Below are 72,089 nucleotides of genomic sequence, written 5' to 3'. Positions count from 1 at the left end.
GGATGGCGTTGCTGCAGAGAAAATACAAGGTATTGATTGCACTTCAACACCAGCTGCTGTGAGTCACAAACAGGTGTCAGATAAAAAGAAGGGTTCTTTTTTCTGATGTTTTTTGGGTCTTCTTTCTCTTCAGTGCAGGGGGTGATGTGTAGAACAGCACGTCTCTGCAGCACCACAGTATTTCATTTCAAAAGGCATCTGGACAAATATTGCTCCTCCTGCGATTTGAAAATTGCGCTACAATAATTTGATTTCGATAAAATTCTGATAATCATGCAGCTCTAGTAATGATGATTAGTGAGACAACAGACTCACTATATCTGTGAGAAAGTGTCCAGACACTATAAAAGCAGAATTTACAAGGAGATTCGTATTCTTGTGTTTTCCACCATATGTGATAAATAAGATTTATTTGCCAAATGCAGCAACTAAAATGCTAATAAAAATGAGAAACTTTAACACACTGGGTCCAAACAGCATCGATCATGTTTGACACAGAGCCTGTGCTGTAGGTGAAATGAGCAAATTAAAAACGGCATTTTGAGGAGCAGTCAAAGCGCCAATAATATCTACTGAGATGTATCAATCCCGTTTTAGTGGCAAAGTGCTAAAAAGAATGTTAAAGAATATTAAAGGGATACAAACATTCGCTCCCTGTAGATTAGAAAAGAAACAATTTAAAACTTAGCTGCAGTTTAAATGTGTAAAGAAACCTCGGCACTTCTCTCCTGCCCATCAGTGGGTTCAGTATTTTTATATTAGTATAATATTAGTATAATATTTCAGCTTATTTTTGGCAAAATAAGACGAAATACACTGCTTCCATTTCAATCTTCATGCAAAAATTGCCTGGAAGGAGCGTTCGCTTCAACCTAACTCGGGCTACGTCCACACCAGACACCAGGGGTGGGAGGAAAAGCATTGACACAGCATAGTATCGCAACATTTTTTTGTGGCGTATCAATACAAGAACGCCAAGTATCAATCTTTTATTATATCAGCAATACATCACAATTAGGGATGTCAGTAGTAACGACTTATTATTAACATAAGTCCCGGTTTCTTACCCATAAGAACTGAAGAAGCTACGATACCCACGGCGTCCTGATTCCTGCATCGAGAAATGTTCGTGTGCCGTGAGATCTCCGGTTTGTTTTTGAGAGTCTTGTCACTCACCTAAAGCGTTGCTGTAAACATTTCAGAGGGAACCAACACTCCAGCCTAACATCCGCCAAAGAAGAGTCTAAAGTCAGCAGATCTGGAGATCGGCATTGATGCTTTCTAGTCGCTGGTCTGATGATGAAACGCGTGAAATCAGCAGGTGGAGAACTAGTAATGAGAGTAACCCTGACATCAAGAAGTAGGGTCATTTTCTCTTACACTTCTATACAATCTGGCTTATTTTTTTCAACCAGAGGACTGAAAATGCAAGTTTTAAGACACTTCTGCATCGGAATCAACGTAACCAAGAACAGGGAAAGCCGTGTGCAGCGCATGCAAAGAAGGTGTCTGCATGAGAAGAGCAATGACGAGAAACGATGCGCTGTGGAAAAAGGGCAATTAAAAGAATAACATGTTATTTTAGGACAATTAAATGTACCGTGCATTTGATGCTAAAATGTGTCACTGATTTTTATAAAGTGATCTTTAATTAGATTATTTCCTTGGTACAGAACATTCAGCTCTTTGATTTTTTTTTGTTTTGTTTGTGAATCAACTTGGAGGACAATTTCGTGCCTCAGCCCACAGACCACGATGAACAAAAGCAACATGAGTAATGAATGTGATCAGATTTCATTATCGTGTAACGATTTATTGTCAGCCTTGGCACTGACGTGGGAGTAACAGCAAAACATATTTGTCTTGTATTGACAGCGTGCGCGCTCAGACGACGAAAAAAGAAAAGAAAAAAAAAGACAGCGGGAGAGATGAAGATGAAGGGAAAGTGAGCTGATCGTCAGCACACTTTCATGTATACTTGGGAACACAACCACACTCTCACCCACAGAGTCCCATACAGAACCACTAAGAGAGGTAAAAATAGCCTTCGCAAACAGCATAAGAGCACAAAGCCAATTAACTGGTATTGTGTTTAGAGGCTTCCAGCACTCCAGAGGCTTCACATTCCACCAGCGAGAACGCTGGAGCCGTTAGCTAAAACAGACATCAGCTTTTGTTTTAGATGCAGGAAAGAGATAAAAAGGAGAAAATCCCCCCTCGGATACTCTCAACTGTTATGTGGAGCATAATCAATCTGGAACACTCAGTGCAATCCAGGAGAATTTGAGTGCTTGTTGTCTCCGCCTTGGCATCAACCTCCCTTATCTACTGCTGCTTGTACCTACATTTGCCCACAATGCCACTGGACAACCCTCCCTGAGGACGGACATGATCCTTTCGATCAGCTTTGGGGTTTTGTTGTTTGCGAAAAGAGAGCAATAAAAAAGAACTTTTCCCAGAAAAGCGAGGCCCTTTCTCGACACACTTTTTGTCTATTAACGTGCACCACAGAGTACTTATGTTTCTCATGTCTGAAAAATGTACATAGGCAACATTTTATCTGGCATCAGTCTACTGCTTTGGCGCAGTATTCAGAATTACCAGACCAATAAACAGCACTATGTTAGAAGCACAAGGGACTGCGTTATTGTGTGCATGTTGCTTCAGCTTCCCATAAGAAAGGAAACTGCACACCGGCTTGGACTGGTATGAAGAAGGATTTTACAAATCTAGAAAGTTATTGTGGCGACAATCTTTCTGTCCTTTTGGCTACGATCCCAACGCAAACAGTTTTATGTCCCAATGTGATCTAGGAATTCACGCTTGCACGTAGATGATTGGCCGGTGCATCGCACTGCCCTGCAGCAAAAGGTGCAATGTTAAATACCTGGTCACATGCAATCCACCTTTACTGCTGGGTCCAATCAGGTAAACAAAAAGTAGAAATACCAGTCAAGTTGTTACAATCCATGTTGGTCCAATAGTCATCACTTCAGCATTTTAGCCTTTGAGACATTTGTTTGAAATTGTCATAATTAGCATATGAACTATGGCCAAACCAAGATCAGTGACCTTCGACCACCAAATTACAATCAGTTCATCCTGGAGTCCAAGAGGCCGTTTGCGTCAGATTTGAAGAAATTCACTGAAGGTGTTCCTGAAATATCGAATTCACGGACACACAGACCAACGGACAACCTGATAACAAGTTGTCTGTGTTTTCATCCAACAACTTGAACCCTTTCAAAGTGTGTTTTTCGTTCATCAAAGTTAGTTAGCATTTTGGTTCATAAAAATGTCTTGTTCAGCATTAGGTTGTACTGGAATTCACCGTCTCGTTTCACTTCTGGTAGCAAAAATGAAGATGGCAACTGTGAAAACTATGTGGAACTGTGGCGACGGACAAAAACAAGATGGCGATGGCCAAAATGCTGAACGGTTCTTATTTACAGTATATGTATCTTACACAGTGTATCTCATAATACATCCCATTCAAAGTGAAGAAAGGAAGCCTTCAGTCAAACATACCAATGGGAAGAGGCCATCATGCTCTGTACACGTCCTCCTCCTCCTCCTCAGGTACTGAATCTGGTCCCTCTGTAGCAAATACCTCCATAAACACACAGAGAGGTATTATTACTAATGGCAAGTGAAGCTGTGCGCTACAGCAGAGCTGTTCCCGCTGTTAAATGGAGATGACACAAAGCTCCATCCAAGTCATTAGCGGTGGGAATCTTTCAGTATCTCACAATTGAATTTGATTTGGATTGTTGGGTTCACGATTCAATTAAAAATCGATTCTCAATTCGAAACGATTCCTGATTCAGCACATAGTGTAGCGGACCCCAGCCGGACGATGGTGAAGTCTACTGATGTTTCCAGAGGCCTTTATTTATGCTCAACCGTCATCCTTAATTTGATGAACACAAAATGACTTTTTTCTCCTTATGACCAATCTCCAGAAAACACCTAAGAGCTACGGAACAGATAAAACATAAATGAGCTTGTATATTGAAATTACATTTCAATATACATGGGAGCATTAATTAAACATTTTCTCTCATATATACTTTTCAAAAGCAAGCAAAATGTAAAAAGCGAAATCTGGCAGTATCTTAAAATTACTGCTTAGTCATTTAGCTATCCCTGTTAAGCTAACATTAGCATCTAGTTGAAACAGTAATACATCAAACACACAATAAACACAATAAACACACAATACCTTGTTCCCGTTCCAGCTAACGTTAGGTGCTTAACCGTTAATTAATGAACTCTTATTGCAGAGGAATATATTTTATAACACTTTTCTTTTAGTCTGCACAGTCAATTATCTTACTTTTCTAAATCCGAAATAAAGTTACTATACTCTCTGACGCGATTTGTATCTGCCAGAAGGACTTCAAAATAAAGGACCCAAAACGTAAAAAGACACTTACAAAATAAAAGCTAGCAGGAAGTGATTAACTTAGGTAACAAAGAAAAAGGTTTGTAGGAAATAATCACCTTACACGAACAGAACCTCTTAAGAATCATTTACACATAGGAGTGCTCATCTCAGAATCTACTGCAGTCTGTGTGGCAAATTATGGCAAGAAAGCAGAGTAAAGTGTGTATAAGATTATGGACTGTTTATATTTGAATCAACTGATTGCAACAATGTAGACACAAAGGCAAAAGAAACATTTATTCATGCTAAACTTGCACAAATAAACACTTTTTACTAACAACTTTTTGTTATTTCTCTATGACTCAATGACTTCAAGAATAACAAGTTTAAGTTAAAAAGACAAATACAAATTCTAGTGGTGAGGCTGCAGATTGCAACCAACTAAATGTTTTTATTGTCAATTTACATTGTATTTTGTTAAACTTAAACTTTTTAATTTAAAAATATTCTTGTTTTTATTTTGATTGACTTCTAATGTTGGTTGACATTACATTTTGACATTATTCTCCTTGTTTTTCAGTCTATGGGATAAGTTGGCACAAACACACGACAACCAAAGAATGTGAAAGATTAACAATTTAACAGGATTTATTTTAAACTCAGGTATACTTCAAACAAAGGTTCTCAAACAATGTGGGAGAAGATGGGACAAATCTGGTCATGCCAAACAAATAGAAATCAATATAACAAAACTAGTATTGGCTAACACCTTCCTCTGAAAACAAAATGGCTTTACACGCTTCTCTTAACATGTCTTCACCAAAACAAACACAGGGGTGGCACCTGTCAAAAATCGTAATGTATCTAGACAAAGTTAATCCACGTGTGTTTACAAATGTAAAGGGTGCAAGTTACCTCCCACCACAAACCTCAACAATTTAACAACAACCATGTCAGCTTAAACAGGCAGAGAACAAAAACGAGGCGAGTGAACTCCTCAGGCTTCCTCCTTCCATGCTGGGCCACACTCTGCTGATTGGCCAGCTTGAAAGGTGTGGGAACCATGGAGCAGCATGACTGGTCTGCACAGGTGGAAACCAATCACCTCGTTGGCACCTGAAGAGAAAACAAGGGAGGCAGAGAGAGAAAGGCAGGAGGGGAGAAAGCACTTACACACGTACCACTCCTAACATTACTAAATAATAAAGTCCAGGGGTTTATAAATTAATAAAAAATGAATTATTCATTGAGCTGAATAGGTGCCACATGAACATTTAGAGAAGTTAAAGACACAGAGGAGGGAAGAGTAAATCATGACTTTATTATGTTAACTCAGCAGAGATAAAATTAAAAGTTAAAAGTTTATTTACAGGAGAATAAATATCAGAAAGCAATACAGAATGCCTAAAAACCTCACTGCATTATATTCCATTATATTTTTATTTTCTGAATTCTCACCTGCCGCCTGAATTTTGTGTTTTACTTCACAAAAATAAAGACATTTCCACCTACAGGAATAGTTAACAAGCTAAGGGACTCACACAAACCAAAGATTCAAGCAAAGCAAAGTACTGTGACCTCTGTTGCTACATAACGTAGCACATACACCCTGTTTCCTCATCAAAGTGTAGCTAACGTTTCTAGAAACAGTTCTATTAGTTTCTCACCTCGAACTGTCCCACAACATGCAGTTCAACAGAACCGTCAATAAGTACGCCACAAAATATCCACCCATGCCCCAGCTTCAGCCGCAGCGGGGTCAGAAGTTATAGCTTCGGCTGTAGACGACGTGAAGTTTGGCTAGCTAGCAGACTTTTCGGCATGTTTCCGTTGCCGCTAACAGGACGGACCGGACTGTTTCCTACAGCTGCGCCGGAGAAAGGGTTAGAACGCGGCTCATGTTTTTAAGGAAGAAGTACAGTTAACTTTATTAACGTCTTATATGGACAGACAGACAGATAGACAGATAGATAGATAAACAGACAAATTGACAGACATTATTCTTAATTAAGTAATTAATGTCCTGCATTGTCTAACCAACAATTGAGAACACAAAAGTATAACATTCACAATGATATAAAACAAGCTGCAAACCATCACATTTAAGAAGCATTCGCTCTATCTTTTTTTGTGTGTGTGTCCTAATTTTCTGAACCATTGGTCAATCGTTTCAGCGCTTCATAGAAGACAGGCCCTGTTTGACCTCATTCACTGCCGCTGTACTTTGTCATTTTTATTGAGTTTTCCCCCCCAAAAGGAGAGCGAGCACACTGTTTCCCCGAGCTCCAGATGGAACTGACCACTGGTGTTGTCGTCGTTATTATTGAGTTTTCAAGTAGTCACTAAAGCAAAAAAAAAAAACCACCAAAAAAACTCTACAGTGTCGCAGGAAAGTCAATTGAGCTGCGTGAGGACAGTTTGCTCTGATATCACGGTGGGAACCGCTGATTGTTTGGTTTACCACCTGTGGTCTGAAGCCTGGAGAAGATTGCCAGCCACCCGCTGTGGGCACTGCTGAGTGAGTGATGGCTGTGTGTGTGTGTGTGTGTGTGTGTGTGTGTGTGTGTGTGTGTGTGTGTGTGTGTCAGAAAATGTCTATGTGAGGAAGAGATATGCGTCAGGAAAGAGGGTTTCTGTATGTATGAAAAGGGTGTATGTGCGTGGGAGTTTAACTCTTAAAGTTTTGTGTGGGTGTGTGAATGCTGTGGCGCATGCATTACAGAGAAAGTTTTTAGGCATCTCATCTGTGCAGGTGTCTGTGTGTGTGTGTGCATGCTTTTGTTGTGATGTGATTGTCAGTGATGTGTGTGTGAGTGCCAGGAATCTTTCATCACAGCGAGGAATAGACGGAGAGCGACTTCGAATAGGCAACAGAAACAATAACAGCACAATCTCTGTAGTTTATGGTTCTGGGAATTGAATTTGCTCTTCAGACCTCTTTCACCTGCCGTGTCACGGCGGGTCACGGCGTTTCAGCGCCGCCGGCGTTTTTAATCTCCGAACCTGCCGTGAAAAGTGGAGCGCATGCGACCCCTCAAAGTAGCTCCAATGTAAGCCATTAAACTGTCTCGTCCAATGACGGAGCCACTTTATCTGACACACGCGGCCTCATTCCGCAGCAACAGGTCACTAATACACTGTGATTCTCCCTTATTCACAGCTATTATAATGGTTAGAAGAGATACACACAGGCAGAGGACCAACTAACATTACAATGATGATTACAAAGGAGTAATGAAGTTTGCCTTCTTGGTTCAAACTCAGCCTCCGGTTCTGAAAAGTGAAGCCAATGCTGAAGTGCCTTATACTTGCATTCTTTCTAATTTCCATCAGAGGGCGACTCCTCTGGTTGCAAAAAGAAGTCTGATTGTAAGTCTGACGTCGGGCCGTCACCCATTGGTTTGTGGACTGCCATTTTGAAGCCTCGAGTTTGGCGTTTTGGGCGTCGCCATCTTGATTTACGGCCATTACATCTTGTGTCTTTGCAACCAGCGAACGTAAGTGAACATATTTGGACTGCGGGGGAGTGACGTAGAGACGCCGTGTATGACAGGCGACCTGTCAATCACAAGGTAGCCCCGCCCTAAAGCAATAAAGTACGGTCATTTTCTTCTATACAATCAAACTTATTTTTGCAATCAGAGGAGTCGCCCCCTGCTGGTCAGTGGAGAGAATGCAAGTTTAAGACACTCTTCAGAACCATAGGTTGCCATCTGGTCTATCAGAAAATGACTCTACTTCTCTCTTGATTTATTCCCTCAGTAAACATTGTAAACATGAGTTTATGGTCTCAGTCTCTAGTTTCAAGTCTTCTTCAATACAGCATGATGTTCATTTAGTAAGTTATGATCCATTTACAGTCAAATACACCATAAAGCAGAGTATGCTTTAGGGCGGGTCTACACGGTGATTGACAGGTCGCTACAAAATCTGTACACGTCATCTCTACGTCACTCCTGTGCCGTCCAAATATGGTCACTTCTGTTCACTGGTAGCAAAATATTCTAAAATGATCCACTTATTGTAGTCATAATCTTTACTGCCAGCACATTTACAGAGTGAAGTGTGGTGTGTCTAAAAGGGGCTTTCATGCGTCTCACTCTTACAGTCTTTATAGCTACACTATTTCTGCGTCTCTGTCTTTCTCACTTCCTTTGTCTCACTTCCTCTCCAGTGGCGAGCTGTGCCCTCCAACCTCCTCTGAGGAAAAGGAAAATTCGAATTGCCATTCAAATGAACCATCATCTCGCTCTCCCGCTGTGCTTCTCACTTTCTCTCTGCTTGACTTCGTCCACCAGAATACCCTTTCCCCTATCACCACCATCAAAAGGTGGTGCAGCGGTAAAAATATGATCTTAATAGTAGTATCAATCAGGCGCTGCCACTCACCTTGAAATGGTTTTGACGGTAATTGAGGCCTTGCCCAACTGCAGCCGCACAAAGGCACTCGTGGAACAGCACTGCCCTTGTTTGCCAGATGCAATTGAACCATTAGGGAGACTCTCCTCCTTACTGCAACTTCCCTCGTGATTTGTTGAAAACAGACTAAATTTGAGGAAAAACAATCGAAGTGCTGTTGAAAGGTCTCTACTTTCCTGATGCTCGTGTGGCATCCAAGTGCCAGCTCACTTGTTTGTTTGTTGGCGTCACGCTGCGCCGCCGGTGCCTCTCTCTTCCACATTTCTTCCCTGACTTAATGGGACGCTGGAGGATAAGGGACAGCAGGCTGAGCGTCCACAGACCGGAAAAGGACCCGATCACGCTCCTGTCTGCTTTTGTTTGTTCTCAAATAGCTTCACCTGCCTTTTTCTCCCTGCCTCCTGCTCTGTTTACCTCCATCTGTCATACATGGATCCCCAGGGAGGCTTCAGGTATGCTGTTCCATAACGCAATAAATAGATTCGAGTGACGTTTATCGTTACATGTCTCTAGAACGGATTTTTATTTTCTACCAATACATCAGCCAGAAGAAAGACAGTCCTCATCAAAGATACCATCACCTGGCTTTTATCTTTGAGAGACTGTATGTCTTTGGGAAATGGTGTCACTGTGAATGACTCACACAGTCTGTATTGTTGGTAGCTCAGCTGCTGCATTCTGCACGGTTCTCTCCGGTGTCACAAGTGTCAGCAAAATCTTTAAAATATAAGGATACTCTGCTTCTATTCACCAGACACAGACTGCTTATCTAAAGTGATAATCTTTATCAAGCAACAAAACTTCCAGTTCTAGCTTTTGATGTTTTTGTTATTGTTGTAAAAGACAGCTGACACTATCTGTCACCTGAAGGAAATATTAGGACCATACAGCCCGGCTCAGGCAGTCAAAATAGATGGTTGTTGAAGGTGGAGAATAGATTTTAGAAAATATGGCACTTAAAGTTATTCCGAGCAATTTTCATTATATGTTGATTTTGGCAGCTCCTGTACACAAAAGTGGTAGTGTCCTCAAAGAGCACCACCACTTGTCGTAAAGATCTGCACCTGCCTTTAGAAAACCTCTCATTCTGCTGCAGCATGGGGTCTGACAGTATTGCTGTCCTCGCTCAGTCTTGGTTCTGGTTCACCACTGCCTCCCTTCCCTTCCAGCAGGCCCAGCTCTCCACCAGAGCTCTCATTTTGTCTGATGACGCAGGGAACCGTACCTGATAAGGAGCTCTAACAATAAGTTATAGAGAAGGCAGATTTGTCTCTCTGATGGTCTTGTTTACTTTTGTAGGTCATATAGAGCCATCAGTACTTAATTGAGTCTGTTTCATAACTACTTAAAAGTTCCTCTAGTAATTTAAAGTTATCTCTAATGTTCAGGCGGTCGAGGCAACAAGGAATGAACCCAAATACGCACAATCCAGGCGGACAGGAACCGTTCAGTGATGTACTGAGGAAGATAACATGCAGGTACAGAGAAGGGTACAGATCCAGGTTCAGATAGGCACGAAGCAACATTGACAATCTGGTGGGTAATGAGCGTAAATGGGAAAGTAAATATACTGCAGGGCTGATGAGGGAAACCGGTGAGCAGGTGGAAGTGAGAGTCAGGTGACGGGGACAGGTGGGAGAGTCTGAGGGCATCTGGTGGATGGATGAGAATGTAGATGCAGGGGCCTGGGGCAGGCGAGAACTGGCTACAGAACTGGCACCAAGGGACAGACCGAGTCAAACAAAAACAACTGAGAAAGACCTAACATTATGCAGATGTAGAGCACGCACATCCAATTCCAGAACAACATTTATTCCAAAGATTCAGCCAGGCCATTTCTGTACAGCGCCGAGGATATGTGCTGTGTATTAAAAGGAATAGTTCCACGTTTTGGGAAATACGCCGATTTGCTTTTGTGTAAAGAGTTGGATGAGAATATAAGTACCCCTCTCATGTCTGTACGGTAAACATGGAGCCGGAGCCAGCAGCCGGATAGCTTAGCCTAGCATAAAGACTGGAAACAGAGGGAGACAGCTAGCCTAGCTCCGTCCAGAGGTCACAAAATACTAAGACCAGCACCTCTAATGCTATATAAGTGTTCCATCTCATTTCTTTAATCTGTACAAAGTGTAAAATGGACAGTTTACCGTTTTATGGATGGTTATGTGCAGGACTATTTTTGGGGCAAGAAATAATCATTACAACATACATGTTTTTGAACATAAATACCACAGATCATTATGTCAGTATGTCAGTAGAGGATAGATGAAAAGCAACAGGCATACAAAAAAAAAGTACAGCACAATGAATGGCAGCAATGTGTGTGCATCACACATATATACACATATATTTGACAAAATATTTATTTTATGGCAAAAAGAGGCAAAACTAGCAAAACCCAACCGGTTTATTTCGGTTCCTGTCAAAGCTGTCTTTTTGAGATGCATACTTCCTGTTCCATCATTATGATCTGTATGCTAATCACTGTTTAAAAATAATGATCTGATGCTGTTGTCCTCCCCCATAGCAGACATTTAATGTGCCGAGCTGCAGGCTGGGTCTGTCAGACGTACATGACCCTCAGCAACCAAACTAGTTCATCTCAATCCTTCTAGAGGAGACATTTCAGTGATGAATTGTTGCCGGCGCTCTGCATACTAAATGCATCTCTCCCCTCCGAGCAGACCGAGCTGAGTAGTTTGCAGCTCCGAGCCGCTTCGCTGTGAATGTCCCACAGTAGAGTCCGAGCGGCTCATCCTGCAGCTGACTGATGGATAATTGCCACAGAGACTGGCGTGTCCCCGCAGCTATCAGGCTGAACCTCAACAGGCCAGAAACAGACACCGCTAACCAACCGGAGCAGGACACACTGGACACAGACCGGGATTGTTCCATTATGTTCGCTCACTGCTTTCCACTCTCTCATTGTAGCTCATCTCTCCGTCTGCTCGTCTATCGCCAACTCTGTCAAAATCATCCTTCTATCTGTCTATCTATCTGTCTATCTATCTGTCTATCTGTCTATCTATCTATCTATCTATCTATCTATCTATCTATCTATCTATCTGTCTGTCTGTCTGTCTGTCTGTCTGTCTGTCTGTCTGTCTGTCTGTCTGTCTGTCTGCCTGTCTGTCTGTCTATCTGTCTATCTATCTATCTATCTATCTGTCTATCTATCTGTCTGTCTATCTATCTATCTATCTATCTGTCTGTCTGTCTGTCTGTCTGTCTGTCTGTCTGTCTGTCTGTCGATCTATCTATCTGTCTGTCTGTCTGTCTGTCTATCTATCTAGTACGTGAAAAGTGTAAAGTCATGGTTTTTGTATAACTTAAAATAAACATACCTATCTTACAACAACGGTGATGAGGGCCAAAAAAAAAAAAAGAAGCCAGTGGCAGGGGGTATTTGAAAAAAACTGCTGCGACATTCTCTGAGATTTAAGTGGTACATTTGTGAGAGATAAAAAAGGGAGAAGTCCACAAACCAATGTGTGATGTCACGGTGACTGTGTATTCTTCTTATACAGTGTATGCTTTAATCTCAGAATATCCACATTTTTTCTTTGAATATTACCCCCCACCTCACACTATGTCATTTTTTAAAATAAATGTCCCTAATACACGTCATACAATCTAGAATCAAGTTGGTTCAACAATAATGAAAACATTTAACTTGTTAAATGACTTAAAAGATGAACTAAACATCACAGATTGATGATAATAGAGCGTTTTTGCCAAGGGAGGCTTTGCCCTTTACATTATTAATTCTTTTTACTGTAATATGTTTAGCCTTGGGTTTCTTTGCCTTGCTAATTTCCTGTTGCCACACACACACACACACACACACACACACACACACACACACACACACACACATACACAGGAAAGCCATGTTTCTGCCTCACAGGGAAGTGGTTTTCTAAATCAGAGCCTGTAGTGAGAGACTCTCGGGATGTGCTGAACAGAGATGCAAACTCTCCTGAGGATCTGCTTTCTGCTGGGCCTTCCTGTTGGATCGACAAACTGCTGCCAATTAAAGTGACTATAAATCTGTCTCATTCATATAGATGCACTGTAGTGTGCCAGATATGCTCCTAATGTTTAAGTTTTAAGGGGCCTTTTTGCATTTATTCAATAGTGACAGTATTAAAATGACAGGAAACAAACCGGAGAGAGAGGTACCGAAGGACACAAGCTGGACTCAAACCAAAGATTCTTCGCTTACCTGTCCAGAATCTTTAACCTCGAGGCCACCTGGATGCTCTGATATTCTTTAAAAAAAATAAGAACAATAACAGAAGAGTTTTTTTTACATCATTACTTGTGATGTCAAGTTCTTCATCTTAGCCACACCCTAGTTAAATCAGTGCTCGTTCTATGTTTTTTTTTAAATGATCCAACTGAAAACTGAACAGCCCAGTGTTGGCCCCTCTTTTCCAATGATAGTAACTAGCAGCACTAGCTCCAAAAGTTGCTCACTCTTGAGAGAAAGTCGCCATGTCAGCAATTGTGTGTGTGTGTGTGTGTGTGTGTGTGTGTATATATATATATATATATATATATATATATATATATATATATATGGCTACAAACGCTGGATTTAGTCACAAGCTGATTTAATACTTTTATTGGTTAAATTTACAAAACCCACAGTCAGATGTAAAGAATGACCATTGATTTACGAAAAAACAAAAAAAAGACCAAATATGGAGATGTATAAGGTTGTGCTCATGGTCATATGATTTTCTTTTCCAATTTTACAAGTTGATGAGGACTGCAGAAGACACACAAGTTGTGTGTGCATTGTGACAGTCCTTATTCATTCACGATGCATCAAGTTCATCATGCTAACAACCAGCCCTGCTGTGCTGACTGGAAACCAACTGTGGTTAGTAGTCAGTAATGTAAGTTTAATTACTTCATGTGTAATGCCGAGTTTTCCCCAGCGTCGTCTCCACCATATGTATCTCCAACAGATTGTGATGTCTCCCACAGGTCTCTGAAGGCACGTTTTGGCAGCTTGGTTTGAGCTTTACCGCTCACTGTCAGTTGTTTATAGAGTCTGAACGTTGTGATTTGGGGAAGAGGACGGCGTGTGGTTAAAGCTGAAGTAAGATGAAATTGACGACCACCACCGCTCCGGGTTCAAACCTCCCAAACATTTTAGATTCAATTTTAATATCTTCTAAATGGAACTATCATTTTCAGAATCACCGCAAGACACACATTAGAGGAAGCTAAATTATAGCTATTAAAACCATAAACTCTTAAAGTCAAAAGTAACTTTGTCTTTCAAGACAGCTTGGAACTTCTCTCCTTTTCCTCTGAGTTACAGCAACTAGAGTCTGTTGCTTCTGGTTTTTAACTTGAGTGACTTTGTCAACTAGAAATTACATTTATGTACGATTAAATGTTTGCATCCTGAGTCCCACATGTAGTTAGGTTTAGACAACAAAAGCACTTAACGTTGAGGTTAGTGAACGATTGTGGTGTTGGTTAAATGTTAACAGAGTAAACTTGTCATGTCTCATTCTTTGAAGACGGGTAACTTTTTCAAATTTCACCCAAGACTATATTCTTTTTACATTGAACGAGTGCTACGATCGTTTATATTTTTATGTTTAAGCAATTATACAGAGCATTACGTTTCTCTTCAAATGTAAATGTAATTTTTAAGTGACAGACTTTACCTTGAGATTTAAAGTTCAGTCTTGTCAGCAGTTGACAAGCCATATGAGGTCCATTTAGAAGCTGTTCTGGAGCTTTCGACCATATCCCATGATCATCAACAGCAGGACCGGAGCACTTCTACTCACTTCTTGTTCATGTTGGCTCTTTAGTTAAGATTCAAAGTTGAATCAAAGTTGTAAGCCAACACGAACAGCTAAAGAAACCTTGAAGGGAGGTTATTTTTGTGTGCTTGTCTTAACAAACTGTACAAAGTGTTTTTGGGTGTCTTGGGGAACTTTGCAAGGAGCATACTGGAAGGTGTCGGTATCGCTCCCAGAAGTGATGAAAGTAAAAGGGTTCGACTCCAAAACTGTCTTAAAAGCAACACTCCACCCACAAACTGATAAGTTGTCTGTAAGTGACTCATTGCTTGTTACCTTGAAATCTTGAAGAGGTTTTTCTCCCATGCGAACAAAGAATAAAAAAACCTCTTGATGATTTGAAGTAGATGTGGGTCACGTTTAAGAACAGCAAAAGTGCAGCAAAATCTCACAACTCTTGCAGTGTAAGTCTCATTTATCCAGTCGTATGCTGCCCTCCAAACACATCCATCTTTACTAAAAATCCTTACTATTTAAAACCCTTCCTCACAAACGCTCTCACGCTCACGAAGGCGCCCTACTTGTCCATGCGAGTCCAAAGTGTTTGAAATTGTTTTACGCTGCAGGGAATTCTCAAACAGGGATTTGAGGCACATGCAGAGAGCTGAGGAGGCAGCAGGATTACTTAAGTAAGGGGTCGGCAACTACTTGGATATGAGGTGCCATTGTAAAAATGTTCTTGTTAATCGCACCGGAAATATCAGGCCACGCAACTGCCAATGGTTGTAAAAGAGATATTTTTGGCATGCGGTTACCATGACAACGTAGGAAAATGTGTACAATTGTAGGTATTTTTTAAAATATTTTTACACTCTTGAACATCTTCCAGGCTTTTGCCTCACAAGAGTGTAGGGAATTGTCAAATAATCTATTTACTTGTTCTTGTCGAAACAGCTTCAGTAACAAAATGAACTGTTTGATGAATAAATCTGTGTAATATAATCTCTGCTTCCATTCCTCTTTCATGTGTTTTTATGTTCCATCTTTCATCCTTAATGTTTCTCTGAAAATTCCGCGCTTCCACTGGTAGCCCCCATGTTTAACTTCATATTGCTATGAATTGTGGGTAATTCACTTGGGCAACGTCTGCAGCAATGCAGACTTATGGAAAGGGTGGATAAAGGGCTCAAAATGTCTGCGAGAGAGCCCTCAAACATTCGACGGTTTGACAGACGGGTCAGCCCTGCACCATCGAGTGAAGATGCATGTTTGTGAAGTAGTGAGCGTCTGGATCAGTGACACTTGGATTTGGAGTTTGTAAATGGATGTTTTGATAGTTTTGCTGTGGTTAAACTCTGCCTCCATTTACATCAATTCATCAAATACGAGAAAAAAATGTTCTTTGAGTCATTGATATACAAATGATCTTTTCTTTTCCTTTAAAATTGCCCAAATCTTGTTTTTTTTGTACTACTAACTTATTAATAGCAACTTGGCAGGACAACAGTGTATATGTTTGAGAAAACTTTCCCTAGGAAAGAAATACACACACACACACACACACACACACACACACACACACACACACACACACACACACACACACACACTACTGCCAAAAAATAACAGCAGATGCAAAATCTTTTATGAACTTACTGTGGATTAAACTGCTGGATTGTATTCATATAGTTGGTAGTATCAAATGTGATAAGTGACCCACTTTAACTTCAAAAGAAACATCATTTGTTTAGTCATTGTCTAGCGTATTAATCATTTTTTGTGAGGCTGCGTGTCAAATGGTGGACATCTTTATTTAATGCCCTCTGTTGTCTTTTTTTCCCTCTCCACACAGGACTGAACTGTACTTTTCATGGCTGTGAAACTCATTTATAACCTCTGGAATAAGTGGAATGAGGTACTCGCTCCTCTCAGAGTCTGTTATAAGACCGTGTAGCACGAGATGAAAGACCGATTAATCCAGAGCTTTTTGGGGGGGCCCCTGTCATAGCTTGGGGTCCCCTTAAAAATCGTAACCCACTTCCAGGCCACTTATAGAGCCGGCGGTGCCGGCGCCAAGTCAGAGCCGAATGATTAATGGCGTTATTAAACAGTTTAGAGAGGTTGTGTGTTCTTCTGGCTGCGGCCAATTTAGAGTGATTTGTGAGGTGAAACAATGTAGGAATGAAGTGGAGCGTGTTCAACTGTGTGTGTGTGTGTGTGTGTGTGTGTGTGTGTGTGTGTGTGTGTGTGTGGGGGGGGGGGGGGGGGGGTTACCTTTTGTATATAATGTGTCTTGTGTGTGTGAGCTTACGTGGAGGCTAGGTGTGTGCGTGTGCGTGTGCGTGTGCGTGTGTGTGTGTGTGTGTGAGAGAGACATGCAAAGGTCAAACTGGGGACAGGTGAAAATAAGCCAATAAGCCAGAATCTCATTTCCTGTGAACTGGAGGGGGAAAAGAGTGAGAGATGGAGGGAAAAGAGGAGGGGGGGAGTAAGAGAGAAAGAAGAATGTCATTGATCGAATTTTGGAGCAAGGAAGGTAAAGGAGAATAGAAAAGGTGAACAAAAAAGGCACAGTGTAGAGAAAGTGTATAAATTGAGTAAAAGGGAGGAGGAGAGGAAGAGGGAAGGTGAAAGGAGAGGAGAGGTAGGGGAGAAGAGGTGAGGAGAAACAAGGAGAGGAAAGAGAGGAAACAAAAGAAGAGGAAACATGAGGAGAAAAGGGGACAAGGAGGTGAGAAGAAGAGAGGAGACAAGGAGATAAGAAAAGGCAAAAGGAGAGGAGGAGAGAGATGAAGAGGAGATGAAAAGAGAAGATGGGGAAACAAGAGAAGGGAAGAAGGAGAGGAGAGGAGAGAAGAAGAGAGGAGAAAATGAGATGAGAAGAGACGAGGCAAAAGGAGAGGAGAGGTGAGGAGGAGAGAGGAAACGGAGAGGAGATGACAAGAACAGAGAAAAAATAATGAGATGAAAAGGGAGGAGGGGGAAAACAAGGAGATTTATTATTGTTATTGTTTTGTTGATTTGATTATTTGTATGTTGAATTGAACTGAACTGATGAGTGTAGACTGAATGAGACAAAGGAGGAAGAGAGGAGAGGGTACACAAACAAGGAAAGGAGAGGAAAGATTAAGACAAAGAGATTCTTTTCACTCCCGCTATTGTCATCTTTTCTCAAAGGTGATGTTTGCGGCAAAGGAAAACGAGGAGCTAGGAGGAGAGGCGACGAAGAGAGGGGCTAGGAGGAGAGGAAAGTGAAAGAGAGAAGAGGAGAGGCAAAGAGAGGGTAGAGGAGGCAATGCAAGGAGAGACGATGAAAGGAGACGGGAAGGGAGCAGAGGAGAGCAAAATGTGAGAGGCTATTGGGGACGGATCGGCAGCTGCTCCTCTGCTAGGGCTCAGCCAGCGGAGAGATAACACACACACACACACACACACACACACACACACACACACACACACACACACACATCTCCCACAGTCGTGTGTGCACGGTCCAGAAATTCACCCACACAAACATGCCTCATTGCTCTTGAGTGGTGTGCACACAAACACACACTCACACACTCATTCAGATGAAGTCGATGCAGATATATGCATACACACACACACACACACACACACACACACACACACACACACACACACACGTACAAAGATTCAACTTTGCATGGTCAAAAGGAGACAGCCTCTTTGTCAAACACAGGAGAGGACGGAGGCGAACAGGGACACACACACACACACACACACACACACACACAACTAGATGAAAGCATACAGGTGACAAAGAGAACCTGTCAGTAAGTTGAGCTCTGTGCTCCATTAAAACCCACTCAGATACATCCACCCTGCTCACAATTCAAAACCCTGCATTAATTGAGGGATAATAATGGGAGCGCATGATCTCCGTTGTGGGTGTGACGTGCAGGGAGTGGCTCCCCGTGTTCGTCCTCCGTGCGTCAGGCCGACACTGCCCCCCGCTGGGCCACGAGGAAACAACAACTACAGGCCCACTGGGAAAAGAGGATGATTCTTATCAACACTCACGAGCCGAGAGGATTGTACCCTCTCTGTGGCTCTGCTTGGTGCGAACATCTCCTGATTAACACATGCAAACGGGTTTTGATGAAAGATGTAGAATGCAGCATTTTTGGAGCGTGTCCAATAGAGATTCAGTCTGGGTCGCAGCAACCAAGGATTTGGTTAAATCACGGTTTCACTTCCAATAATATCGCACCAAACTTTAAAACTATTATAAAAGAGAGCGCTGCAGTGATGATGTATTTTAGGTGAGCATCACATTCATTGGGTTTTGAATGATTGCAGAAAATCATCTCTGTGGCCAACAAATACTTTTTGGGGTTTTGTTCAGCAAGATAATCTTCGCAAACACCACTTTTATGATTCACATAGCGTGGATGCAATAAGTAGAAGTAAAAAGCTAATGTTAGACTATAAAAGAACTTTAGAATGGAACCACTTCCATGAATATTAATCAGTATTTTACGAGGTTGAGTTAAAAAATGACCCAAAAGTCTACATTTGGATTTTTGGAGCCTTTTCTTATTACTACTAATAGAATATTTTGTAGTTTTTTTGTGTAAAATGTTACACACTAAATTGTGCTTTTATTCACACTTCTATTTAACTTTGATGGCTATCTGGAGAAAAGAGCACCAATTCCCAAACTCTGAGGGAATCACTGCTATCCAGAACACTGATGGAGCTCTCTCCCATCAGAGTGACGGCATGTTCTCAGATCACCCACATTACATGCAGCCTGGATTCAGGACCGCCGGCCAGCTGCTGCAGAGCACTGATGACAGATAGAGGGAAAATGACCCTGTGTGTGTGTGTGTGTGTGTGTGTGTGTGTGTGTGTGTGTGTGTGTGTGTGTGTGTGTGTGTGTGTGTGTGTGAGACGGGCCAGAGAGCTGCTGGATGAGGAGTGTTGGCTGTTACAGTTTTCAGCCCTGTGCTTTCATCTCGATGTGACCTCTCCCTTTTACCAGCATGGAGACAAGATGGAAACGCCCTCACGTGTAACTGGTGTGTGTCCTGTATCTGTAACCCATCTCACACACCTACACACCTACACACACACTCCACTCTCGCTCTCTGTCAGTTTCAAGTGACAGAACCAGCTTCTCTCCGTCTCAGTCATGCATCATTAGGGGAAAGAAGGAGCCGGCTGTTATTACAGGTTGGAGCTCCGGTCTTGCAGTCGGGGCCCCTCCCAACAAAAAGATGTAAATAAAAAGAGAGAGAGAGAAGAGAGAGAGCAGAGAGAGAGAAGAGAGAGGGGAATGTTGCTATGGAAACAGTTTGGACAAATGTAATTGTCTCCCTCCACCTTCTGCAGGTCAAGGCAGCGGGCATTTCGGCTCCATAATCTCTCCGTCTCCTCCGTACTACCCACTGGTGAATCACACTGTAATGGGGTTCCTGGAGTCATAAGCGACAAATGTGCTGCACGATGTATCTGTTGATTTCATAACCTGTGTGTGTGTGTGTGTGTGTGTGTGTGTGTGTGTGTGTGTGTGTGTGTGTGTGTGTGTGTGTGTGTGGGGGGGGGGGGGGGGGGGGGGGGGGGGGTGCATGCTCTTATATTGCTCTAAAATGAGACACTGCATCGTTTCCAACTCTGGAGAAGAATAAAAAAGACAGACACTAAAAATCTCCATCATCCATTCATTCATCCAACACCAGCACAATCCAGAATACACCCAAGAGCCCCTTAACATTTTGTACATTTTAAGACAGTTAACTGCATGTTTGTACTTCTGCCTCTCAGTGTCTCTCATTAGCTTATATAATAGTCATGATCTTATTTGAAGAGCACTTTTCAAGCTGGGAGCTTCCCAGAGACAAAGTCAAAATATCACAAAATTACAAACAAATTTTTAAAAAAAAGGTCTAACCTGTGGGGATCCAGCTGGGTTTGGGGTGGTCCCCCGTGGATCGGAGCCCTGCTGCTGGGGTTTGCGCTGGCTGAATGAAAGTTGCTTCAGCTAACCGCTAACTTCCCGCCTAACTCCCGGTGAAGTAGTCTCCTGGCGTTGGGTCGGACGAACTGTGGATTTAACCCAATAAATACACTTTAAAAACGTACTCGAGCCCCGCACCTTCAACGTGCTCACAAGCCCTACTCTACAGTGACTCACTATCGCCTCAAAAGGGCACAAGTGGTATTACAGGAGAGGACGGGCCGGGCTAGCTAGTTAGCATGCTCATTTCAGTCACCTCGGCAACACAACACACAGACAATTCATTAGTTGAGAATGTTGATTCACTTTCTGAATATTTTAAACTACAATTCTGAACCCTTAAGTCAAACCAAGTCACACCTCAAATGTGAATAGTTTACGTTAATCAATAAATAACATGGAACCACTCAGAATCTTTTCTTTACATATGATGCGTCACAACACGCGGTTATAACCGAGCGTCCTTCCCTCTCAGTACGTCGGCTGTCGACAGGTTGTGTGTGTGGAAGCAGAAACGCCGTCGTTCTGGGAGTGAACGTGACTTCACGCATGGAGAGCCCAGATAAGACAAATCCATTCTGAACACCAGATAATGAAGCTTCAATTATGAGGCCGTTCCCTTTGCTTGTAGACTCTCACACTTCTGTGATCACAATAATATCCAGATCGATCACATCTCTGTCTGGGATCACACAAGTTTTTTTATTCTCTCTCTCTCTCTTAAAAAGGCGACACAAAAGGCCGGAGGAAAAAACAAAATGTAAATTTCTAATATCGTTTCATCGATCACGACTCGAGCTGAATGCGCCAGAAGAATGTGAAATAAATGAAATGTGTTGTAGTTCACAGCCTCTGTGAAGATAAAGCAGACAATATGAAGATCCATTTCTTTTTGGAAAGATTCTTTATTTCTTACCCGACAACAACTCTGATGCTGATGGCATCTCAGAATGGTGACAATAGGTTTTAATTCTATTCGACCCACAAAGTGTTGCAGCATCTCAGCGTGATGATTAAAGTGAAGGCAGCGTGAGAGTTCTGTGGACTCCTCGGAGGGAAACGTGCTCTTTGATTAACTCCGTTCCTGAACTCCAGTCTCCGGTTGCTTCCACCTCAACAGTCCCGTGTTTAGGGATTTGAGCGGTTTAGTGTGCCGCACGCTTAGCAGCTGGCACGAGTGAAACACTGACAACAATCCAAAAGTATCCAGCGGACACTCGCTTGAATCCGGCACAAGCCTTGGCAGATGGAACATGAAGGCGGTTTGTCTTCGAGGCAATGCGAATGGAAAAACAGAGCAGCTCTCCAAAAAGATGGTCGTAAATCTAAACGGCTTCATCAAATAGTTTGGTAAACGGAACATTTAAAGTTGTGACTCTTTGTACTCCGAGTTTCTCCAGAGAGTTTTAGTCAACGAAGAATTTCTTTTGTCAAGGACATTTTCAAACATGTAGCAAGATTTTTGTGAACTTTGTTGGACACAATTACAAACCGTTGAGGTTCTCCTTGAGGTTCTTTTCATGTCGTCAGCGGACGTAACGGTGACGGTGAGGAGTTGCCCGACAGATCAGCGGTGGTCTGCGTGTGGCCTCCATCAGTCACGACAGCATTGAAATAAATAAAGTCCAGGTTGAAAACATACCACAGCAGTGAGACACAGGATGAGCTCCTCTGCTTTTCCTCCATCACAGGTTTCACACTCTTATTTTATTTTTTTGCCTCAGAGTTTGTCATTTCCAACTCTCCCTACATGCCAATTAAAACACATCGCTCTCCGCTGCGTTCCACAGGTTACTTCACTCAGGAGGAGCTCCAACAGCAACATGACGCCACGTTCCTCTGTGTGGACGCTCTGGAGACAAACGGGCATTTAAATATCTTCAGAGCTCAACAATCGGAGAGACAAAGCACAGAATGCAACACTGTTTATGGTGGATGAAACAAGCAAAACAACTTTCTTTTTTCCTTTTACATTTGAGTAACCGACAGGTCCTTCAAATCTGTATGCTGGCATCAGGTTGTTATTGTATTACTGCAGTGAGGCGGTGAAACCTCAAAAGGATTAAAAATAATCTATTTTTGTTGGTCATCAAAACCTGAAGCTGGAGCCTTTTGACGAGTAACACTACGTTTATTAAGTTTACGGAACACTTTTTTTGGATTTAATAATAAGGAGCCACTGTGTCATCGGGCTGGAACCAATCATTAGTCTTAATTCTGCTATTACAAATTTTAAAAAAATATATGTATTATTAAAGAGGTTTTTAAGACTTTTTTTTATTATTTTATTGCTCAAGAATAAACCTTTCTACATTTTCTCCTTCGGAAAACAAAACACAACAAAGAAACACGCATAGTGGTATGATCGAAGTCAAAACTAGTCAACACCCTTTTTACACAACGCCAGCAGACAAACTATATTTTCAACACGACCGGTATCTGGTTAGCTCAGAGTCTCATCGTTCAGGTCATACACGGGGTGAACTGCTCCGAAATGCTGTTTTAAGGTTTTCGTCCAGGTGAGCAGAGTCAGACATTTTAATAATGGAAAAAGGTGCTGAAGAGAAGAATCCGGAGTTCCACACTTTGAGCAGCACCTGAGCGAAGACGTGTGTGTGTGTGTGTGTGTGTGTGTGTGTGTGTGTGTGTGTGTGTGTGTGTGTGTGTGTGTGTGTGTGTGTGTGTGAGAGAGAGAGGACACCGGCGTCCACTTTGACCCGAGAGTTCATTAGCGTGAAGACAAGTCCTCTGGGATCCCCCCCCCCCCACCACCGGATGATATTTCATGACGTCTCCCTGGTAACGAGTCCCTCCCAGAGCAGCAGCACCGTCAGCCTGATGTCTCACAGCAGCAGCAGCAGCAGCAGCCACCACTGCACACAAGAAGAACATCCAGCAGCTGCTTCTGCACAAGTGCCTTAAAACATTTGATTATCCCGCTCCCTCGAGCTCCTCTCACCAGCAGCTACAGTGAGAGCTCAGCCGTCTCGGAAACATCAGCTGCTGATGCTGCTCCGAAACGTTTCACGGGGGTTTCATCAGCGGCGAGGCGGGAAAGCACAAGCGTCACTTTCCTTTAGGCCACGTTAAAAAGGTCGCCGAAGGAACGTCCAGGAAAAGTTGAACATATGTATGACTCCATTAAAGCTGCTGAGGCAGCCTGATGAGACACTTCATTAGTGGTCAACGACCACCTCGGTGCTCACAAACATTTCCCCGCTGTGTTTTAGACCTGGAACTGAGCGGCACTGCTCGGTCACGAATCCTCAAACTTGGAAAGATCAGGATGGAGAAGAAAAAAAAAAAACTAAATATTTGAAGGAAACTCCTTCTCTTTCATGGATGAAAGGTCTGAAGGAAATAAACATTTAAGGGGGAAATGTGGTAAGCGTCTCATTCCATCGTCACGTCAGCGACATCCGCAGTGGAAGTCTGCGTTGGGGTCCCTCAGGAGCTTCTTGCGGTCCACGTGCAGACAGTCTATGTGGAACCAGGCGTCACACACGTCGCACTGGATCCACTGCACCGTGTCCTGCTGGGGCAGCCGGCACCGTGGCGCCGCGCACGGCTCCACCGCCCCGCCCGTCGCAGCCTCCTCCTCCTCCTCCTCGTCCTCGTCCTCCTCTGAGGAGGAAGAAGAGGAGGAGGACGAGGAGGAGGAGGCGGAGGAGGTGGAGGAAGAGGACGAGGAGGACGGGGAGGGCAGGGAGGGCCGGGGGGGGGGCAGGTGTTTTCTGGGGCGGCCTCGACGCTTACTGTGAGGAGGAGGAGGAGGAGAAGAAGAGAGGGAGGAAGATTGTTGAGGGGTGTTTTAACATGTCATGACATTCATCACATGTTCCACAGATCAAACACTGACCCTTTGGATTTAGTTGGATTATAGTAAACACTGCTGTCATCAGCTGTTAGTCAACCTGATTAGTGACAGACACCAGAGATTTCAGCTCCTATCACCATGAACCACTGGGTGACTCACACTACGACACTTATATTTTGTATTACAGGTTGTCTGAAAAGTTATGTTTAAATATGACATTATGTTAATTATGAGCTAATTGTCATTAATTGACAGAACAAAAATGTGAACATTGGATAAAGCCAGGTTCTAAAGTCTTTTTGTTGACATATTAGAGTTAAAGGTTTTAACAGAATGTTCTACTCTCTTTGCATCACCTCAGAAATCGGGAAACAGCCGTAAAAACTATCCATTTTCTCCATGTTTTTAGTACTAAAATGTTGTAGAAATCAGGCTATGAATAATATACAATAGTCAGTAAAAACTGGAACGTTTGGTGTATGTAAGAGATACTGATAAACGGCCTTTAAAGATGCGTTTTGTAAAAACACTACAGGTGAATAGGGACAAATAAGTGATGTCACCGTGAAACGTCCCCAGTTGATTACTGACTTTAACACAAGAGCAGATTTAAGAACAAATATTCAAATATGCAAATGAAGCATTATCTAATGGTCACTGTTGGAGAATTCAGGAAATCGAGGTTTCACCTCAAGCAATCTATCTTTTATAGATTTAACATGAAATCTTCCTTAAAAGCTCCTTTGGCATAAGATTAGAAAATGACTTCAGTGACTCCTAGTGGAAGAGAACACATTCTACAGATAAATACTGGAGCTGTGTTGGTGTCAGAGGGACAGACCTCCTCCATCAGCGTCTTACCTGGTAGGATGGTGGAACCTGTTGAACTGCACCCGGCCCCTCTCCTCCGTGCGGATCCTCACCGAAGGCGAGGCCAGGCTGTAGTTCTCCCCTCCGACCACCAGAGGAGAGAACACCGGGGAGCTGTGCGCCCTCCTCCGGCCCCTCTGCGCCGCCGGGGAGCAGTGCGCTGCTTTCTGCTGGCGGAAAGCGGCGATGTTGCTGTGCACCACCGTGTGGACCCGGCGCAGCGCCTGCACCTCCTGCTTGTGGACCGCGGCGTTGGCGAGCGACGCCTGGAGGTGGTGGTGGTGGTTGAGTCTGCTGTTGGTCATGGCGCCGTGGAAGCTGCCGATGGTCCTGATGCCGACGGGGAAGGGCTTGGCCTCCAGCGGCCGCCGGACGTCCTCGCGGCTCTTGGGCTGCAGCGGCAGAGGAGGCGGGGAGCTGAAACTCTCCGACTCAGACTTGTAGAGCCGCCGCCTCTTCTTCCCCCTGGACCGCTGCCCGTCCTCCACGACTCCTGCTGGAGCTGAACACCAAAATGACAATCGATGCTCAGCTAGTTATTCACCTTTTTACCCATTTGCTGTTTTCCTGCTGTTAAGACTTTTGCTTCAGAGTAAACTGTAATTAAAATGTTTTATTTTGCCTGAATTTCCTGTGTGATATGTTTTGGCAGAAAGCAGTTCATCCAATCTAGTCTGAATAAAAGCTAATATCCAATATGCGCCTTCATTAACTGTTAAAAACCCGTTTCCTCATGCGCTCAGTGCGTCAGCGCTGCTGTTCATCTGAGTAGAGTAGAGTGGGGCCTCACCTCCTCGGCTCCTGGGCTCGTCTGAGCTGTCGTCCTCGAGCAGCACCGTGTGGGCCGACTTCCTCCTGCTCCTGGAGGTCGGCTGCAGGGACTTGGCGGAGGGCGCCGAAGCCGCGGAGGAGAACGGCGGAGGCGTGGAGGGCGGCAGCAGGGAGGACAAGCCCGCGGCCAGAGGAGGCGGGGAGGAGGAGCCGGGGTCCGAGGCGGCCCCCCCGAGGCTGAGGCTCCTCTTGAAGGTCCAGGCGCTGCCCTTCATCTTGCTCAGGCTGCCGATGGAGTTGAGGATGACGGTGGCCCGGTTGATGGACATCTTGGACAGGTCCAGGTTGGCGGCCACCTTGCGGTCCAGGTTGGTTCTGATGCGGTTCTGTAAGTCGGAGGAGAAGGTGCCCGCCTAGGAGACATGGTACAAGTATATAAATTACAACTTTATGCAGGAGAGACTTGTATAGAGGGAGGTGAACCCTCATTTAGTGCTCGAGTGACAGCTAGTCTGTGAGGGCGGGACTAAATAATAGATAAGCGGTCGGTTCACAGAATTGCATTTCGGCCGATGTGTTCCTCCTCTTTTGCTCCACACTCAAACGGTTCACCTGCATTTAACCCAAGGCTGCTCAAACGTGATTGGTCAATACAACTCGGACCACAAGCAGAAACCAGAACCCTTCCCAGACCAGATCCATGTCCCACTGCCTACAGATTCTACATGTAATGCAGATTCTGTTTATGGAGATTAGATAATTGGGTTAGAATAAATAGTTAAGATCGTTCTTTAGATAGATAAGACAGCAAAAAGCATCAACCTCGTTAACTCATTGTTTGTGGTTCATTTTGTCACATGAAATTCAGTATTTCATGAGATTTTGGGGATCCATGTGTTGGATTTAAAAAAATTTGCAATTTCAAATGTTTGCAAAATGTATTTTTGGCCAAAGATATATTAGTGGTCTGTGCCTCTTTGAGTTCTCCAATGAAGTAAAGTTGTCAACATGAAGATTGGAATAAACTAAAACAGAAAATTGGAAGATTGCATACAACAGAAAGAGATCCTCAAGTTTAAATAAAATAAATAATGAGTGGTAATTATTAAAGATGCCTCATCAAATCAATTTCTGTACTTTTAGCCTTTTCATCTCTTTAAATATGTGATTTAGAGCCAACCACTTCCTCTGGATGGAATTACAAAATGTACTATAGCTGATAAACTGCCCGTTAAGGCACCGGAAAACAGGAAATGACATCGACTCAGTTCTAAATGTTCCAGGAGTTTAACCCAAAACTTAAGTTCTCACTGCAGGCAGAAGTTTTCATAACAGTGTGAACACCTCCGTACAAGAGTGGCAGCAGTTGCTCCACAAACACAGAACTATCCTCCTCATCACCATGTGCTGCTGATGTGTTCGCTGGCTTCCAGTGCACATCGACTAATAAATGAAAGCGTTAACGCCGACTTCAGCGGGCTCCATGTTTACTTCGGGTCAGTTCAGGACTGAGACTAGATCCCGCTGGAATCTGATGTTGACCACGTTTTAAAAAAAGGATGTGAACGACCAAACAAAAAAAACTAAAAAAAGTTGAATCTGAGCAATAAATCCCTGAGTGAAACACACAGGCCTCTGGTGTCTGTGTGAGAATGTGCTTCAGTCTATGAAGCTCCATTATAAAAGCGTAGTGAAGTGAAGCTGCACAGAATCGGGCAGCACAGAGACGACTCTCTCTCCTCTGTGGGTCCTCACAAACAACAAAGATTACCTTCGGAATTGTGATGGCGTCGAAGTCCAGCGGGCGAACTTTGACCTTCTGGAAGAGGAAGTAGAACTCGGGGCTCCTGGGAGCCGACTGGCCCCCGAAGGTCAGCGTGTCGCCGTCTGAGAGCTCCCACTGGACGCCGGGCTGGAGGCGGACCTCGTTAACCCAGGTGCCTAGCAACACAAGAGCAGGTGAAGATTTTTTTCATTTCTATTTAAATCTTCTGCTGGCACTGAACTCGCTCCATAGAGTCTTTCATTACCACACTGACAGGTACTGTAAGTGGTGGGAGGTCACATGATCAGCCCAAACTGATTTTTCCAGTTAATATCAGCCAGGGCCAGATCACAGAATTATTAATACATGAACAATACGTAATAAATGAGGCGAGCAGAGCTCCAAAATAAAGCCGTTTGTTGACCATCAACGTGTGTACAGCTGTGTGTGTGTGTGTGTGTGTGTGTGTGTGTGTGTGTGTGTGTGTGTGTGTCTAATTTTTAAATTACAAATTAAAGCGCGTGTGAAACAGACAGTAAGAGCTCTGTTTGGATCCAGTCAGATCCGCAGTGCTCCCCGTGCTTCACGAAAAACCATCGGCAATCTGAGGGAGCGATGACTCCGACCCCGCTGTGCAAACCATGTGAGGCCGCTTCCCTCGAGTCTAACACCTAAACACATGGGGATCACGTCCACTGCTGGAGCTCCTTCGTCCTGAACATGTGGACCACCACTAGAGACCAAAAGGACCAGACTGTGTTGATGTCTTTAACACCAACGCAGTTCAAAACTTTCTCTGCATTATATGGTTATTTATGTCCTAGCTGAGTCTCAAAACGTGTGCATCAGTAGTCTTTACTTAGATTTTACTGTCTACTGCATTTTTTTAACTAGATTTTACTGCAACAGTTCAAAATCCAGAGCCTTGGTTTGTTATCACACAGAACAAAGAGAAGCAGCAACGTAAGGAGCAATAGAGGACGTTCAGAGCATCAGTACGGCGTCGTGGTGGAAGCTTAGACCCTCCCTCCTTGAGGCGTGAGGAATTCAACTTGCCCAAAGACAGAGCTTACTTGCCCCGGCAAGTGTTAATGTTGAGCTCTGGACTGATACCGGTTTCTTTTAGGTGTGTAAAACACATCTGTTGCTGCTCCTGGTCTACAGCAGTACATTGCTTTGCTTCTGTGCTGGTGCTCCTGTCTGATCTACTGTGTCTAACAGATCTGCTGTAAAGCCTGTCCAACCGGTCCCTGAGAGGTTCTTGTTGTCACTTGTTGTCATCCGATAGTCAGATAACATTGAAGGAGATTGCAGAGACTGATGTTCATTCTTTGTGACATTTTAATAACAAATGTGATCACAGACATCCTGGTAATAAAGTGCAGGACAAACTGAGTGTTAGCTAGTTATGAAGACGGTCAAATCATACCCTGTGGCCTTCTTAGTCACCCGACTTCAACCAGACTGAGCACCTGTGGGAGACTTTGGACAGTGCTCTCCAACAGTCATCAGAACCCCTAATGAGGGAATATGTTTAGGCAGAATTCTGTTCATCCAGTCTGTAACGAGGAGTGCTGAAGCTGCTCGGGAGCCACCTCTCTAATTCCACCAATACAAACATGTGGGACAAAGATCCGAAGTTTAGACACTTCAATCACTATCAAACCGTTCTGTAACAAATCAAACAGGAAGGATGAAACGCTTCTTATAGGCTGCAGCTCTAAAGCATTTGAATCGTGTGACTAATGTTTAGACTCTAGAATGAAGCATGACTCTTTAACAGATCGAACAACAACGGGACACAACCTCAGTTTACTTTAGCCCCGTAAACACTGGCAACTTTCAGCCCCTAGTTTAATCCATTTTCAATTACCCCGCAACCTCAAAAGCACAAACTTATTGGATTCCTCAGATATCTTGACCTCTTGAACCTGAATAGAGGTCAGATCACGTGACCTTTGGGGAACCGCTTTAGCTCGGCCTCATTCGTCAGGTTCAGGACTCACTTTTCTTAGCTGTTTCTGGTCCGTACGTCTACAGATGGCTTTTGGACTGTCAGGCTGCAGGTGCTAGTAATTCAGCAGAAGACAGTAATTGTGTTTCCCCATAGAAGTATTGATATTTCTGTCAGAGGGTGTGTAACAACTTTCTCTCTTCCACAATGACTGTAGAGGTGTGTGTGTGTGTGTGTGTGTGTGTGTGTGTGTGTGTGTGTGTGTGTGTGTGTGTGTGTGTGTGTGTGTGTGTGTGTGTTAAAGAGCCACGTCTCTCACCATGACTGCTCCTGTCCTTGACGTGGACCCTCCAGCCCTCCTCCTGCGGCGCCGCGGCCCCCTCGCCCGCCTCCCTCTCGGCGTGCAGCTCGGCGTGGATCCGCGACACCGACGTGGAGTCCAGCGTGACGTCACACAGCTCCGCCGCGCGGCCCAGCCGGAACACGGAGTGGCTCAGCGCCGGCCTGAACGTGTACAGGTCCCGCGCCGAGTCCCCGGCCGACGAACCGATCCGCAGCAACTGGAAGCACGGCTGCACCCCCGACGGCATGACCGGAGGGTTCGAGTGTCTGCCGCCGCAGAGCCCCCGCCTGCCCCCGCCCTGAGGCCACAACCTCTCTGTGCCAGGCCCTGACTTACAGGAGGCTGCCATCCATTCTGGGTCACGAGTCTTTGCTAGGGGACGGGAGTTAAGCTGAAGACATTCGACCAAAGAGTGCTAACACAAAGCTACGCTGCGAGGTCCAATATTCAGAGAGTGAAGGTCACAGGCAGGTGGAGCAGCTCTGACGATCAGGTGTTTGCATTAGCATGGAGAGCCGGTGACTGGCTGTGCCCCGTTGCGAAGACATGAATAAATAAGGAGGGGATATTAAGCACTGTATAAGCTGGTGAAGGGTGGAAATGAGCATCTGCACTCTGTTATGAGCTCAAACACACTAACCCACCCCTGTGGAGTGCAGGCTGTGAGAAGATGGATTTGGAGAATAAAAGAGCTTCAGTGACTTCGACGGCACGCTGATGAATCGAAAGGTGCAGGGAACATTGAACCCCCCCCACCCCGAAAAAAAACTGCAAAAAAACTAGACAGCCGTGACTTCTTAGCTTGAGTTCTGGCGTTTAATATTTCCAGTTTAAACAGCTGTCATCTGAGCCTCTGTGTGTGTGTGCGCGCGCGTGAGAGATTAAAATCCCAGGCTCCTGACATCAGTTGACATCAGCCGTGTCACAGGTGGGGACCCTGACAGGGTGGAACAGCCGAGGTGTGTCTGATCTGAAAGACAAAAAAAAAAAAAGACAAATCCTTGAAATTAAATGAATACATTAAAAAGTTGTTGCTTAATTGCTCCATTCATAGTGAAAAAAAAACATATTCAGAAATATTATTTACTTGACACTTCAGACGCCATGAAAAGCACAAAAGACACGTTTCATTGCAGGCTCGCGCTATCTGAGGCACAAATATGCAGATGCTGGTTTTAAAACGGGACTGTCAACGGCGCTGCGGGAACTTCAGCGAGCTGCTGTGCGCGCCGCATGCCGTGCGTCAGCTGCACGCAGCACAAACCATGGGCTCGCAGCACAAAGCGAGGCACAATAAACCAGCAAGAAAAACCTCGCTTTAGCGTCAATAACTGCACACATCCGCGCGGTATCTACACATTTACTTACACGCGCACAGACTCACGTTGTTTTTAATTAAGTATCGTAGTCCTGGGTTTCATTGTCAAGTCAGGAACAGGATTAAGCTAGCTGACGTGAGTTCCTTGTGGGACAGAATGAAAGTCAAAGCTGCCACTTACAACAACGACATATCCCTCAGTGGTGTTCCTCCTCCATGCGCCCGCCGATCAAGCACCGTCGACTGCTCCGCCAGCGGTTTCAACTCCCGAACTTTGCAATCAAATCAAATGTGTTCTTTCTGCAGGCTTTTCTTTTTTTGTTTTGTTCGTCCGGGCGTCGGTTGCGGCTTATTCGCCTTCTTGTCCTCCCAGGAGGAAGTCCTTTGAAATTTGGCGCGCCAGTGCCGAGGCTTCCTTGCGCTAGAACGGACGTCACGTCCTGCTCCGCCCCGATTGGCTGACGGCCAGGGCGCCTTCAGCGGGAGCAGGATGGGCCCGCGAGAGGAAGAAGTGGGGCACAAGTGTCAGAGAGGCGGAGCACAGCTCAGTGGTGGAGTAACAATACCTTGTACTTTACTTGAGTATTTTATGCAATTTATACTACTCCACTTAACAGTGGTGGAAGTACTCAGATATTTTACTTAAGTAAAAGTAGTAATACCACAGTTTAAAAATATTCTGTTAGTAAAAGTCCTGCATTCAAAATCTTACTTAAAGTTACTGTGAGGCACTTTTAACTGGTTGTGAAACAGTCTCAGTTTAATCCTGATCTTCTATAAAACCTTCATCAGTAAACGAGACCATCAGAAAGAAGATTGTCTATTTCTAGTTATTCTTAATGTTTGCCATCAGTGCCTGGTGGAATCAGATCATGCAGGTTCACCAGAAGCTCCTTCAGCTCAGACTCAGACTTGATTCCAGGGACTTAAACATGAATGTAGTTTGATTGTAGGACCTCAAACTGTATAAAACATACTGCTACCGACCTAAAATAATATTGATATTAATAATAATCGCTTCGCTGCAGCCTTCGACCTGCAGTCGGGAGCTCATGTGGGAGGAGGAGAGCTCAGCTCCCGACAGCAGCAGCAGCAGCAGCAGCGTCTCCTCCAGAAGCAGAGCTTCTCCTCTCTGGGAGCCGACGCCACGCTGCTGGAGACCCAGACCGTATTGCTGGGCCTCACTGGAGGGAAGGGAGGCACAGGAGAACCAGAACCAGGACTGAGCGGAGCAGACTGTCAGACCCTGCTGCAGTAAAACAAGAGGTTTTGTAAAGGGAGTCTGGTGCTCTGATACACTACCACTTTCGTCCACAGGGACCGCCAAAATCAACACAAAATGAAAGTTCCTTGAAGTAGCTTTAAGTAAAATTACAAAAGCATTAATATCAAAATCTACATAGACCAAAAGTAAAAGTACTTATTATGCAGAATGGCCCAATTCAGGATGATATAGGCTCTATTATATCAATGGACAATTAGCCTATTAGGGATGCATTCAATGTGTAAGCATCACCAATGCAGCAGCTGGTAAAGGTGGAGCGTATTTTGTCTACTTTATATACTGCTGGTAGTTTAATCCATAATCATACATCATACTTTATTAGTTGATTTATGGTTTGTATTGATAATCTGAATCTACAGAGTAACTAGTAACTAGTTACAGTAACATAAGTAACACACAGTAACACAACTAGAAACATATAGTGGAGTAAAAAGACAAAATAATATTCTTTTATAATATTACAAATATTTCCCTCTGACATATAGTGGAGTAGAAGTATAAAGTTTCAATAAATGGAAATAATCAAGTTAACTAAAAGTACCTCAAAATTGTACTTAAGTGCAGTACTTGAGTAAATGTACTTGGTTACATTCCACCATTACAACTAGGCTATATCTCAGAGGTAAATATTGTACTTTTTACTCATGTCTCTCAAAGTGTTCATGTTTTGTGATGTTTGTGATAAACTTAAGGATGAAGTGTTCCTTTATAAACTAAATTAGTCCTCATCAGCTAATTTACTAAATTGTATTTAAAATTTCCTCTGGAACTTAACCAATAAGAAAAACAATACTTATAACTTGGCGTTAGTGTATTTGAGGATCGAGTCAGAAGGGGCATTTATTATCATATTATTGTGTATTATTACCAGCCGTGACAGCGACGCTGGTACTCTTTTCACAGTGAGTTGCCAGATGTTTATATTTCTGTGTCCGTGGTCAGATTTTGTCTCTGTGATAGCGTCACAACCGTGTAACATGCAGTCACGGAACTTTACAGGCGTGTAGTTGAGATCAAAATGAAGGCCGAGTTCGAAGGTGCGGTCCGAGCAACGCCGCTGGAAGTATGGGGGGGAATGGCCCCTTCCACGTTATTATGAACCCCACTGCTCGTCTTGGCAAGACCAGCTCTGCACGGCTAGTAGAAGCAGAGACTATTGGTTAAGGTTATAGGCATTGACCTCGAGTAGTTAGGGTCAGGGCATAGGACTCGGACAAATCAGTTGACCAGTACCTTGGTGAGCATGGAAGCCTTGTCCAATCCTAACGCTTGAATGCTGCACAGGGCGGGTCTTGCCAAGAAGAGCAGTGGGATCCATAATAACGCTGCCCCTTCTCCACTTCACGCCCCTGGTCTGACGTGGCGTCGCGGCTCGTGCGATCCAATCGCAAGGCGGTCTCCAGTTTCTGTTATTTTGAGAGAGCACACGGTTCATCTTAAAACACACGGTTTGGTTGTTACTGTCTGTTTGCCTTCTGTTGAGCATCAGCTGGCAGGGCTTCACCTCTCTGTAAACCCCCTCTGCACCACCACCAGCTGTCTTATACACAGAAGTACAAGCACTGAGAAAAGGTTACGTAACACAGCTGCAGTCCGCTCTGCCCACGTCTCTTCTATCACTGCTTCTGTTCAGCTGGGTACATTTAAAGTTGAAGAGCTTAAAGCGTGGACCACAATGTAACCTGGGTTGTCTGGAAAATGGTTGACGTCTCTGAGATCTTCGCTACTGTTTATTTAAACAAGGCTTTTCTTTCATGGCTGCTAATCTATGACCCAAATTCAAATGTAGAATACTGGAGTTTGTGTGACTGTAATGGAAAGTGCACGAAAAGCAGAGACACACAAACAAATAAAACGTTTGATTCACTCTCTGTTGAAAATTCATTTTAATTGGAGTTATTCATTCATTACAGAAAAAAGAGAAGCTTTATAAAAGTCTTTGCAGGGTGCCAAAAGGTCTTCTATAGTAGCGGTATATAAATAATCATTGATCTATTCTTCAAGCAAACAAGGGGGTGTGGCCCCTTGTCCATGGCAGTACAGTGAAGTATCGTTACAGTCAATGATTACCCAACTTAAATGACATGTCAACTCTTAGATATGAAGCATTCACGTGATCTCTTTCAAAATGAAAGCAACATGCAGGCGAACCAGTGATTTCTAGTATCAAAAACATACGGCTATGACATACTGTAACAACAACTGTCCTGAGGAATACACACTTACATGTTAAATCAATCAAACACAACGCAGAAGACCCGAACATACAGAATACTAGCAAAATATAGAGTTCTGTTGGGGGGAAATCAACCATAAAAATGACACATGACCAATCTACACCTACACATGCATGGAAACCAAAACCAGAGAATCCTAGATGAAGTGTTGGTCTGTTTTACTAAGGCTTCAGAATTCATACAGATTTAACAAACAGGCCCATACTTTCTTGATATTATCACACATCCTACATTTTTTGTTTCATTGTTGTTGTTTTTCCAGAAGTAACAGCAGTAATATTGACAGTGACAATACTTCTCCTGCCTGAGTCATGTGCTAAAACAACTAATTGGATCTAGTTTTGCCTCTAGAGCCATCCTGACTCTGACCTGACTCTGACCCAAAACCATTATTAGGAGAGTGTGTGTTCTGTGGAGAGAATGCAAACTTGTAATGCTCCTTAGAATGATGAAAGAAACTTATAATAATATAACATACATTATAAATAAGTCTTTGCATATTCTATGAGAAGTGATGTTAAAGGAGAATACCAGTGTCATTTGAAAAAACGAAACAAAGGCCATTGGTTGCTACTGAAGACGTAAATGTTTGAAAACAGCACAAAGATATAAAGTTTCATGTTTCAAAAGGGCTCGGTAATTTCCTTAAATAGCTGGACGCTGTTTTTAACAAATGTTACTCAAACAGGAAGATTTACTGCATATTTTCAGCAGCGGATTAATACACATTTTGTCTCTGGTGAGCATTTCTGGTAGTTCAAATTATAAATGTTTCTATTCAACAAAGCATTAATGACACAACTAAGTTTAGTGTGTCAAAATGTAAAAAAAAATGTTGTGTAAACTTTTATATCCTTCTGTGAATGACCGAAATCAGTGCGTAACATAAAACAAATATGTCATATTTCATGTGTTCATCATAATGAACAAGCAAAATAACGAATGGCAGCAAATAGCTTGAACAAGTTTTCTTATTTTGTCCTGACACCAACGAGACATAGAGACGCCCTCGATGATTGGCAGCAACCTTTAAAGGTATTCTCCTTTTACCATCACCCTCAGCTGAACGCCAGCAGTGAGAGGTGATATTAAGAGTCAGGAGAGGATCATGGGAAACCAGGACCAGACGTCAGCGACGAGGTCAGGATGGACTCACGAAGCCAGCTGTACAAAAAAAGTTCCATTCATATTATTACTATCAGTATTTACTATCAGCATCGAGGCTGCTGTCCCACAAGCAATCTACAGGCATGCGGCAGTTACACTAACTCTTAGGTATACACTGGGACAGCAGATAAAGGCTATAATATCAGAGTATGGAGAAATAGTTAGCACATTAGTAGCGAGAGTAGACTTTTTGGTGCTAAATGTGATGCTACAAAAAGTTCTGACAATGACGTGTATTCAAGCATGTTCGTTCATTCAAAAGAGATGCATTGGTTTGGGATGAGGTACGTTAGTCCCAAAGTAAACACACTGATTACATGAGTTATTATTAGGAATATGTATATATATTATGTAATAAAAAAAACATTCTCAGGTGCTGGGAGTTTGACGGTGGGGACAGATGTGAGTGAAATATAAAAGAGTTCTCCATCAAACCCCCTGGGTGGGTCCTTGTTAGTACCCTTAGAAGGGGGAAAGGTTCTGGACAGAACCTCCAGAGAGGGTTCTAGGTGTAGCCATTACACCATAGAACCCTCTAAGAACCAAAGTTTCTCTGTAGAACCTCTCATAAGGGGTTCTCATAGGTGGTGGAAATTTTCACAGATGGTTCTGGGTACAACCCTTTATGTTGGGTTCTAGGTAGAACCCTGTGAAAGGGTTCCAGTTGATGCCTTTATCAAATGTTTAACCAGAAACCCAACAGGGTTCTCTTGTGAGAACAAGCCAAAGAACCCAACGTGGTTCTAGTTAGCACCTTTATATCTAAGAGTGTACTATAGAGAGAACTTAGAGAGACAAACCAGTGGCTTTCAGTTATTTTTTGAATCAAAGATAAAACTAAATCCAATCACAGTAAGCCAGTGAGTTACACTGGAGTGAATTCAAATGAACTGATCTCAGTGTGACACTGCAGTTCTTCTGATACTTTGAACGAAAGCAAATTTCTAATATGATCAGAGGGAACCAGCAAACTGCGACACTGCAGACATCCTTTCATGATTTTTCAGTGCATTCTTTAGAATTACAGAGAATAGCAGATTAACAGAAGATTAAATCTCGCCCTACCCACGCAAGGATCAGCACCTGTGTTCTGACAGGCTTTGTGAATAGCGGGTGGCTCTGACGTGCAATGAAACAGAGAAGATCAGACAAGGGTGAAAGACGGAAAGTGAAATCCTTTCATAAAAACTTCGTCAGCTGCGATTGCCTGAACTTCTGTATCATTATTCCGTATACAAAAATACATTAGCATACGTTAGCTAGCTCAGAGGTGCTAGGTGAGCTAGCAGTATCGAGTATAGATCTTCCTTCTGCGTGGTGATACGGTTAGCGGGTGTAGTTCGGTACATGAAACCGCTCACAACAGGGATTATTTTTAGTCACCGGGTCATGATTTCTGGAAAGAGACATTACTGTTGAGTTTTTCCAAATGCATTTTTTTGGCACTTTGGGCACCACAAGCCGAGTGCCATCTACTTCCATTATATCGGAGAAAAAGAGACATATCTACGGCAGATATCTCCAAAACTTGGCAGCAATACTATCTTGAGTGACAAATATTACTACAGGTGAGAGGACAAATTTGTGTTTTTAATTTTAGGGAAAACTGTCCCTTTAAGAATGAAACATTTCATCTTCACTCAAAAAAGCGAAATATATTTGATCTGATTCAAGCAGCCTCACCAGCCTCTAAAGGACAGTATCAGTCCATTTAAATGGAAAACATGACATTTCATGAATGAATTTATCTAAATTGTTTTGTTGCCGTATTTTCTAAGCAGGTTAAATCCAACACTAAGCATAAATGTCCAGGTTGCTCCATGTGTCCTAATGGATTTAACTGAAGTGAAATGGGTCTAAATCATTTTTAAAGGAATGTTCAGGCATTCTGCATTCAAGCGATGTTGGCAGAATAGGAAAACCTCACGTTATTCCAACTTGAAAGTGCATTTTCCAAGGTGTTGGAGTATTTCTTTACTTCAGTTGTTTACCAGATCAGCAACTTAACATTTTTTTTTGACATCATTGTACAACATGTTGGTTTTCTGCACTTCTGTCTGTCTGTCTCGTTCCTGCTTTGAGTGTAAATAAGACAACCACGACGACGTTGTTACTGTGTCGAACGGTGCTCTCCTGAGGCGACAGACACTCACAAAGCTGCCGAGGCAGATGTCGATGAGAGGATTTCGCCCGGCGTCACTGTGAGCCCAACATGTGAACACAACATGAGTTAAGACTGAGAGCTGAAGGCGTCTCCAGCGCTGTATGCGTTTTGTTTTCTACCTGCTGTGGACATGTGGTTAAAGGATCGATGCAGCGCTTTGATTTGAGTATAAAATCTTGCATAAGCCTTGCAGTAAGAAACATATTAGCATTTTCACACTACACACATGCAGAACACATATCTTTATATTTACAACAGTAGGGGAAGAAAAAGGATGATTAAGAGTGACTGATGTCGAGATGTGCCGTGTGGCAGATTCCTCTTTCTGCCCGGTGGATGGTAGTGATGTCTCAGTGCCATTGTAATGAATATTGCTTTACATTTAATTGAGAATCAGTCGATCCTTTGACCATCGATTTGTCATTAGTCCACCTAACCTTCTTATCAGAGCTTATTAGAATTAACCTGATATTTACATCAAAACAAAATCAGTTATGAAGCCTTACGCTTGATTTATGTTTGTGTACATCCAACATTTTCCAACTACGCGGACGCGGATTGGCAGAAAAGATGGAGAACTTAGAGTGACGGTTTGCCGCAATGAGAAACCCACACAGACGATTCCACGTCAGCTCACCACAGTGCGATCATCCTTGCGGAAAGTATAACCGAGTCTTAACAGTTTCCTCTTTGCTTTAACGATCTGGTGAAGTCCCTACAAAACAGCCGTACAAAATCAATAATTCAAAGTGGGGTATGCAAGTCACACTCGTGATTCATGTACTAACAATTTACCTCTGCAGTGAATAAAAACTCAATGCAAACTACATTTTCCTGAATAAGAAGTGAACTAGTCATTTTTCCAATAGCTGCTACTTATTTTAACCCTTTGTAATTACAATGTGAACCTTTTTTTCCTTTCAAAAGGATCACATTAAATTGTGTGCTTTTCTTGTCCAGACACCAAACATCTGTGTCTGTGTGAGACGGTTTTTAGTAAACCCTAGAGGTAAAAGTTCGTAAATCTCACAGACGTCCCAGGTTGACATCATCAGAGGAAGCCACACTGTGAACAGCTGTGTGGGACGGGATCCGTGGCACCGTGGAGCCCTGTTACGATGAAGATCAATGTGTTTCGGTGTGTTTCAGTCGGTGAAGTGTGTGGTCGATGGATACTGCTGCGATTCCCTAAATGTGTGAAAGTGCTGCCCTCTTTAAGTGCGACAGAGTGTTTGACCCTGTGGAGGGGAGGACATGTTTGGACAGAGTTTCCTCAGCAGTGGTGTCTCGCTCTCATTCTGTGTCTTGGGTGTGAATCAGTTTCCTGTGACCCGAATTAGCCCACAGTCTTCCTGCACTGCATGGAACTAATTAGTCAAAAGGAGTTGTTACGGCTGCGAGAGCTTGAGCTAATTGACTCTATTCATGCTTCTCCTTGTTTGAACTGCCACCGTTTTTTTTTTCTGTGGTCCATCATGTGTGTCTTTTCTTTCTTCAAGTGTGTAACTAAGGTGTAATTTAGAAGCTACCTGTGGTACATCTCTACCACCACAATCTGTTCTTTTTTTAAACTCGCACATGCTTTAGAGCTCTTTACAGTAAATACATCCACACTATGAACATCAGTTATTAGGATTAGGATATCCTCGACTCAATAAAAGGTGTAACCTGGTCACGGAATAGTTGAATACATCAGGTGGTTGTAAACATTTGACCTTCCTATACTATACAATCGCTCTATTACTGTTGCAGTCAATAGTAGCGTCACTGACTTGACCGCTCGCTAAGCACCGACCCCAAGCTGTCAGTGGAGCCCACACTGTTACTAACCGCACTCCCTGAAAAATTATATCAGTTTTTGAAAAACGAAAAAGCGGTTTTAGAGAAAAGCAGACAGAAAGGTCGACAATATGTGTTTGAAGGAAATAACCAGGATGTCAAACTGATTCAACAGAGAAAACAGGTTAAAAAGATAAAAGCCTACAGATCACAGTGCCACATCACCTGGCACAGAGACAGAAGACAATTAAATTAACGCTGTTTCTGTAAAGCCGGGTATGCTAACGCTAGTTAATGCCGTGCTAAGGTACTCTGCTAACGTCTGCGACACAGGTTTTTACGTAGAAACGTAACATTTTGGAAACGTATATCTCCTTCCAACATTCCTGTGCAACGCGTGATTTTTGTTTTCCACATCCGCAAAGTGACATCACACAATGAAACCGTGCGGCAGGTTTCTGCCCTTTCGTACACATCCGACAATTTCTAAGTACACGAATGGGCAGAGAAGATGGAGAACTTTGAGAATGTCGATTTGCTGTGAGGAGGAATGTACGAGATTCAAACGTTTTCTTGTTCCGATTCCACCTCAGCTCGTGCCCGTGCGACCGTCCTTGCAGAAAGTATAACAGAGGCTTAACGACTATCCCTTTTAACAAATGTTTAACAATGACCAACTCGGAATACAAAAAAACTGCCTGGAAATGAGGAAAATCTGAATAGACTCTGAGAGTCTATGGAGCAGAGCAGAATAGGTGGTGGCCGATGCTACGGTGTAATTGGCCAGCTTGCATTCAAGAGGCGGGACCTAGCGAAGGGTCAGTCGTTGAGTTTGGATTCATAGAGCAGAGCAGCAAATGGAAGGAATCATAATTTTTGACTCATTGATATTAACCATTAATTCAGGATTCTGATTCTCTGCCAATGCCTTCCTCTTTTTCATTTCCCATCATTCATGATCTGAAAGGAATCATGTCTGCACACACACACACACACACACACACACACACACACGCACACACACCTCATAATCTCTGTTATATTCGGTCTCATTCTGTCGGGGCTGTAGGCTGCATCGTTATCTCAGATTGATTCGACTGCTTTCCAGTCACTTCATTTTGGCAAACAACTGGGCTGCAATAATCAGAGCTCCGTCCGATAGATGGGAGCTGAGATGAAAGGAGCACGCTTTAAATCATGCAAGTCCTTTATCTGTTCCCCCGAATAGTACCCTGTTCCATCTATGTCGTCTCTTTTTTATCACCCTTCCTCACTCCATGGTGTCTGTGAATCGGTCCTTCCAAAAGAGACCAAAAAAAATCCAATTATGTTCGCGGGAGCTGTTCCAGAAGTCCCAGAAGGGTTGCACATTCCTCTCCCAATTTTATTTTTTGCTCTGACAGGGCTAGTGACAACTCCACTGGGGGAAAAAACAAACAAAAAACAGATGAGGATAGTTTCTACAGTTGGCTGCTCTTGTGTTCTCTGGAATTCATCATTAGCGCGAGTGAGATGAGGGGCCACATTCCCACAGGTTTCTCCAGACGACGCCTTCAAATGTGGCAGATTTGAAACCAAAAAGATTTGAGAGAGAGTAAAAGCAACTACCGGCACTGGAACGGGAGCGGAGCGGTATTCAATATTCAATCTTCAGAGCTTGTTTCAGTTTGCAGGGTTTGGAGGGTTTTCCAGAAAGAACATGTTGAGGAGGTGTTTTTTTCCCCTCGTACATATCGGTGAATGATTGCTGAGGCAAGCACTTCTGTCCGAGAGGCAGAGACGCCTTTTGACATGCTTGTATTGTTGATAATAGAGTCTGTGTATGGGCGGGATGAAATGCAATCACGGCGGTGTTTGTCTGATCCCGTGAGAGCAGAGAAAAGTGCTGTCAGAGGCGACACACTGAGATCCACATCGATACCGGAGAAGCTCTTTGCTGTTTGTTGTTAGTAGCCGTGGGGTCTTTGAATATAATGTGTGATTCTGACTGAAAAAAATGTGTCAAACTCCTTTTTTTTCTTGACAGGAGGTGAAATCCTTTGATTCCCTGTCGGTGCTGAGAGTGTTCTTTCTCCCTTTCGCATCGTCAGAACTTCTCTTCTTGAGCCTGTGCGTCTTTGGCCCAGTTGAAGCTCACATGCATTGAGTCTAATCTAACGTCAGCATTTTCCTGCAGACCTGAACTATGATACCTACTTTAATGTTTCATTTAAATGCATGCATTCTCCATATATGCAGAGAATTGTTTTGTTCTTCCAATACAGCTTGGTGTTCTTTTGCATCTAATGTGTCAGTGCGCAGTGCTTTGTATTTTGCATTGTGCATTTTGTGCGACTGCCTTTTTTTTGTTTTTCTTGTAGGCTAAAGTGACGTCTGAATCCAAGCATGACTATTATGTCTATGATGTTGTTCTAAATGCAGTGATGAAGGACTCGGTGGTGTTTGGGATGTGATAGACAGAGCCAGGTTGTTGTGGGTGTCGTTGCTGACTAAAAAAACATTCCCTGCTGGATCCTCTCAGGTGCTCTGAGCTGATTCCTCCTTCTGGCCGACGTCTTCGCTCTCAGCCCCTCCCTCTGTCGTGGCTAAATCCGACCCAGCGGTGCCCCTGGAGGCCGCTCCTGGCGACGAGTCGCCGCGCAGGCTGCCGTCCGGGGTGGCAGCAGTAAGCGAGCGCAGATTGGAGGCGGGGCTGCCACCCGCAGCGGAGTCGGGGCTTCGGCTGGCGCTGAGGTCGCCGTGGGGGACCGCTGTGGCCTCCAGGTAGTTGGGGGGATCTTCTTCGGTCATGGCTGTAGGGGAGACGGCGTTCAGGAGGGGCTTGTGGGAGGCGTAAGTCATCCCTCCGTCAGTGTCACTGTCCAGTGGTAGCCCGGAGGTGGTGAACTCCACCCCGGAGTCGCTCATCTCCAGAAAATTGTCCGAGGAAAGAGTGTGGTAGCGGCCACCTTTGGACACCTCGAGGCCCTGAGGAGAAAGAAGGAGGAGAGGGGAAGGGGTGAGTCAAAGGAGATGAAAGCCACAGGGAATATGAGATTACCAAAGGCAAGGACAAGAGGAAGTAAGAGGAGCCAGGAAAAACACAAAAAGGAGGCATTAGCAGGCAGAAAGTGAGAGGAGGCACAAGAAAAGAGAGGGACGGGATGAGACGAGATCCCGACAGAGCGGAAGAGATGGAGGACGGAGGAGGTGTAGGATGGGTGAAGGGAAGGAAGAGGTGGTAAAAAATGAGGTCAGGGAAAAATCACTGTGAATAATTCATACACATGTTTCTACAACCATATTTATAGATTTACCTTCCACTCCCATGTAAAAGCAACACTGCTTACTTCCCATGTTACACGGAGACAAGATGCACTGCCTCTGTGAATTTTTCATGGAACTATTCTGCTGAACTGGTCTTCTTTTGCACATTACCATACCATTACCTGTGCTCTACCCCCATTCCCACTGAAGACTTCTTCTCCTTTAACTTGGATAGTACATTCATATTTCACATATTTTACTTTCTGTGTTTGTATATCTTCCTAAAAACGTAATTTTTGTTTCATTTCTTACTTTACTCCTAATTTTATATACTTATATATGTTCTATTTTATTGCTTATCTTGTTGTTCTATTCTATTTTTATTTCAATATTTGAATATCTGTTAATACATTGTATTTGTGTGTAGCTGATTTTCTTGTTTACTTATATTGGTCATTCAGAGGCATCAGTATTAAATTAAGACAGTTTCATAACCAGTTAAAAGTTCCTCACAGTAACTTTAAATATGTTAAAAGCAAACAATTCTGATTTGTACTAAAGAAACAGACTGTAAAATGTATGGCTGAGAGGATACACCTGTCTTCTCCATTAAATATGAAGACCACATTTCATCATTGTCACTTAAAACCTGCTGAGACATGAAAAAACGTTGAGTCCAATTATAACCTAGCTGCCAGGATATGGTTTGATGTTTAAATCAACAAATCTGGGAGAGCTACAGTAGTTTCCTTCTGATCTTCCATGTCTGAGTGCACATGATGCCTGAAGAAACTCAAATCAAACAGCTCCAACAACTCCCTGAACCTCGACCTCTTTACTCGCCTTACTCCTGTTTATTTCACTTTCATAAAAGCTCATTAAACATTAATCTAATCTGTTCCACCGCTGAGTGTAGAGTCTAAGGTTGATTGCCTTTTAATTACACTTGGCATTGATGTGACTTCATAAGCAGCTGGTTTCTGCCAAGCAATCTAAAACACAAGGAGGGTTAATAAAGATGGTTGATTTATTTTTATCTCGCTTTTTTATTTATGAGGAAAACTTCCCTGATAGTGTGAAGGTGTTCTGTAATCAGGTTTGAGATATTACACCATATTTTTATTATTACTGGAAGGTTTCATGTATCGTGTATGTTGTCAAAATGGTAATGCAACCTAAAAACCCTGCTTGTCTTCTTGACCTTTAAGCCCTTTAATTTTCACCTCTTTTTTTGGTGGAAAAGGATAGTAAAGTGAAGTAAAGTGTCAAAGTAAAAACAAAAAAAATGTAAAACACATGTAGGTTTGGCTTCTTTTTAAAAATTGTCTGTAAAACCAGGTGTGGCCTTTTGATAATTAGTTCTATTGTTAATCATACATGTTGCGATGTATGTCGATGAGTTGATCAGCCATCTTCACCCCTCTGGGTTCCACCACTGACCTTGATTGTGACGTCTGTGCTCTCCGTGGGCTGCTCACACACAGACTGCATCAGAGACTCCTCAGTGAACCTGGTGTAGGCATCATGGACCACCTGCAGACAGGAGACGCTTCAAAATGTGGCCACTACAATGTAACGCCCCGGCAGCTGAGCAACTAGTCATCAAATATACATAGACACTGAATAGAGAAGACATAACACACAAAAAAACACACACGCACACACACACACACATACACACACACACACACACACACACACACACGTAACTACACAGAATACTAAATGCACATATAAGCTGATTTATTTGTCTTCGTGGTCGGGCGGGAGGTTGAGAGGAAGCCGAGCCAAAAGAGGATGTAATCTTTCAAAAATGTCTGTTCCATTGAAGTGCAAGAAAGACGGCATGAGGGGAGGGCAAGGACCGGTGGAGGGAAGATGCACTCGGTTGGAGGAGTAAAAGTGGGAGAGGAGGAGGCGGAAGACCAAGATGGATATGTTGAAGAAAAGAGGTAGATGGGAGGGTATAGAGACAGGTTGGAGAGAATAAGGGTCAGAGATAAAGTGAGGTCGCAGGCATTTAAAGGGCCAGTGTGCAGGATTTAGGGACATCTATTGTTTTCAAACTTTCTTGAAAACAAGGAAATGCATAAACTGCAGCAGCTCCATGAGTTCAATTAAAAGTTGTATCAAATCCTACAGAGATAAATCTTGCAGGGGTTTTTTTGAATGGGTAAAAACAACGATCTGTGTTTGTTTTTTGTTTTTTATAACCATCTAAAGCCACACAAAACAAATGTGCTGCAACATTCTGTCTGTTAAAGAGAGGCTGTATGCTGATGAAATAGAGTAAAAAATACTGAATAAAACAACTAGCAGGAAGCACTGGAGTTATCATCTTATGGTCTGGGAGAGAAGGTACAAATGAGAAAGACAGAGTGTAAGTAAAATACTACACTCAAAATGAATGAATGAGAAGGAGAAGAAAGACAAGTAAAGGGAGAAAGACAGGTGGAGATCCACAGAGAAAAGAGGTGGAGAGACATGGGGAGAGAGAGAGAGAGAGAGAGAGAGAGAGAGAGAGAGAGAGAGAGAGAGAGAGGGTGGAGGGGGACGATTGATTAGAGTTCTGTGTCGGTCCCTTGGGTTCGGTCCCTGAAAGGTCGGAGACATCCTCTCACTCATGTTCTCCGTGTTCTCAGATCTATGAGGAAATCCATAACGCGTCGTCAGACGTCAGCGGCAACTGCTGTCATCTCAACCTCCGCTGTCGATACACAAGCTCGCGTTAGAAGTGTCCATACGCACATGAAAATGAAAAAAGAATGCACATTATAAGCACATATTGATATGTCGGCATATACAGGAACACCCAAACAATACGTGTACACATACGGTGAGTGAGAGCTACACGGGGGTATGACCTGCTGGTTTTACATTTACTGTACTCTGTTCACTAGTACGTATGTATAGTCACTGTTACTCCAGTACTTTTGACTAGTAATGACATCAAACCAGTAACTTTTTATGAAGAGTAATGCAATTTAATTTTTTTTCAGACGGACGACACCTTCTGGACGGCACGGCGAAAGACAAACAGAAAGGAAACACGCGCGGTGCTCTTCAGCATGAATTCACTAATGTAAAATAAGCAACTCATAACGCTGACTAGTGACCGAAATGTGAGTATTGTTGTCTTTGGTGACTAGTGACAGTTGTGGATAAATGTAAAAACAGCACGCCACAGGGGAGACGTCTCAATGTCGTGTCACATGTTGATCTATTGCTATGAAGACGTGAATATGAACACATAACGTCGTATCCACAGTAACTAGACGAACACAGACAGACATGAAAAAAAACACCAACACGGGCCAGTAGTTGATTAGACAGAAGAACAGATCTACTGTACATCATGGAAGCTTTCATAAAGTTAATCACTACTGCCCTTAACACCTACACCACACACACACGCACACGCACACACACACACACACACACACACACACACACACACACACACACACACACACACACACACACTAACCTTGTAATTCACACCACACAGTAAAACAACACTGAAGTACATATGTGCATGTGTGTAAAGCCCCACACACTGTTTGTTAAAGAAAGCAGTGAAGCTGCAGGTCAGATTGTTGATGAGTGACTGCAGGCCTGCGTCTGAGCCGCTTATGAGCCGAGAGAAGAAGAAAGACAGAACGCAGGAGAAGGGAGGAAAGCCAGAGCGGCAAAGCAGACGCATGTGTGGCACACGTGAGGTAAGTGTGACTTCCTCCAACATCGGTGCTCAGCTGCAGTTACACACGTCAATATAGAGGAGGTCTAAACCATCTAAACAGGTCATTTAGTCTCTATTCTTATGTTTCAAATCTTATATTCTCAAAGCAAGTGAACAGCTCAGGTCTCCTTTCTGTTGATTCACAACCTGACGTGGAGCCAAGCAGAAACAGCTCTCCGACTTGCTTTAAGAAACGGAAGATTTTAAGATTAAATAGTGGATTGAATTACTGAACTAAAATGCATGTGTGCACCCCGACCTGGTTCAAAACCGTTTCTAAAAACCTGGTAGACAGACCGAGCTCGTCAAGCCAACACCGTTTGTAGCATTAAGCGCTACCATATATTTAGCCTCCAATGCTCTTTACCCCTGATATTGATCTTTACATCTCGCCCTCATTAAGGAAACACATAAGTAAGAGCATTTCCTGAGATGCTGAATTTGTCTTTTATTTCTTGAGAGACCATTCTGGTGTCACGTTCACTACTGCCAATCATTTTCAAAGTATATATTTTTAGATTGATTTCATAACTTCCTGGCCGCTGCTGGTTTCGAGTCCTACTCTGTTTAACTATGGAGGACGGACGCTGACAAAATCAGAAATAAATATGTAAATGAAATGTATAAAGAAAAGAATACCCAAAAGAACGTTTAGTGAAATAAAAAAGGGAAAAATAATACAGCTAATGAATACATAAATAAATAAATAATTATAAAATGAATGCGTTTAAAAAAAATTTTAAATAGATGCAAAAATAAATAAAAACATTTAATTGTAAACATGTTTTTTTTTTTATACATTTAATGACATATGAGTGTATTCATCGAGTCATTTATTTAGCTTTTGGCAGCTTCTGTCCTCCATAGTAATCTGGTATCTACTTCATGAAAGAATTTGGAGCTAGCTGACCCTCTGCCCCATGCACAAAAATATACTAACATACTTATAGTCTACATACAGCTCAGTCATTTTAATAGTCTGTAAGAATCACAGAGACAGCTTGTCCCAAGTTGTGGTGCCAGATCCACTTAAGGTAATTCATTGACTTTTTGTCAAATTAGGTCTTCAATCAACTTCTGCCTGTTCATTAGGATTGATCGCAGTTTCTCCTCAGTGTCCAGGATTTGTTGAGTGTGCTGGTATTTCTTTAATGGATCGGTATCATCTCAAAAAGCACAACAATTTACGAAATACTGAACACACATTTCTGAAACTGCCACCAACGATCCTGTCACACAGCAGCAATTTGATCGAGGAACTTGTTTGCAAAAGAAAGGAAAAGCACATTTCTCGAGACACCAAAGGAGGAGCAGAAAAGAAAGAGGCCAGAACACAATTCTCTCACCAAGAAGAGGCTCCGTTTGAGGCTGAGAGGGAGAAACGCAACGCACAGGCAACAGCGTTAGCTGGGCCGCCAATCAGAGACATGGTGAGCATTGAGGCCTCAATTTTCAATTCTCTTAAACAGAACCAAGGTCTTAAGACATCAGAAACTTAGAACATATAATAATAAAAACAAATACAAAAAGATATTCCCATACAACCCTGGATAAGGTATATAGTTAGATGTAATTGTAATGTTTTCTAAAAATGTTATCCTACAAGTTCAGAGAGTTGCTGCATGTCTTTTTGTTGCAAACCCACTCAAAATGTGAAGCAAACTCAAAACAGCAACTCTGAGAATAAGGAGCATTGTCTAACAGGAAATCTGAACCTACAGATCCACTGTGACACAGATAGAGGGACGGGGAGGAAGAGAGAGCAGAGGCAAACAGAGGTAACATTAATGTGACATCACACACAAATACTCAGTTGTTCAAAACCTAAAAATAAATGATCATATTGACCTGATGCTCTTTTATTTCTTTATTTATGAAGACCTGTTGGTTGTGTTTGTGTGGTTGTCTCAACTTCTGGCTGCTGTTATGTAACTCAAGTCAAAAGTCTCCGTCCTGATTGGTTCTAGCAGACTACTTTACATTTGTCAAAGCTATGAGGAGGTCATGTGACCTGAGGACACATCGACTGTAACTGACCAAACGAGTCTCTACTGAGTTGTTACTACTTTGTTTTTGGATGAATTATTATTGTATTAACACAGGTTTGAACGGAAACACTCTTCTGTTATGACATCATATTGTTACTAACACGTATTAAAACACAAATACCGGCACATTCTGACCCGTTTCCATGATTTATATCACAGAAACTGAATCCAACTTCCAGTGTAAACAGGAAGTTAAAAACTAAATTGGTCAATTGAAGTGAATAGAAGTGACTATATACTATAAAGTGACTGTAGTATTATCACGTAAATGAGTGCTATAAATGTTCTATACAGGTTTTCCAAGAAAGCTGGATTTGGGTATATGCAGAGTTTGATTTTGTAATTGTAAAACATTTATAATTCTCTATCTCAAAACAACTCTGAACTCAAATGGAGCTTTGTAATATGACATATTGTCAAACAGCACTTCAGTCTCTGGGCTGTTTACAATGAGACATCTGCCTGTGTTGGGTTATTAATTGAACCTCGAGTTTAATCTGTTTTATAGATGATGTACTGTGGATGTTGGCGAGAGAGGGCTCATCTGTCTAGCTTAGCTATTTCAAAAGAGTCCAATCAATAAGCCCATCATTCATTTGGGAAACCAACGCTTTGATCATTAGTTCTGCAAAGACAATATAAAAATAATTCAGTTTGTAAAATAGATTAAAACAATAAATGAGTCTCACCTATTTTTAATTAATCTGGCAGATTTATTTCTAAATCCAGTTATTCAGTGATCTAATTAAACCGTCATGCGATTGATCTGGACATAGTTCTTACCATTTGGTTGCTTGTATTGAGCGACTATCCCTGAAGCCCGATGTTTAGGTGTTTTCTATAGAGTCTTCTGTTTGTAATGGGTTTTTAATTTGGTCCATAAATTAATTTGGTTAGCAAATCACCAACTGGGAACGCAGAGTAGATCGTTGTGTTGACAGAAGGGTTCATCGACAACTCCTCTAAATCATCCAATCGGTCACTTAATCTGCCCGTATTGAGCAGGTCAACAGGAGAGAGCAAAGACTTTTAATCGCAAATTGGAAAACAATCAGCAATTTTTAGTCTTTGTCTTATTTTTGTTCTTAGGCTTAGCACAATCTTTGAGGTCAGGGCCCTCACAATTAAGTCTTAATTGTAGAGTTTTATTAAAAACGGACATTTCAAAGAGAAGAAAAATGGTAATGATGGCAAGTCAAAAGACATTTTGCAGTAAATCAACCGTTTAGAAAAAGAAATACTTGAAAAACGGCTTAATGGTTCAACATTACAATAAATCATGAACAATGATAAACTGAGTCTTTGTGTAACAAAGCTCTATATTCTGGAAACATTCAGTGATTTGTATAATAAAAATGATTGTAATTAGAAGCCTTTTCATTTGTCAACCAGGCCTTACCAATCACGTTGAAGGTACAGGTCTGTGTACATGTTGATAGTTGCTCCGGAAGACGATTTTTCAGTTAGCAGTTAGCTGTAGCAACTAGCATTCAGCCAGCACAAAACCCCTGATGGAGCGCTGGGAGTTTCAGCGGGACGGTGGAGCGCTGGGTCTAACATGTGTAACGACAGCAACAGAAAGTTTGCTGATACGGCGGGGAGTCCGGGCAGTACCCCGGGATCAGACCCCAGTTTGAGCAGGCTGAGTCCGAGTTGCTACAGCTACGCTAACTAAAGGTTTCTGCCACTTTGGATTTAAGCCAATAAACAAAGTATCAAAATGTAACGTTTTACAGAACATACAGAATTCTGCGTCTCCTTGCCCTGCTGTTAGTTAGTAGTTGGCTTTTGGTTCATAATTGATGACTGTACATTTAAATTGTGTGGATCCAGAGGTGAAATGCTGACCCCTTTACGTTTGGAACATGTGGACACATTGCACATTTAATACCACATACATGCATTCCTTTAGTTCATTGACATTTTAATTTTTTATTGTCAGGCATTTAGTTGCTGCTCCTATTCAATGTAGTTTAAACTGACCTAAGCAGGAGGATTATGCAAAAATATTTAGATCGCTGACAATAGCATCTAATAATGGCATACTAGTGTCTCTGGAGGGCTCATGTACAACATAAACAGTAAGTGTGAGAGAAAAGAAACCCGGGGAGCAGTACTAGAAATACCGTTTCTGCCATGTGTGTCAGGTCCAGCTCTGTAGGGGGGGGGAGGTGGACCGGCTGACCATCCTGACTCCCGCAGCAGGAACAGAGCCCTCCTCTGCTTTTTAAATACACAGCTCACTCTGACACACCACATGATAACTACTGATTTTGCCTACAGGCCAAACACAGCTCCACCAGAATATTCCTCCATCACAGAGACATGAGGAGCTATGATAATGCGCTGGGTGGATGTTACCTGTCTGAAAGCCTCGCCGTCTCCCTTGCCGGCCTGCTGAGCGAGCAGCGTCAGCTTCTTGTTCTTCTCGTTCCTCTTGTGCATCCTGTAGATGCAGGACAGCAGGCACATCAGCAGCATGAAGGCGATCACGCTCAGCAGGGCGAGGATGGCGACAGTCAGCGGAGGCAGCTTGTGGGCTGAGGGAGAGACAAACGCAAAGGAAAATAATTATGAGACTTCTGTGACTGCAGAAAAGTTGCTTCAAACGGACTTCGCTGTGTTGCTTCTCATCTTTCATGAATGTTTCTTTTTAAGACTGAATCTGTTTTTAATCAGCAAGTTGACCTGCATTAAAATACCCCCCGCCCCCCTTCGGTATAGTTCAGAATATGTTACGCATGGCAATCTCATATTTGGAGGTTTCCATTGCATGTATGGACAGGTCTTTTGCCAATGAGAATTAATCTAATATCATAATTATTTAAATGATTGCATTTGTTTTTTACATGGCACAGGTCAAAGCAGAAACCGATCTATTGCACACGTCACATAAATGTCAACATCTCCTCATTATCTCCTCCAGGTGCAAGCCTGAGTGGAGATAATGCGTTGATGCGTTTGATCGTGTGTGTAACTGTCTGTCTGTCCACGGATAATCTCACATACTACTGGACCCATCATCTGTTTGTGTTCATTCATGACTGTGCGGTCAAGGACCTCTCACAGTTGCAGTGTTTCACAATTTAACTTATTTTATTGACTGTTTTATACCAACTTTGTCTGCCGACTCCTCACTCCTCTAAACAACTGCTTTAGCAGCAAAATGGCATTTCAATCAGCTAGGCTAAAAACAAGTCATACCAATTCATCACGTGTGTCGAATGCAGCTTGGTCAATGGCATTAAGCTTCAAACACTTGTGGTGACGCTCGGTGACGGCATATGCACGTAGTGTAAAAATATTAGTTGGGAGTGAGAACGGGTTAGCCTCACAGACTCTGTGGCGTGAAAGACACAACGCAAAATTCGCCTCACTCGCGTATTCACGTGAAAGTCACGTTGCGCTGTGTCGCGAAAGCCTATCAGCATTGACATGCTGCTCCTGTAACACTGACGTCCTGCCGTTGTTGAATCAGAAACTATGGAATAAAAACATATTGTAGCCGTAGGTGGGCACCCTGAGCTCTACGATACCTCATATTAGTAGAGACCGGACAACACTATGTGTATAAATGTATGAGTATAAACCATATGGTACAAACAATGAAAACAACGCTGCCGTATTTACGCCTAGATGACGTTATTTTGAGTGTTGAGCTGCTACGATGTTAGCATAGCCTAACATCGATCGACCTGAGCTCCACTGAGAAAACAAGTATTTAAAAATGTAATTAGCTTGCCGACAAAAAAACATGAATTTAGACTTTTTACAAATCAGCATCATTATGTAGTTATTTCGGCATCCCTTTTATCCGTTTATTGCAATTAAATCACAGCAAAATCTGTTTATTTTGTGTTCATACAGCTGTAGTAAACAGCCGACGTGTGGCTTGCTAGACACAGTGAACACAGCTCGATGAAATCCATGGAGCTCCTCCAGATGATGTTATAAACCCAAACAAGACGGCATTTAGTTTCCCGGGATATCTGGGACTTCCACAACAAGTACTAAGCAGAAATAGTGGTTATTTCTTCCATGGTTGATGGCGGAAATAAATGGCTTAGTTGATCAGTTGAACAAATTTTCACTTCACGTTTAGTGTGAACGCAGCATAAGGGAGCCAGAAGGGACGCTTGAGAGAGCTTCAACTCTTCTTTGTTTGGGAGGAGCGAGGGAGACACAGCTGGTGGAGATCCTGGTGCACCTTTCTAGTTCAGTGCCATACCAGTTTCATTATTTACATTTATGACTGACCTAGTACCAAGTTCAACTACAAAGTTCAAATAAATGGCTCTATAAAACAAGCAATAGCGTAAGCAATAAACTCCATCCTTTCCTACACATCATATAAAGTAATTGACACTAAGTTGTATAAAGCCTTTGGGGGGGGGGGGACAATATCTCTGGTTCTGCTGCATTGATTTTAATACTGTCTATCGTCAATGTTATATGAGTGCAAAGCTAAATCGGTGGAGTTCTATTTTAAGAGATGTTTCTGATCTTTGCTCACTGATGCTCATGATCTCATTTACTTCAGAAAGGCTCTGAATGTACATTAGCTTTGGTTGGCACACACACACACACACACACACACACACACACACACACACAGGATGTGCCAGCCTCCATATATTTTATCACATGTATTATTACAGTTGCATTACTCTGACTGACTCTGCCTATGACGTAAACTTTCTGTCACAGCTCTGCCCCTTCTCTCTTGTCACTCTATCTCTCACTCACCTAATCAGCTCATTCAGTGCACCTGTTAGTCACACCCACCTCATCAGCTCAATCACTCTCACCTGCTCACTCTGCTGCTATTTAGACCCCAGTCTCACACGCACTCACTGCCAGATCGTTCTCCGCATTACGCCAGACTTTCCAGTGTTTACCCTCCGACAGTTTTCCCGTTGCCGACCCGGCCCGTTTGGACTTCTCCGCCTTGCCTCTGCCCTCGACCACGAGATTCTTCCTCTGTTTCCTCAGGGTTCTGTCTGCCTTCTCCCTTGACGGCTTGGCGTTCCACCAAGTGGATTTCTACACGTGTGCATATCCAAGACTGTTTGCCTGTTGTGTGTTCTGCCTGGAATAAAGTTCTGTTCTAAGTATTCCGTGTGTCTGTCGAACTGCTTCTGGGTCCTTACCACACCCGTTACACTTTCAATAAACACAATCTATAGCTGATAAAAGACTTATTTTTGTTCTGTAGGAAACTGATGCAGATTAGATTTTGTCGAGCATAGAATGCATGCTAGCTCACAGCAAAGCAAGATGGGAACTGAATACAGTATGTTGATCATTTAAATGTGTCTTCTTCTCTTACCTTCCACCTCAATGTAGACATGAGCCACGGGAAACCCAGCCAGGTCTGTCACTTTGAAGATACCCGAGTCAGCCACGTGGACCTTCTTAATAGTGAGATGTGATCCCTCCACAGTCAGCCTGCCCTCCAGCAGAGGGTCCAGCGGTGTCACCAGAACCCCCTGGTCCAGGATGACCCGGTCCCGATTGTCCGACTTGGGCCTGTAGACGATGTTAACATTGGAATGGTCCAGATACAGTTTTATCTTCAGGTTTTCTCCATGGGATTGGTGGATGAAGTCTTGGTGTTCTACGGAGAGAAATATGAACAGGTGTATCATAATAGCTAGCCTGGTGTGACGCTGGTTACTCTTTGAATTAACGATAAACCTGTTGTTACTGAATTAAAAGTACTTTCGGAAAGCAGAAACATGGGGATAAGGTCTTCAAGACAACATGGTCTACTTCAATAATACACATCACCTCATCATCTAACGCTCCACCACCCTTAACCATTACTAAAATTACAGGCAAGATGCACTATGTTATAGTGATCATTATCTAACTTCAGTAGCACAATACTATTTATATATATGTGTTAATGTAGTTACCGTTGATTTAATTATGTAAATTATTTAAATAAGACCAAGAAGGTAATCAAATGTAAAACAAAATAAACCTTCTTCTACAAACCTCATTTTACACGAGCAATGTTTATGCTAATGTTGACACGTTTCCAGGGTTTCCTTTGTCCTTTTGAACGCTGAGTGTGGCACATTTTATGTTACAGCCAATAGCTATATGATGCTAGCTATTCACTGTTAGCGGTGATAGCATGAACAGCTAAACAAACAATTGCATCACCATCCTGCCTATCCGATGCACAGGCCACGATGTACATTTTACACCCATTTGTAGACACGTTTTTAATTTGTTCAATCTCTACCATTTTTAGCCATGTTGGTTATACTGAACCTAGCATTAAGCTGAAACCACCACTGTACCACATAACAGCCTCAAAGAGCCTCTGGCATGGCTACACAGTCTTGTTTAAAGCGTTCTTTATTAGTTTACAGAGGCAGGGGCAATTCCAGGATTTTTTACATGAGCGGACCTAGGCACATAAGCCACTATATCTCAGTTGTCATTTATAATTAATATTTTGTTCCCTAACCTTCATTACAGTAAATGTGTTCTTGATGTATTGTTTTATGTACATCCTATTCTTTATTGCTGCAGCGGACAAGTATCCCTGCAGGAAGGTTTAACCTCATTTAAAATACATTCATAAAACACGTATGACCTTCTCTGAGATTCAGGCATCTGGAGTTCTTACAGGTAATACACTCGTGAATTAAATAATGCAGATAGTTCTTCAAGGCCAAGATGAAAATTTGCAATGTGAGAAAGACAAAAAGCCCTGTCTGCATTTTGATGACAGAGGTATAAGCAACTGGCACAGATTGGCATTAACTATGTAGATTTATGGCTGCACCTGTTGTCTCACATTTCTCATCAAGTTAAGTACTTCGCAGACATCGACAATGCACGTCACACTCGCGACACCAGGATGTACAGAATAACGACACCTGCACATGAGATTGATTGGATCAATTCATTCTGAGACGATGCAGCAAAGCACAGCTCTCTCCTCACCTCTGACATTCAGACAGCTCCTCCTCCGGATTTTGCCCTCGCGGTCCAGCACCGTGTAGCTGCCCTCGTCCGCCATCCTGACCACGTGCAGCATCACCCGTTTCGCCGACACGCTTAGACGCCCCGCGTATTCCTCTGCCGGCCCTGCCGTCTGGTTGTACAGCACCACTGGTGGAGGCTCTGTTGCGTGACGTATCTCAGTCTGATTGGCCTGAACCAGAACGGGCCTTATAGGAGAAGAAAGTTAACGTTACCTCAACTAGCACACAAGCAATCAGTGTACATCCTGTTCAACCCAATCAGCGACGTCTCAGCAGGTGTTTTACCTCTAATTGCTCATTAAAAACACCTGGCGTGACATCGCTGATTGGGGTGTGGTCAACATTTTTACATTACAATGCAACAGATGCAATGTATAAAAACAATCTCCATGCTGAATACAGATTACTGAATCGTGATTTTCCTGTCCATCTCTCACCGACCGTACCTGAACTCCAGGGTGATGGGGCCCTCCACGTGGTTCAGATGGATGTAGTAAGTTTCTCCGTACTTCACTATCTGCTCCCCAGCGCAGTCTGATCAACAAGACCAGAGGAAGTAAAGATCAAAGCAGGGTATTTGTGAAAGAGCCTGCAACTATGTCATGATGGGGTCAAAGTCAGTGCGTAGAAATCGACTCTGTTGTTGAGCAGAGAAACAAAGGGGGAAATGGTTTTATGGTTGGTTGGATGATACTTTAAAGGTTCTACATATGGGATTCAGATTCATAGGACGACCCTGCTCTACCACTGAGCCACAGTTTTTTCTATAGCTAAGATTAGGGCCACTGTTCTTTTAGTCCATCAGAAAAAAATTAAGTTGATGATAAAGTAGGTTTGTAATTCCTTCCACGGCTCTGTAATTGTTTATTTCCTGTATTTCTTTAGAAAAGACACCAAAGTCCTTGTAGGCTAGAAGTTGTTTCTCCTCCACCGAACCAAACTGTGTCTTTGGACAGACAACCTCCAGCTTTCTGACGCCGTCCACACCTCTGGATAAGACCACAGCGGACCGCTTACCCTTGACAATGAGGATGAGATGCTTGGCTGTGTTGGGGTTGTTGGTGTTCTTGATGACGTACACCCCCTCATCCTCCTCCTGCACGTCCTCCAGCACCAGGTGGCCCAGAGAGTTGATGCTTCCCCGTGGATTCACCACCTGGCCTGCTTGCAGCAAGACCACCTCAGAGAGGCGATTGGTCCTGGATTTGAACACGACCTCACTGAGGTTCCCAGGCGGGACATCGATGTGAATGTCCTCCCCAAAGAACGCTGTCCTGTGCTCCTCTTTGACTGGATGAGACAATCAAGATTCTTTATTAGATAGCCGTATCTTTCCTCCTAGTGTACATATCCGGCTCATTCTTCTCAAAAAGCATTTCTCGTTATACATCGCAATCTAAACAAACATACCTTTCAAAGATGCTGACACAACTGTAAAGGAAAAGATAGAGAAAAGTTCAAATAAATCTTTTTCATGTGGTCTGCTGATTTGTACAAAGATATCTAAACAGGTCAGAGTTCCTTTTCTTCTTATTGAAAAAAACCACTTCCACATAAAGCACGACAGTGTTTGAAATGTAAATGCCTCGCTTGATGACAGCTAAAAATAGAAGAAGACAAAACAAAAGGAAAGCAAATAAATGTAAATTAAATAGCTCACAAAGTAACTTCAACAGCTTCCTTTGGTGTTGTTTTTCACAGAATCTACGCTAATCATTCCGTTGAAACAGATTCTGCTTTGCAGGAAGTCTGTTTCAGCCGCCCCTTTATCCCAACCTGCTCCCAAGTGACTGATTATGTTTGTGCTTACCGGTGCAGAACAGGGCGCTAAGCACTGCAGCGCTGATTACCTTCATCTTGAATGGTCGGTCTCTGGAAAAAAAGAAAACTCACACATAATACACAAACAATTTAAAAATAAGCTCTTTGGAGCATGATTACGTCTCCAAAGATTCAAATCACCGATCTGCCGTAATCATCTGACTTACTTAGGGTAAAGTTGTGCTGCTAATTTGGGTGATTAAATTGAAAAAAACCCCACCTCTGCAAAGTACCAAGCATGCCAATTTCAATCTGTGCTCTCAAGTTGAAGAGAAGATCCCTCCCGCTCTGCACCACCCCGCCGTACTAAACAGCATTTCACAAATTAGCTCTTCAAATACCTAAGGGGCAGCACTGCCAGCACTCAGCAGTGGTGCCGTAATGTAAAATTACTATTGAGCCAAGTTTAAGCGGAGAGAGCCAAAGACATGGCACTGTGTGGTGAGCTCAAGAGTAGCTCTCCACGTCTTCTGCGGTGCAACGAGTCAATCAGCTCTCCACTCACGACACACAACCACAAACCAGAGAGGGACTTCAAGCAGGAAGAAAAGAATCAAAGAGAGGGAGGAAGGAAAGAGAAACGGTGAAGGAAGGGAGGGTATACCAGAGAGAGTAGGAGACATAAATGCATACTACGAGTACGTCAACAATGAGATGGACAGCAGCCAGCTGGCATGAAGCGACTCTGACCATTCACGACTGCTGCCCTGGACTAGACTGAGCAGTGGTAGCATGGAGTTATATAGGTGGGATAATTAAATGGAGAGTAAGTGGGAGAGACAGAGAGAGACAGCTGGAAAGAGAAGATTTGAATGGTCTCTTCTTTAAAGGTTCTCTATACAACATTCAGAGCATTAATATAGCAGCAAACAACTTGCTATGTAAAGATACAGTGGCGTGATGTCTACCTGAGCAGAGAATGAAAACACAGGTAAATGCTGTTAGCTCTGTCAGCACCGTTAGCTGCTAGACGCCGGCTCAATCGTCGCCGTGTTGTCAGCCGTGTGGAAACAATAGATATTAGCACCTTTAAGTACTCTGCTCCTTGCCGAGCCCGCTTAACTAGTTTTGAAAGTACAAACTATGAATTTTGACAAATACATTTCCCAAAACAACAAGACCACAAGAAAATGGCTATTTGCCATTGAAGAATGACATTCCTATGTACATTTTCTCAATTGTCTCTTTTCTAGGTAGATAGTATTTGCTTTTCTCTGCCACAAAACTAGTTATTTAGGTACATAGTAGTATAAAACTCACATGTACTCTCTCTTCCAAAGTTACAACCTTTTTAGTAATTTTGCTCTTTGTGTTTCCACCGACACTTTTCCCTCACTAAACCCACATGTTGGAAGTCACATGACAGTTTGTTGCCAAGAAAACATGTTTAACAAACCTACTGGTGACAAAGACGTCTACTTGATTTAAGCGACCAAAAGAGTAACAATGAATGAAGACATGAAGTGAAAACACAATGTGAAAAGGTTAAAGTTCTAAGACGAAAACACCAAGGCAACGACCTGTCAGTCACAAGGTAGCCCCGCCCTAAAGCATACTCTGCTTTATGGTCTATTTGACTCTAAATGGATCATAATTTACTAAATGAACATCATGCTGTATTGAAGAAGACTTGAAACTAGAGATTGAGACCATAAACTCATGTTTACAATGTTTACTGAGGGGATAAATCAAGAGAGAAGTAGAATCATTTTCTCATAGACTTCTATACAACCAGACTTCTTTTTGCAGTCTCCCCCTGATGGTCAGTAGAGAGAATGCAAGTTTAAGACACATCAGCATTGGCTTCACTTTTCTGACCCAGAGGTTGCCGCCTGGTTTTCTTTTAATGTTAAACAACTTGCATCCGTGTCCACTGTCCACTGTCTTAACACTGCAGCTACAATTAGACTGACACTCGGACGTCAACTAAATGGTAAATAAACTTATACTTTTATTGTGCCTTTCTAATCCTTCGACCACTCAAAGCACTTTAACACTACATGTCATCATTCACACCCATTCACACACAGGGGCTACCATGCAAGGAGCCACCTGCCCATCAGGACTAACTAATCATTTATCATTCACACACTGAGGGCACAGCCTACGGGAGCAACTTGGGGTTAAGTGTCTTGCCCAAGGACACACCGACATGGACTAGCGAAGCTGGGGGATCAAACCGCCGATCCTCTGATTGAAGGACGACCCGCTCTACCACTGAGCCAATAGGACGGCTGACAGGACTGACTTCAAAAAGCCTGTCATAGGTTAAAGGAGCGACTGAGCATTACACCCTTACAATGTGTAGACTTTCTGAACCTTCTATATCTATACAAAATGGGCTGGAAAGTCACTAAGTACTCAAGGACTGCAACTTTGAGGTACTTCACTTGAGTATTTAAATTTTTTCTGATACTTAATAAATCTACTCCATACATCTCAAAGGTAAATTGTGTATTTTTTATTCCTAAACTTATTTGGTAGTTATTTTGCAGATCCAGATTACTAATAGAAAATATTATCACCTAATATGATATATCATTACAGGTTAAGATAAACCTTTAATTTGTCCCTGAGGGGTAATTCACTACCCTTCAAGTCATTAAAATGAGTTCAGCAGTTTACCAGCTGCAACATTAAAGCGGTGAACACATTAACAAACCAAACACTGTTTCTAGAGAGAGACATTCATATTTTTGTCTCGGCCTCCGTAGTTCAGCTAGATGCCACCAAAGACACTGGACCTTTACCTAAGATTTTGAATGCAAGACTTTTAAAATATTTCTACACTACTGCTATTTTAATTTAAGTAAACGATCTGAGTACTGCTTCCACCACTGCAAAGGCCTGTTGATGATATCTTTTCACTAAAATGAGATCACCTCCAGCTTACTGTATTACAGATTCCACCCCTTAAAAAGGTTATCAAATCTAAAGCAGGTTTCAGTTGTGAAGTATGCTATATTTTCCTGTTTGTGTTCACTGCAGCATTATGGAACAGAGTGAATCACTGCATCTTTAGACTCTGAAAGAGGGGACAATTAAAAAGCCATTGCATTTAAGCCATCTTCTTCTGATGAGGGATTAGAGTGCAAAAAGGGAGAACTCTCACTGTGCACATCAACAGACACAAAGTCACTTCCGAACGATGCCCTAGCAGTAAAGTGGGCAGGGAAAACTGCTCAAGAGGCTTTCAGTCCCTCAGCAGAACACAGTAATCAAGGCATCTTTTCTAATCAGAGCCTTGTGAAGCCGGTTTGAATCATCGTCTACAGAGCCATTAGCTTTTTGCATGTGTGAGCGCTTCTACTAAGGACCGGTTTGATTCATTGATGGGGAGAAATGTATTCATCGGATGAGAAAATTAGAGGTTGCTGCTGGTTATATAAAGGTCACAGTGCATATTATTGAGCAGACGCACGCAGGCACATACAAAAAGACTATCGAGAGTCCAAAACAACTGCAAAGAGATGCAAAACAGCTTCAAGGAGACCTAATGAGACCATAAAGAGATTCACAACCACTTTGAAAATGGCCAAAACAATTACAAAGAGACACAAATTAACTACAAAAAGACACATTTTGGCTGCAAAGAGACACAAAGGAGCTACAAAGACAAACAAAACGGCTACAAAGAGACCCTAAACCACAGAGAGATGTGCACTCCAAAGACACACAAGACACCACAAAAAGAAGCTAAACTATTATAAAGTCTGTAAGTCTTGTTCAGATGCAGGAGAGGTAGTGATGGGGCCTTTTGCATGTCTGTGCCCAGGGCCCCATGCGACTGAAAGCCAAATAGAGGCCTTTCTTTGACACATTTCCCCCCATACAACCCACTAAGATAAGTTCTGCTGTCCTAATGGGGGTCACCATGAACACAACACAAATTAAGACATGACCCCTCTGGTTTCAATTCAATCAAAACTTAAGGGATGATGACGCTTTTATCAGAGTTTTTCTACATTTAGAAACATTGCACAGGCGAGGGGAGTTGTAATTAAAGGTAACCATTCTGAATTTGTACTGTTCCACCACTGGGTGTCCTGGAGAAAAGCATCAGCTAAGAAGCCCGAGATGATGATGTAACCTTTGGCCATTTGTAAAGGTCTGACTCTAACCGGGGGTCACTGCTCTCCTGTCTCCTGTTATGACCACTTAGATAAATGGAACCGTAGGCGGCGCAGCGCTCACTAAACGGCGTGTGACACATCGAGCAGTTGTGAGAGGTGCGGAGGTTACATCTTTCCGGTGATCTCATCAGCCCGACATCCATCCAGACCGATGGACTTAAGAGCCTTTTTCCCCCTTCGTCTGTTCTCTCCCACACAGAGCAGGAGGGCGGTAGCATCATGCCTCCATCCTTCTCTTGTTACAGTGTTGTCTCTCTCATCTTTCTGCTTCTCTCTGTCTCTGCTCCCCTGTCTCTTCTTTTCTTAACATCCTCTGAAACACTGCTCTCTTATGCTGCCTTATCTTCCCTTTGTTGTCTCCTTTTTTTCCTCTCCTTAATTATCCTTCAAACAGATTCCTATGAGGGTCAGTGTGATTGATATGCTGGTTTGCTTGTATACTGCGCTGTTATTGTTCTACTATTAAAAACCCACAGCTGATGGTCTCTTCACTGGGCTCTCTCTACCATCGCTGCTAACTGCTAATCCCATTAGCCTTTTTGTTCATTACAGTTTCAGGTCCTTAGACTCCAAGTTCAAAATGTATCGTGTTTCTAATTATCCATTTTTTAAGAGGAACATAGTCTGATTAAGTTAATTAGTTAATTCAACACTAATACCTTTAATCTGAATATACTGAAATCAATGCCCCCCCCCCCCCCCCCCCCCACCTTCTATAGACCTGCTTGTCCTCTGCACTTTCCTCTTCTGCACCCCCCCCCCCCCATAAAGCGAGGAGCAGCATGCTGGTGCAGAGAAGGGAGTGTCACGACCGGCATGAACCGGGCTGTCCCGTTACTGGGTGCCCAGGATGGAAGATGGTGGAGGAGATGAGATGAGATGAGGGGGGGGGGGGGTGAATGCAGAAATGAGAGAGAGACGTTAGGGGGGTTGGATTTATCACCACAGTCAGACGCCCCAATGCCACAGTCTGAGCATAAGAATATTAGTTTTTATCTCTAGAAATAGGGGATGCGTTCTCCCTCTGTCTCTGCTGCCCCCCCCCCCTTCACGGACATCAGCTGGGGGACGGTTTGGGCGCGTGCCATGCCATCCATCAGTGAGCCTACATCATGCACTTATTAAAGATTAAGCAACAAAAAGTCTGCAGATATCAGGAACTGCCCTCGTTGCTCGTTTGAGCTCATTTCGAAACGTGCTTCTCTTCTACGTGTCCAACGCTTCAGTCAGCGGCTCTACTGTGTGCCGTATAGCGTAGTGCATTGCGTAATCGTTTCCAACGGGATGGACCAGAAGATACCCCTCAATTCAGACGGGTTCACCCCGCACACAGGACAGGAAAACCCCGTTGGTGACACCGATTATTACCGGTATCAGATGTGTAATTCTAGTGTATGTAAATATACGGTGTTGCATTAATTAGCCTCAGAGACATCTGTGAATTTACAGAATGAACACAGACTTGTGAGAAGGAAGGAGGCCATTAGGTGCACAAACAGCTTGTCTAATGTCTCGGAGCAATGCTGGGATTCCTGTCTGAATACTGTGAATTTTGCCGGGTAATTAAAAAAAAAAAAAGTTCACCCCTCTTATCTTTCTCCGTCAACTGTATATTCTGGCGTTGCTGTTGGTTACACGCCCAAAATCAAGCGTATCGTAGCGCGAGCAAATTGTCAAAACAGCAAAGGGAAAACTGCAGAATTTAACCCACTGTCTCCCCGTTTGGACGAAATATGTAGGGGGGGAAACACAACACCAATTGCTGTAATATATAAGTATAATTGGATGATGATAATTACCTTTGTCAAGGCTCGAATCCAAAAAAAATCCCCCGGACAGGGAGGGGCTCAGGAGTGGTGGTTCCTGGAGATCGCCTCTCTTTTTTTCCTCTTTATTTCGTAAGTCTCGTCCACCCCATCACCCCCAGCCCGACGACAACACACTTCAATGGGGCCGGATCGGGAGCAGCTGAAGACTTTCGGTTAATGTCGGGTTTTGTGGATCGGCGGCGCTCGTGAACCTCCGGTAAGAGTCGTTCAACTCTGGCTCGGAGCCACAAGCAGCCGCTCTGCAGTGTTAATGTCAGGCGACCATTAGACGCGCACGACTTCTCCGAGCGTCACGTTCACGTCTCTGGTGAAGCAGACCGCAGTTTGAAGAGGGGAATCCTCTGTGACTTGTAGCATACTGTTTTTTTATCATGACACAGCATTACATTCGCGAGCATGTTTGCAATATCAGCAGCAGTAACGTTAAACTAATTAGTTTCCAAATTAGTCTCACCCACTCAATTCAATTTAATTAATTTTGTATTACCTCAAATCACAAATTCTCCTCAGAGGGCTTTACAATCTGTACACATACCACATCCTCTGTCCCAGGACCCTCACATCAGAACATGAAAAACTCAAACAATCCAAAAAAAAACACTTTAACAGGGAGAAAAAAGGAAGAAACCTTAGGAAGAGCAGCAGAGGAGGATCCTCTATCTCTATCAGGATGGACAGAAGTGTGATACATGTCATGTGTACACAATGAACAACATAACAGAGTTATAACGCATTCAATGCATATGACAGAAATGATTCATGTAATGAGAGTAGTAAGCAGAATAATGATGGAAACATTACGACTACTAATAATAATGATAGTGGCAGTGGGTGTCAGCAAGACCAAGGCAGGAGGCAAGACCAGGGTCCAGATAAACCACTATCCATGGAAACCTGTGAGGAGAGAAAACACAACGACTCCAAAGTCTTGGATAAATGTCACATTTATTTAAATTTGTTGTAATGGAAAAATACTTTTTGAGACAGCACCCAACTGTCACTCAAAGTGGCCGCGCCCACAATTAAGCCTAACTTTAAGACTTAATATCATTTCAACTGGTGTGATATATAAAAAATTATTCCCCAAACAGGGGTAGATTACAATACAATAAACGTTTTTGGTAAAGTTATGGAAACGTCAGAATTCAATAAAACCTCCTCAATTACTATGAACACTTTTATGTTGTATGTTGTTGACATATATGAAAAAATTTGCTCTCAATCGTAGAAATTAATCTTATGTTTTTGTGCATGACAGACAAATGACAACAGCAAATGAGAAGAGTGTGTATGTCATATGGGCATGTGTTAATAAAGTTCTTTCACTTTCGAGTGAGTTCCAGTCTGAGCAGAATTAGATTAATTATTATCTCCGGTCTAGTACTGGGCATGCACGCCAGAATCACTGAACCATTCACCTCAGCTAACAGGCATGTGCATGGTACAGTGAGTAGGGTGGCCGTGCCACTGCCATTTAGAAACATACCTTGTATGATAATCATGCATGCAAGCTATTCAAATTGACGTTTTTATTTTAAACATAAATGTGGAAACGAAAATGAGTGATGGCCTATTAGTGCCACTGCCATGCCTTTTTTGCGACATTTCAAAAGTTTGCTTAACATTAGCTTGACAGTTGAATGGAAACAAGGCTTATGATTGAAGGATAGCCTCCACACGGCTCTCAACATGGCGGCGGCTGAGCTGGTGGCTAGAAGCTATCGGTGCTAACAGCGCTAACAGTGAGAAGAACAGCAACAGTGCTGAGAGAGCTAACAGTGTTTACCAGCGGGTGTACCGGAAGGCGTGTGCTACACTTCCTCGACAAAGCAGTGTTCGTAACAGCTTTATCAGCTGTAACCACCATATGAGAGCAGTGCAGAGTGGGAGCGATGGGCTAGACCGTGGGACACGCTCACATGCACTAACATGCACTAAAAGGCACGCACAGTCGGCCCGGCTATGTAAACAAAGCACAGAGAAGCTCAGATTACAACACACTCAGAGGGAGACTACATTCTCAGGTAGACAATGCCACTTTATCTTATCAAATAGTTGTTTGCTGCTTGTTCAGATTTTTTTTAACTGTTTTTGGGTTGTAATAACAGAAACTCTTTTCCATCAAACGTCTCTGCCTCCTTAGAAAGTTCCACATTGCTGAATAATTAACTCTAAACTCAGTTTTTGGTTCACGGTAAAATATTTTAAAACTCCTTTAAGAGTATGTGGTTAAAAGCATTCAAAACATCCCTTATTTTGGAAAAAAAGCATTTGAAATAATAATTATTATTGTCTTTATTTTCGTCAGCATAGCTCTTCTGGATCTAATGGATAATTTCTCTGCAGGAGCACAAAGGAGGTGTCAGAGCTCGTGGCTAAAGAGACAAAGTGTCCTCTGGGGGAAGCTTCATCACTGAAACCACCACAGCTGTCAAGATGATCCTGGAGAAAGAGGTTGCGTATTATCAGTGTCATTTAAACATTGTGATGACATTTCAATGCTCCCTGGTTCTGCCCAGGATACACACAACGCAACATCTGAGATTGTGAGGCTGGTTAAGGAGGAACTCAAGAAGAAGACAGATGGCCCGCCTTAGAATGAGTCTGAAGGAGAGGCCAAGGAGCAGGCCGAGAGAGCATCTCGCTCGAAAATGGTGTGAGTAAGGTTAAGGCCTTCATCGTCCACAGATGGTGAAACTGTGACGCACACTTAACTGCTTCCCTGCACCCCGAAGACAAACTTCATTGAAGCTGCTGATCGAGGAAGCCGATTGCCCGTTGGAGGACATGGTCCTACCAGAGGAAGAAGAGGAGAACAGAGAGGGCACAGATGAGGATTGCCCTGGTGTGTGGTGCCCTGAGGCAGACTGCGGTGGCAGTAAGTCTGCCGGCGCTTGCGGAGCTTATCCTCCGTGTTACTGGCCTCAGTTCTGAGTTTAACCTGGATATGACGCAGCAGTTCAGGTCTCACAGGGCCACACAGATGCCTGATGTAGAGGGTTCAATTCCGGTGTAACAGGCCGTAGTACAGCCCCAGTCCGGACTATACCTGGGGTTAAAGGGGCCTAGGCTAGATTATACCCTGGGTATATTATGGCCTAGGCCAATTTATTCTCTGGGGTATAAATTGGCCTAGGCTAATTCATACCCCTCAGGCCAGATTATACCCCAGTATATCAGTAGTGTTGAGTGATATACACAAGAATTACTTAATTTTTCAACATTTTATTGGGGGTTCAGCTTTGTCAGGTAAGTTAAGTGAGAAAATTGACAGACTTAAATCTTGAAACTCTAAAACATAGACTTTTATTACTTCAACCAGAAAAACAGAAAACATATTAGACTTCCACAAAGATCAAAGATTACTACATTCTGAAACTTCAACTTCTAAGACTAGCAAGTCCTTGCTACAATATAAATATTCAAAGTCAAACACTGATAGCAACATCAAAACATCCACAAAGATCACTGCCACACTTCTCAGTAGTGTTACACATTCAAATAAAAGCACATACCCAAAACATAATGCAATTGTAACATAATGTAATAAAAGTCATAACGTCCTGAAACTTCAACTTCTAAGACTAGCAAGTCCTCGCTACAATATAAATGTTCAAAGTTAAACACTGATAACAACATCAAAATGATCATGCTTGTTTTCAAGATAAAGTGCATGTTCTGTTGATGACTGCAGATTGAAGCTTGCGGGATAGGTCAACTAATCCATGGAGTCACCGACTTTTGTGTGGATGACGATGTCGCAACTCAGCAGATTCGCTGTGGCCATGATCTCTGCATCAGTTGCCCAGACTCCATCACGAGAGATGCCAGAGGTGTTCACATATTCTTTCACATTTTGGTTCAAGTAGTCCTGTAGATTTTTTTGTCAAGTCAGTGTTCATGTGGTGGACGACTTTATCTCTGAGAAGGGAGTGGTTGTCCTCTGATCCTGTCAGGATGTAGCTGATGGCCTGGAAGTAGCAGTTCCCATCACCTTTGGTTTTTTAGATGTACGCCGTGGTTGTCCATTACATTACATTACATCACAGTCATTTAGCAGACGCTTTTATCCAAAGCGACTTACAATAAGTGCATTCAACATTGGTAATCAAAAGAACTACTAGTTACCAGAAGTCATAAGTACATCTCCTTTTCCAAACAAGCATCTAAGAGCATGAAGCAGAGCATAATTCAGAGCCAAAGTGCAGTGCAGAAACAAAGAAAAACAGTTAGTGCTATAAGTAATACGAATACAATAAGTGCAACAAGCTAGTATGAATACAATAAGTGCTAAGTGGAAGTCCAAGGTCCTTTGTGCGTCCACAGTACACAACCTTACCAAACGTAAGGCCAAGAGTGGTGCTAAGATACTTCCTTCCTGAACTTGGAAGTGGGTTGAAAGTCTTGGTCTGCTTGTGTTTCTGTGAGATGTAGACGTCATCATTGTCTGGTTCTTCACGTGGTCTTTTGAGCGTCTTTTGCTTTGTGCTGTCATTGGCAGAGTTACTGGGAGAATCATCAGGGGACTGGGGTGGTGGAGAAGCCTCTTCATCCTGGTAAATCTTAAGGTTGCTGGCGTGGTAGGTGCTCCTCAGTATCTTGTCAGTTTTATTGTTCTTAAGTTTTACTCGTCCCTTGGTCAAGGATTCCACAACTCAGTAAGGTCCAATCCAACAACAAACACACAAAAGGTTACTTTACCTGTCCGACGTTGAATTACTGTTGATTTGGTCATATTTCCTTGTTTTTTGAGACATTTTTAAGCTTAAATATAGAATCTTAGATTTTTGTGGTCAAAGCAAAATATAAGAAGAAGAGAAGTGTAGAAGAAGAGCAACGACAGAACAAGCATGAACCAGACCCGTGGGCTCTCGCACGCCCCCTTCAGTGAGGCAGAGTAGTGTTTGCCTCTCTGTGCTTTTTCACTGCGGTTTCTGTCAGATCAGCAACACTAAATATGTTCGACACAGACGTGAAATACAATACTTATTCTATGTAAAGAAAGGACATATAATAAAAGTGTCTACAAATATTACAGTGGTGACAAACAATGAGAAAGCAAAAGACACAAACTCAACCCAGTTAGTGAGGGATTCACAATCTGAGGTGAGGCTCAGCTCACTGTCTCCTCTGTTTGAACAGGACGTGCGCTAATTCAGCAATTTGGATTATAAAAATGCTTGAAATGATTGGAATCATACAGAAATGACATTTATAGCACAGATCAGTAGAGAAATATTAATATTTATTTTATTTTAGCATTATTTGTTTTTTACTTTTCATGCCTCCCCTACAATAAAAGAATATATGCAAGTTTGCTTTCAATTAAAATTATATATTGTAAAATATATCATTCAGCAGGAAACCGCTAGATTGCCCACTACGGGTAGGGAATGAGTCCTTACCCCAAGTGAAGGAGTTCAAGTACCTCGGGGTCTTGTTCGCGAGTGAGGGAACAATGGAACCTGAGATTGGCCGGAGAATCGGAGCAGCTGGGGCGGTATTGCAGTCGCTCTACCGCACCATTGTGACGAAAAGAGACCTGAGCCGCAAGGCAAAGCTCTCTATCTACCGGGCGATCTTCATTCCTACCCTCACCCATGGTCATGTGAACTGGGTCATGACCGAAAGAATTAGATCGGCCGAAATGGGTTTCCTCAGAAGGGTGGCTGGCATCTCCCCTAGAGATAGGGTGAGAAGTTCGGTCATCCGTGAGGGACTCGGAGTAGAGCCGCTGCTCCTTTGCGTGGAAAGGAGCCAGTTGAGGTGGTTCGGGCATCTGGTAAGGATGCCACCTGGGCGCCTCCCTAGGGGGGTGTTCCAGGCACGACCAGCTGGGAGGAGACCCCGAGGGAGGCCCAGGACCAGGTGGAGGGACTATATCTCCAAACTGGCCTGGGAGCGCCTCGGGATCCCCCAGTCAGAGCTGGCTGATGTGGCTCGGGAAAGGGAAGTTTGGGGTCCCCTGCTGGAGCTGTTGCCCCCGCGACCCGATCCCGGATAAGCGGTTGAAGATGAGATGAGATGAGATGAGATATTGTAAAATATGTTACACGTATTAAATAATCAAAATAGAATATGCAAAATAAACAAACAAATAAATAAATAAATAGTACAAATTAACGTTAACGTTAGCTAACTATCACGATTACCTGACATTATGATCCAATAGGAAGGACCGGCCCTGCCTGGAAGGGTATAGTCTGGCCTAGGACAGTTTATCCCCGGGGCCAAAGTGTACCCAGGTTTAATCTGGGTGGGGGTTCATTTGGCTTGTTACACCGGGCTTCGACACCCCTACTATGCGGAGAGAGTTTATTCTGACCGCTTCGGTTTCCTCCCACATTTCAAATTATAATAATGATTAAAATAAATAAATACATAAAGAAAAAATCAAATCAAATAACAAATTGAATTGGTTTAAACATCTTTCTTGCTGCCTAGGTTCTTGGTTGTAGATATGCAAGTCGGACTGAGGTTCTGCTGGTTAAAGCATAACTCCAGTTTATTATAACTCTGGTCATGATAATGGCTTATTATGAAAGTGAAGCTTAGTTACAGTCCTAAAAACTAAAAGCTGTTTAGCAATAACACAACAAGGTTTTATCTTAAAAATGCGTTTTTTATTTCTAGTGTTTCACAGTCACTGGGATCCAAAGTCAAACTGTTCCACAGGATTTCAAAAAGGTAATAACACAATGAAGCACAAACACACATAAGGACAACACATGCTGAACACAAATGGCTTCTGTTTGACTTGAATGCATACTTTAGTGGCTCAGTGTAAACATTTATCAGAATGGTAAATCGTGCACTTCTTCACAGGACTTCATGGGATCGAACATAAAAGTGCAAATTGTTTTTTCCTTGGCTGATTCATGGTTCCAATCCAACAGCAGCAAAGCTCAGGCCTTTTTGAGTTCAACATATCAGGAAATAGAAAACAGATCAGTGAAAGTGAAATAAGCTTTCCATGAGCCGGCAGAACATGTGCAGCGTGTGATCCTCCTCATGACGTTGGCTGGCGTCTGAGAATAATCCTGCTGCTGCTGCTGCTGCTGCTGCATTAAAACTGTCAACATGTATCTCAGTGAAGTCAATTTGTTTGAATTTAACGAAACCGACCTTTGTTCCGTTTGGCAACTTTGCAGAAGTTGAAATTACCGTTATATTATATGTTGAATTGGCTGCAGGCTCTGCAACAACAACATATTAAAACATTTGTCTTTCTTATTTTTGTGCTTTCTGAATAAAATAAAAAAAAACTGATTATGTGAATTTCTAACATGAAGTTCTTCTCCATTAAAGGTAATGTTACTACATTGTGAGAGAAAGAGCTCTCTGTTTAACAGGAATGGAGAGAGGTCTTTAACTTGATGTGGATATAAAAACCCTGATCTCTGGAATGAAATGACTCTATTAGCCATTTGTGATCAACGTTAGAGTCCTTTTCGTGTCTACTACCAACATTCACAATGATCTCAGAGTGGATCTTCAAAGCTCATGAGTCGTGACAAAAGTAACGAACACATTCATAGAAGCAATAAACACTGATAATGGCGTGATTTCACATTTCTGAAGCTCACTTTCAGGGTTACAGGCCTGGTTTAAGCCACATTTACAGGGATTCTAACACATTATTTTACTTCACGCGTGATTAAATGCTTTCACAGTGGAATAAAAACTGCTGACAGTGCTGCTGCAAATCAGTGAAGAAGCGCATAGATTTAGTTTTCTTCCAATGACTGCAGAATGCTGCAAGAGGTAATGTCACGTCAATTATATTCAGTAAAATGTGTGAATGAATTTAAGTGTAATATTGCATTTTAAATCAGCAATATTACACATTTGTTCAAGGAGGAATTAACTTCACTTTACAAAGCCGCTTTGTTTGTTTCCTTATAGTAGTTTTAGTTTCCGTCTCAGTAAACAGTAAAAATGGTTCTACATGATGGAAGTGTAAGCAGTGCTTCTGATCTGTTTATTTGCTGCAGGACAAAAATGTTTTTTGGGAGGCTAGTGTTGGTAAAACTGCCCAACATGGCGTCACAATAAACGTTACACCATGGCACATTCATTTTTTAACATCTTTCTCATCCTGCTTCTCTTTCACTTCTCTGCCTTTCATTTCTGCAAAATTTCCTATCGCAATATTTTGTTCTTTTTTTCTGGATTTTTCGGGTCATTAGCTTCATCTCTTTCTTTAGCTCATGTGACATCGTTTCTTTTTGTTGTTGCT

At 42.8% G+C, this 72,089-nt stretch overlaps 3 protein-coding genes across 3 annotated transcripts in view; all 3 read right to left on the bottom strand.

Annotated features, from left to right (window-relative positions):
• Positions 1-21,482: 21,482 nt before the first annotated feature.
• tcf19l (transcription factor 19 (SC1), like) lies at positions 21,483-30,327 on the bottom strand. The gene is made up of 5 exons (XM_068711497.1): positions 30,057-30,327; positions 27,790-27,959; positions 26,038-26,431; positions 25,239-25,749; positions 21,483-24,315 (listed from the first exon to the last, which is right to left on the bottom strand). Exons 1-5 carry the CDS (start codon positions 30,325-30,327, stop codon positions 23,970-23,972), a joined length of 1,692 nt encoding a protein of 563 aa, XP_068567598.1. The 3' UTR covers positions 21,483-23,969.
• Positions 30,328-34,540: 4,213 nt separating this feature from the next.
• On the bottom strand, positions 34,541-64,032 carry LOC137872570 (uncharacterized). The gene is made up of 10 exons (XM_068710846.1): positions 63,821-64,032; positions 57,878-57,939; positions 57,478-57,498; positions 57,085-57,357; positions 56,514-56,601; positions 56,027-56,253; positions 54,393-54,680; positions 51,425-51,603; positions 44,717-44,809; positions 34,541-42,997 (listed from the first exon to the last, which is right to left on the bottom strand). The coding sequence occupies exons 2-10, from the start codon at positions 57,921-57,923 to the stop codon at positions 42,548-42,550; spliced, it is 1,665 nt and encodes a 554-aa protein (XP_068566947.1). The 5' UTR covers positions 57,924-57,939; positions 63,821-64,032; the 3' UTR covers positions 34,541-42,547.
• Positions 64,033-70,471: 6,439 nt separating this feature from the next.
• Positions 70,472-72,089, bottom strand: part of LOC137872568 (tubulin beta chain-like) — an 8,180-nt gene continuing 6,562 nt past the window's right edge. The window contains exon 5 of the mRNA XM_068710844.1: positions 70,472-72,089. This exon is cut by the window's right edge and continues 825 nt beyond it. The gene's annotated coding sequence lies outside the window, so the exon portion shown is untranslated.

The sequence above is a fragment of the Cebidichthys violaceus genome, unplaced genomic scaffold (assembly GCF_023349555.1).
Source record: "Cebidichthys violaceus isolate CVI_PGR_0920_01 unplaced genomic scaffold, fCebVio1.0.p SCAF_16, whole genome shotgun sequence".
NCBI lineage: Eukaryota > Metazoa > Chordata > Actinopteri > Perciformes > Stichaeidae > Cebidichthys > Cebidichthys violaceus.
The sequence above is the reverse complement of the archived record's forward strand: the minus strand, read 5'-3'. Positions and strand labels throughout refer to the sequence as shown.

Excerpts from the sequence above, each read along its gene's own strand:
- tcf19l (XM_068711497.1), bottom strand. The coding sequence starts at position 30,327 with ATGCCGTCGGGGGTGCAGCCGTGCTTCCAGTTGCTGCGGATCGGTTCG. Across the intron at positions 26,432-27,789 it reads ACGCCATCACAATTCCGAAG|GCGGGCACCTTCTCCTCCGA; the intron begins GTAATCTTTGTT and ends CATGTCTCCTAG. Across the intron at positions 24,316-25,238 it reads AGGTTCCACCATCCTACCAG|TAAGCGTCGAGGCCGCCCCA; the intron begins GTAAGACGCTGA and ends TCCTCCTCACAG.
- LOC137872570 (XM_068710846.1), bottom strand. The coding sequence starts at position 57,923 with ATGAAGGTAATCAGCGCTGCAGTGCTTAGCGCCCTGTTCTGCACCG. Across the intron at positions 57,358-57,477 it reads TGTGTCAGCATCTTTGAAAG|TCAAAGAGGAGCACAGGACA; the intron begins GTATGTTTGTTT and ends TGTCTCATCCAG. Across the intron at positions 54,681-56,026 it reads GAGCTGTCTGAATGTCAGAG|AACACCAAGACTTCATCCAC; the intron begins GTGAGGAGAGAG and ends TTCTCTCCGTAG.